Source organism: Nuphar pumila, chromosome 9 (assembly GCF_984573655.1).
Source record: "Nuphar pumila chromosome 9, dmNupPumi1.hap1.1, whole genome shotgun sequence".
NCBI classification, from domain to species: Eukaryota; Viridiplantae; Streptophyta; class Magnoliopsida; order Nymphaeales; family Nymphaeaceae; genus Nuphar; species Nuphar pumila.
The window spans coordinates 29,786,165-29,858,253 of NC_143257.1; the positions used below are offsets into that span (position 1 = coordinate 29,786,165).

Below are 72,089 nucleotides of genomic sequence, written 5' to 3' on the forward strand. Positions count from 1 at the left end.
ATTCTACACAATTCACCTATGTATGGTGTTTTGAATGCGATACGTTGGGGTTTTTCCATGGCATGTGTAAATGAAATAAAACCATATTGATGTACGCACGTTGTGGCATGTTAGCTCGCTAATTAAGAGCATGACAAAGGCAAAGAGTCTTTGAATGACACATGTATATGTTAAATGTGAAATTTTGTGATTCAAATGCGTGATTATCGCACACCACTCGCACATTGAGCACGTGCATGGATAGTATCCGTTATTATGTATTTAGTGTCAAAATCGCAAGAAAGTTGGTAAAATTGCATGTCTAAGTCATGTATCGCATATTTGGCAACTTCCACTTACTCAAATTGACACGTTGCAGTACGGTTTGATGTGATATACTAAATATTTACTGTTTCACATGCGAGACTTATGCGAAAAAAATTATAAGATTGAATATGTGCATGCTTCACACTCTCACATTGCACATCTTGACACTAAACTAGCCTTGTTTATTGTTTATATCAAGTATCATATTTGTTAATGTGCGTTACAATAAATCGTATTATACTTGACACTACACTGATGTATTATCGCACGCTACGCACTTGATGTATCCCGGCAAAGGGTTGGGAAGTTAGCACCACATAGGGTATGGGCATGAATTGTCAGTTGAGGTTATGCGACTCCACCTGAGTCATGTTGGGCGAAGGTCCCATGTTCGTGAGAGAGCTCACGTGTTGTGATACCCTAAAAATGAAAATGGTGTTAAAGATTGCCTTCACCAGCGATGTGCTCTCCTTTGGCCATGTGAGGCCAAGCACGTGAATGGATAGGCTAAGACCTCGTTTGCGTACCCCACGGGGACCACGAGGCAAGTATGTCTAAACACCTCGGAAGGAGGTGTGATTGTCAAACCAGCTTAAGAAAGATAAACCGTTGTCGCCCCATTCACAAAATGGTTCACCTTAGAGAGGGTGGATGGTACAGCCCTGAGTGACAAGTCGTTACTATGACACATTTATAGGAGCTGAGGTATCTTTTGATTTTCAGTCACTCAGTGTTAGGGAGGTCGAGGTTACCTGTTGAGGTACCTCCACTACTACAGTAGTGAGGATTGCAATTCATTACCTATGTGAGGGTTCTCTCAGCCTTGGGCTGCTCGCATGTGGTTACTCGGTTTGTACTGTCTCCGGTGACCACATTACAAATTTAATAATAGACGTCGGGTGCATGTCTCACAGAATGTAAAGTTCCTTCGCATACCCGAAGGAGTAAGAAAGAAGAACATAATTACTAACCAATCACATGCTGACTTACCTTGATTAGTTATTTGATTATATTAGAACTGTGTAATGTGTTTCCTTTCCTTTGTTTTCTTTGTTGTATATACCGTAGTTACTTTACTTTGGTTGTATGTTTCTAACTGTCTCATCTTAATCCACGTAGCTTTGTATTGTCATTTGTGCCAGTTTGCACTTGTTGAATGTTACACGTATATATGCTCACACGCACTTTTACTTTGGTTACACATTGTCAACTATTCTATCATGTTAGCCGTAGTTCTGCTGTTTACTTTTGATTCCTGTCATAACTGCTATCATGCCTTATGTTTTCCTGAAAATGGTAGATCTTGATTTGTTATCTTACTAACTCGCAAGAGTACTGACCCCGTTTTATGGGGATACAGGTGATGACTGCTAGGATGCGATCACGACGACTGTGCTACAAAGGCTTGGGACCCACACTTTGGACTTACACGATCTTGACAGTTGTTTTGGGAAATCCCCCTTTTTGGTTTTTGAGAGACCCTTTTTGTAACTGAATTGATGTATATTCTCGGTTTCATTTTGTAAAGCAAGTGTGGAATGAAATGTTTCTTTTTGTTGTTCATCTTGTAACCCGCTCAAATTTTTCAACTGATTTCCCTTATGGTTTTCCGCTTGCTTAGTGTTTTCAAAAAAAAAAAATCTTCAAAAAATTTAAGGATTTTACAAGTTGGGATTTTGGGGTGTTAGAATATATCTCAAGCAAAAATTAAAACTTATACCTAGTATATTTTAACTCTTTCAGATGCCATCATTACATGCTTATAACAACCACACAACATATATCATTTATTTTAAAAAAATTAGCATGTGAGAAAAAGACATTCATTATATATATATATGAAAAAACCATAAACATAGTAAACCTTAAACAGTAAACACAGGAAAGCACAAAAAAAAATCAACAACAACAACTACACACAAATAAATATATATATAGAAACATCCACACAACATCTCATCATTAAATTGTGTTTTAAAAAAAATGTGTTTTAAAAAAATAATTGGTTCAACAATCAAATATGTGCTTATCGAAAAAAATGTCGTCGAAGATTCCAAAATACTTAAGGATAAAGTATTGCCGAAATAGTTGCCACAGGAAAGCGGGATGGAGACCACAAATAACCCTAAAAATTTTGGATTGCAGTGTTTCGGTTTTTATACTCACAATGTTTGCATATAAATTATCTGCGAACTTCATGGAATATGTGCGATGTTCTGAAGTTTGAGCGCAGTTCACACATAAAATTATGTGCAAACTTCGTGACACATGTGTGATGTTCCGAAGTTCAAGATTAATAAGAAGTCCACACATAAATTTTATGCTACCTTCATGATGTCTATAAGAAAAATATGCAAAACTCCTTTTAAGTGGTTGTTTCTGTTACCTAAGGAACAGAGTGATATATCGCACGAAGTTTGCCAGTTTCGCATATGTGAAGGTTAAATAGGTCATAGTAAAGTTAGGTATTTGAGATTTTAGACATCAGAAGAACAACAGAAATTGCAAAGCATTTCTGAAAATAGGTCATATTTTTGGAACAGTATGATCATTTTTTGATATATATATATATATATTGGATTTTGAAAACCTCCCCAATGGAAAACCCTCCCAAACCTTTCAAATGGACATTTTATTGGATTTTTAGTTTTTTTTCAAAATTCTATGTGATCTATATCCTTGTTTTTATAGAAATCAGTTCTTGGGCATTTGATTCTGATGCGTGGATAGGTTCTTATAAGTTTCAAAAATCAATGGCGTATAATTTTCATAAAATTTTGAGGCTCCAAATATCATTTTTTCTATCCAAAATTCATGATTCAAGTGTTTATTTCTAGTAAATCAATCATGCTGAATAAATATGTATGGTCAGAATTTTGAAAAAAATAACAAAAAAAATTTATTTGGTAAGTTTGTGACCGTTTTCATTGGGGAGGTTTTCATTCTCCTATATATATATATATATATATATATATATATATATATATATATATATATATATATATATATATATGTATATAGCTCATATGTATTTATATTTATTCATTTGTGTCTAGTATCATAGAGCTCATATACCAAATCGATTCTCTATTCTGACACCCATGTTGGATCTAGATCTCCGTCCAGGCCTGATTTACTGAATTGGAAACAGTATCTGATCAAGCATGATTCAAGCCCATATCTGATCCATTTACGTGCCTACTTACATTAAGGCCATTGGCAAATCTTCTATTATATAAATGAAATTTTAGATAAATATGGTTTTCATTTCCTGTATTTATTTAATTATTTTTGCTTTCTTGTTCTTTTTATGTTATCTTTTCTTTTTGACAATCAAAATAGGAAAATAACATTGTGGCACTGAGACCCCTTGATTATGATAGTGTGACCTTACCATCCACCTATCTCCAGGGCTGCAAACGGGTCAGATATAGATCAGATCAGGATTGACCTGACACTAGATCCAACTTTTTATGAATGGGTCCAGTATTGGATCTGGATCCGAGTCAGAATAAATGATAGAATTCCATATCTGAATATGATCTAACTTACTATAATACTGGATCTATAAAATAAGGGATCAAGTGTATCGGTTTTCATGCAAAATAGGCCAGATAGGCCGGGCTCCCATCTCGGTTATGAACCTATTTGTATACATGAGAAATTTGCATTTAGGCGACTAACTTATGGCAAAATTACATTTCACTGCCTATATTCAAAGAGTTTTCAAATAGGCAGCTATCTTTTCAAGAAATTGCTCATAACACCCCTATATTACTTTTTCTTGCTAAAGTTATTTAATCTTTTAACTGTGCTACAATTACAAAAAAGTAACATTCACTCGTTTAAAGAAAATAAATGGTTAAAGTGTCGTTTTAAAGAGTCAATATGACTTGCAAAAGTCACTTATTTAGCCTTAACTAGAAAAAGTGGCATTCAATCATTTAAGAAAAAAAAGGCCAAAGTGTCATTTTAACTAGTCAAATGGAGTGAAATAACAGAAAAAGTAACCTAAAGTGGGCATATGAGAAAAACCTCGAAAATATAGTCGGCTATCTGAAAACTCTTGAAACACAGACGCTTAAACGTAATTAATTTTTCAATAAGTTAGGTGCCTAAACATAAATTTTTCTGAATCTTATGGACTGTATCTGCGGAAAATATCTTCATTCGGGTCAGAACTCCTGTCTACCTCATCCTACCTCTACTTTATTCATTTTATAGTAATTTCTAATGGGTTGATTTGTAGGTGGAAGGGACCAATCTGCCAGAGTGCCACTAGAAAATCCAAAAAGAAATATCTATGCAAACAAACAAACTTCACCATATTGCCGTCAAATACAGCCAAACATAAGAAAAGTGTGGCTGAGAAGAGAGGGTCCTTGTGGTTGCATTGGAAAGGCAGAAAGAATAAAAATCAAGAAAAGATACAAGTTTTTTTTTGCAAGAGATTCAGGTGCTTTGTGTCTTCCAAGTTCACGCTGAGAAAAAGAAGAAACTGGTGAGTGCATTGGCTGCTTATTTTTGCGTATATATAGTACCACTTTCTAGCTTTTCATCATTATAGTGGAATTCTTCTCAACTCTCCCCGTGGATGTAGGCATTATTGCTCAGCTATATAATCTGCTACTAGTTTTCATTTTGAATGTTTTATGACTTGTTATGTGGTATGTATAGTATTGTTTTCGAGCATTTTATCATTATGTTGGATTAATTTTTCTAAACTCTTCTGGTGGATGTAGGCATAATTGTTCTGTCATGCAATCTATTACACACACATTATATATATATATATACAAAATTCCAATCTTCTCTTTTTAGGAATCTTTCTTATTTTGCAGTGAATTTAAAAGAAAAAATGCAACTTTGAGGGATGGTTTTTGAGAGTCCTTCCTCGCATGTAACTCCACAGCATTTATGGTCTGTGGAATGTGCTCTCCAGCTACAGGACTCGGACTTTGCTTGAGATTATCTCTTATGTGTGACTATATTGGTAGATTTTCACTTGTTTTCCCCATTTTTATTTGCACTTGAAAAAATTTTAGAAAGGTTGGTAGCTGCTTGGATGTAATTATTTGAGAGCAGAGCAGGTCATGTTTTTTTTTTTTTTGAAAGGCTATGGGATTAGGTAGCCCCCCTACCAGTTATACAAACTATACCCATTGGGAAGAACACGATTAGGCATACGATAACGTGCACTAACTGCGCATACCAGACAAGCGGAGCCCCCGTTGGTACCGGTCATGTTCTATACCACTGATTTGTCGATTATATTCGATGCCCATTGCACGTCTCACTTGGGAAGGGAGAGAATGGGGTCCACACCCCATTCTCCCCATTCTCTCCCTTCCCAAGTGAGATGTGCAATGATGATTGAAATATAATTCCAATGATGGGTTGTATACAATACAACATGATCTACCAGTGGCACCCGCCTGGGTCGGCTGAGTGGTAGCCGAGTAGGGAAGAAGGTGCTGACCTCTTCATTCCAGGCTCGACTCTTACCGGGTGTGCAAATGCCTTTCACTGGTGGGCTCCGTAAGGGTTTGGGTGTCGGGGAGGTTACCTGCTTGAACTTGGTCATAAAAAATGATCTGCCACTGTACCTTTTTTTATGACAACAAACCTCCACGATCAAGCCCCAATTGCCCCGATCCAATAGTGGAAAACTATCATCCCCCTCTCTCTTCGTTCACATCACTATCAACGCCTAATGTTGAGAAACAAGATGAGCCGTTCGTGTTTCGGACCACCATGTTTTTCACATTTTTTTTCTGATATATGTACTTTTTCAGCACTCTCGAGTACCCTAAAAGGCCTTTCGGTAAGAACCTCGTGTATTCGGACCCTCTCTTATCTTCTTGATGTACTTTGCTTTCAAGTATCTATAAAGAAGTTTTTTGCATTCTTGCATCTTTGTTCTCTTTGTTTTATTGTGCATGTGCGTACTCTTGATTTCGCTCGTGCACATGTGTTGTGAGATGTTTGTGCGCTTAAAAGGCCTGCTTTCGGTGTTTGCGATTACCATAGCCTTATCGACATTGAGATTGACAATGGTGCCGAAGAAGAATGTCATGACTCCTTCAGGTAGTATGGTTCTTTCTGAAGAAGACTTCATGACCAATGATCGGGTATCAGTCATCTCGCGTGATATTGTCGAGCTGGTTGGAACAATGACCACTATGAAGAAATTGGTCAATGAAACTTGTGTTGCTTTTAAGGATCTTAACACAAAGATCAAAACAGCGATAGAGGGTGTGGAAGACTATGTCGAAAGTCTTGCTACTAGATTTGGTTATTCGGTGGAGGACCTTGCCACCAAATTTGATGATTTGATTGGTTGGTTCAACATCATGGCTGATGAATTGAATGTTGTTTGACGGAAGAATGATCAATTGGAACGGCAGTTGAGGACTGCTCTAACTGTCGGCGCTGCGGCGCACATGGATAAGCCATGTTACAGGCTACCTGAGCCCACAAAGTATAAGAGCACACAGGACTCAAAAGATCTCGAGAACTTTATCTACGACATGGATAGGTTTTTGGAAGCTACAAGAATAGAAGAAGACGGAGATATGTTGCGGACCACAATAATGTACTTTACGAATGAAGCGACTCTTTGGTGGAAACATTACTTGGGTGATGTTCGACGTGGGTTAGTTGCTATAGTCTCATGAGAGGACCTCAAAAAAGAATTATGAGACTACTTTTTGCCTTAAAATTAAGAAAAAATGACCCACAAAAGGTTGTTGGCATTGAAACAGACGGGGTCAGTGCATGTCTATGTCAAGGCATTCTCTACGATAATGCTAGAAGTTGGGAGAGTGGATGATCAGGATCAGTTGTTTTATTTCAATAATGGGTTGCAAGGATGGGCAAACACAGAACTCATTCAGCATGATCCTTCAACGTTAGCTGAAGCGCTAGTGGTTGTAGAGAAGCTAAATGAGCTTGATAGGAATAACGCGGCATTTCAAGGCAAACAACAGAAAAATAACCATAACAATCGAAAGAATTATTATATGTAGAATGCTGGCCATGAAAACCAGTAGAATCAAGGCCGACAAGATGGCCAAAATAATAATCAGAATAGGAATAACTTCTAGGGCGACAACTATCATCGCCGTGATTATCGTATCTGTCACGATGATCACTGGGCCGATACATGTCTCAATAGGAATGAAGATAACCACGCACCTCGAGCTGCAAATGTTGTTCAGGGTGAGGAAGTTCATCAACCTACAGAGGCACCAACAGTTGGTGGAATGTAGATGATAAATGAAATAAAGGTAACAACTACTATAGAACCGGTCGTATGCAAAGAACAGATGTACTTGGAACTTCTACTCAACGAAAGACTCGCCAAGGCATTGGTAGACATAGGTGTCATGCATAATTTTATCTCGTGTGAAGAGGCAGAACGATTGGGACTATAGTGGAAAAAAAAAGAGAGTTGCATGAAAGCGGTTAACTCATAAACCAGGGCCATCTACGGTATTGTTTGTGATGTGCCAGTGCAGATGCATAACTGGTCAGGAAGGTCCACGTTATTAGTCGCACCTATGGATGATTTCAAAGTCATCCTCATAATAAATTCTTCAGAAGCGACAAGGCAGTGTCGATACCTCACCTCAACGTTGTTAGTTTTGAGAGTGAGAATCAACCCTTCATGGTTACTATGATATCGGTGAAGCCTTGCGAGCGCTTGGTGTTCGCGCTTCAAAGTAGTGATGAGACTTTTCTTGTCACAATTTGTTCCACAGATGAAGCAGGAGAAGCCGGGGATGTCCCAAGGGCCTTAGTGCCCATATTGGCCGAGTTCGGTGATGTGATGCCTGCCGAATTACCGAAGAAACTACCTTCGGGGCGTGAGGTAGACAACCAGATTGAGCTAGTGCCGGGTGCACGGCCACTCGCAATGGCTCCCTATCATATGACAATTACTGAGTTGCAGGAATTACCCAAACAATTAGATGACATACTCAAAGTAGGAATCATCCAACCATCCAAAGCTCCCTTTGAAGTGCCTGTGTTGTTTCAAGTAAAGCATGATGGGTCGAAACGTATGTGCGTCAACTATAGGACACTGAATAAAATGACTGTGAAGAACAAGTAGCTGCTTCCTTTGATCGTGGACTTGTTTAATCAGCTCAAAAAGGCAAAGGTTTTCTCTAAGTTGAACATAAGATCTGGCTACTGGCAAGTCAGAGTTGCTGAAGGGGATGAGCCAAAAACTATCTGCGTAATGTGATATGGGGCATTTGAATTCCTTATTATGCCCTTTGACTTAACGAACGCACCCGCCACCTTCTCAGCCCTGATGAACAAAATTTTCTACCCGCACCTTAACAAGTTTGTCATTGTGCAGTTGGATGACATAGAGGTGTATAGTGATTCTATTGAGCATCATGTTTGACACCTTCGGATTGTGTTTCTGTAACGCCCTGGATTTCCAAAACAATGCTAAGTTAAAAATTTCATGATTTTTTTTTCTGTGTAGCAAAACTTAAAAAAGGTTTTAGCAGCGAAAATGGACGATAATGAGTCATCAATTTTAGAAAACTTCGAGCAAGTCACAGGTATGTGGCCAAGCTCTCATTGACCACCAAGGTGTTTCATTTATCAAAACAACTTGTTTATTACAAATATCACTGCTTGAAAAAGCAATACTTAGTTTTAATAAAGGAAACAGTACAACGCACACTAGAGAAACCCTGAAACTCGATGTCGCCTTGCTCCATATATTACAATGTAGGTTCAACACCTAAAATCTTCATTAAACGGGGTCCAAACCACTGCTGATCTGGTAAGCAAGCATTCGTCCATACATTCAATCAAGCATCAACTCATGCAAAGACCACTCAAGGTCATAGTTCGCAATAATGACGCTCGAGTCTCCACGACTTAGCGTTTATCACGAGAGCCTCCACAAAGCTACGAGTTGAACACTTTGCTCAAGTCTTCAGGACTTGGCATGAGCCTCTTCAGGGCTGTGATTGAACATCGCGCTCAAGTCTCCATGACTTAGCATAGACCTCTTCAGGGTCTCATTTGGGATGTCAAACTCAAGTCACTATGACTTGGCACATCCATATCCCACGAATCCAAGCGCGAGCTCCTTGAGCTTAGCTTGTCGTGCGGATACAACACTGGTCTTTTTCCTATCGGTCCAGTAATATACTGAGCATGACACATTTCTCAAGGTTATACAGGACTTGACAAAACAATGTCCATTCACTCATACATTTAAACATCGCTAAACCTAGAGCTAATGCATTGTTTTGATATTAGCAGTTCACCCCCTAGTATACAGGAGACATTTTGTCTAGGTATCAACTCGATGTTCTGGAGGTTTATTATTCTATGTATTTTAGATATCCTAGAGGCATGTTGGCCCCATCCATGATAGGGTGGTAGAACTCATATCGGGATAACCCTATCAAGCCAGTTTGGATGCATCCTCTACTGCAATAGTCGGGTTTAATCCTTAGATATTTAAAGATAACCACAACCTCCATACACCCTGAGTGATGGGAGGTCCCTTGAACTTTATCAGGTTCATAATCAAATACATGTCATGGATGTACCATCATCATCTTCCATGATAAACAATAGTCCTAAGGGGTCTGTCGGTCTAACCATTACTGGTCGGATATTCGTATGTCATTCGAGCAAGCGAGTGCAACCCGCACTGAGAAATTATGTACCCGGTCCCATTCAGTATTTTTCTAACACGATCATCAACCATGGGGTTCTATGACCTTAAGTCTTATTCATATGCATGCTTGACTCTGCTCTCTACATCTGCGGCCATCATGAGTACCTCACCTCTTTCGGGTGGACAACATACTCCGACTCTTCGACCCTTATGAGTTTAGTTGTGTAACAGTATCTCAATGAGCATGCATATACCACGATCTCAACGGATCGACTGCTCGACATATATTATCTCAACGAGCACTTGGCTGAGTCAAGGCGCAACAACTACTCTAACTCTTTGGCCCTTACGAGTAAAGTGCCCTTATAGGCGAACATGAGAATGAGTCATTCTGGCAGCGTCCCGACAACAGGGCATCCTCGTGTCATTCAACCGGCTCGGGCAATTCCTTTGCCAATCATTTCACATCACTTCCCCTGCTTCGACGGCAGAAGTGTGACGACCTTTTCTACATTGTAAAAAGTACTTGACAGAACTTGGGCAGCACCTCTTCTGTATAATGGAGTAACATGCTACGTTCTTTCTGAGCTTGTTGAGCTTCTTAAAAAATTTCAGCAACACTCCCTCTCTTTGATGGAGAAAGTGTGTGTTTCTTTTAAGCTCGGTGAGCATCTTTTAAGAAATTTTAGCAGCATTTCTCCTCTTTGACGGAGAAATGGCTACACTTAACTCAGAAATGAATGTGCACTGTTATGCGTACTTCACATCCATCGAGGTTCGTTGAAATCTTAGGCCATAGTCAGGCTATGCGCAAGTGACTCAGGTTTTTATGAAAAAATGATTTTGCGCAAAAGCAAAGTCTTTCAATAGAGGCTTCATTCGTCAAGCAGAATCTTGATCGAGGAGCGACAATGGAATCGCATTGACGATTTGGAGTTTGATTTCCATTTGAACACTCATTTATGCACATTATATGTAATATAAGCAAAAGCTTGTGCTTTATAATGCGGCAGCAGAAATGAGTGCATATTTAATGTTTGGTGGGGGAAACCGAACTAAATAACTTAAAGAAAGCAAATACATATATATTTACAGAAAGTAGGAGCTTTGGCATTGTTCGACATGACGATAATCTTAAATACATAATTTAAATTGCAGAAAGTAGGAGCCTTGGCATCGTTCGATGCAACAACAATCTTAAAAGCATAATGTAAATTACAGAATGCAGGAGGCTTGGTATCGTTCGATGCGATGATAATCTTAAATGCATAATTTAAATTACAGAAAGTAGGAGCCTTGGCATCGTTTGATGCGGCGGTAATATTAAAAGCATAAGCAAATATATATATATATATAATATGCAAAAAGCAAGAGCCTTGGCATCATTCGACGTGACAACAATCTCAAATACATATATACTGCAATATACAGGAGCTTTTATCATAAAATATCAAATTATAGTCGCAAGGCATGCGTGTGAATACCAAAGTGTCCTAGAGAGCATAAACCAAGGACTAGGGTTAGATACTACTTTAGAACATATACGATATATAGCATAACACAAATCAAACAAATACTTAAGAGAGAGTGATCGACGAATCAAACTTACCCTCTGATCGGTGAAGAACGGCTCTGGTACGCAATGGCAACTTCAAATTGGGTTCAAACCTCCTTCAAAACGCTAAACTAAGTCAGATGAGTTCAATCTAGTTGAAAAAGAGGTAGAGCAGGTCAAGCTGCTAAACTCAAGTGGTTTAAACTAAACTGGGTTTGGTCCAAGTCAACTGGGTCAGGCAGGTTCAGACTTAACCCAAGTAAGCTGGGTCTGGGTCAAGTGAATCAAACTTGGATTTGGGACCAAAAATAACTTTGACTTTAACTAGACCCAACTGGGTTCAAGCCAAGTCAAGTGAGTTTAGACCAGGTCAGGTAGGCTCAAACCAGGTCATGCAGGCTTAGACCTAGTAGGCTAGGTAGGGAAGGTTCTAAAGAGAGAGAGAGAACAAGCAAGAGAGGGGGGGGGGGTGATTTTTATGAGAATAGAGAGAGTGGGGAGGGATATTTATAGCCTAAGTCCACCTCCTCTTTGGAGTTTTCTAAAAAAATCAGAAAATCTCCCTTTTTCCTTTTACCCTTGGCTTTAAATAAATTCCAAGAGGTTCCTTTGTATGGGGCCCACATGGAATATTTCATGAAATATTCTGTAGGTTTCACAAGATATTTTTTGAGAAATATTTTCGTAGGTCCCACCAACATTTTTGTAGGTCTCATAAAAATTTTGGGTTTTCAACGATTTTTTTTCAAAAAATTCTGAGCATGACATTCTCTTCGTATTGACGCAGCTAAGAAAGTTGCCTCGTATAAATCTCTTGATTTTACTCAGGGAAGAACTTATGGCTCCCTGACTGTTTGAGCATATATTCGTGAAGATACAAATATCGTAAGTATAACTGGTTCATAGAAATCAATTTGATTCGTATTTCGGGTTCATATGCTATTTTCATATGGAAATGTCTCATAAATTTATTTAAAACTTTTGCTAAAAAATTGCAGGTCTTACAGTTTTAGACTCTGAAGAACTACGAGTTGTATGTCAAGCAAGAGAAGTGCCTATTTGGTCATAAGGAAGTTCACTTCCTTAGCCATATTGTGGGAGGAGGCATACTAAAGATAGACCATAAGAAGATTGAGGCTATTCAAGCTTGGGAGCCGCCTACTAAGGTTCTTGAATTACGCTCTTTCTTAGGGCTTAAGAATTACTATTGGTGCTTCATCAAGGGATATTCGCAGATTGCTGCTGCGCTCACATATTTGCTGAAGAAAGACAGACCATGGCTATGGTCTAATGCATGCTAGAAGGCTTTTGCTGGATTGAAGCAGTGCTAAGGTTGCCCGACTGTCAGCAGTTGTTTGAAGTGCAGACTGATGCATCTGACTTCGCAATCGGAGGGGTGTTGCTCCAGGCAGGACATCCCATTGCATTTGAGAGTCGAAAGTTGAACGACGCCAAGCGTCGATACATTGTGCATGAGCGGGAGATATTGGCGATCATGCATTGTCTCTGCACATGGAGGCACTATCTTTTAGGGTCACAATTCATTGTGCGCACTGACAATGTTGCGACAAGCTACTTCCAGACTCAGAAGAAGCTGAGTCCAAGACAAGCTCGCTGGCAAGATTTCTTGGCAGAATTCGATATAGTCCTTAAGTACAAGCCTGACAGGGCCAATGTTATTTCTGACGCCTTGAGTCGAAAGGTGGAACTTGCAACTTTGCTCGCTTGGGATGGTAGTATGAGCCAACCGATGAGCAATCTTATCAAGCAAGTTCGAGAAGCTTTAAAGAGTGACCCGATGGCTCAATAGTTGATCTTATTGGTAAAGGAAGGAAAGACGCAAAGATTTTGGCCGGAGGACGATTTGCTTCGCTCAGCAGGTCGTCTATATATCCCACGACAGGATACTCTACGAAAGTGCTTGATTCACGAATATCATGATACCACTTGGGCGGGTCACCTAGGACAACAGAGAACGTTGGCGTTGTTGGAATGCGCATTCTACTCGCCGCAAATGTGCGACGATGTGAATGCTTATGTGCAGACTTGCTTGATTTGCCAACAAGACAAGCCCATCAATCAGAGACCCGGTGGACTACTGGAGCCTCTACTAGTGTCGAGTCGTCCATGAGAGTGCATAACCATGGACATCATTGTGAGCTTGTCAAAAGCTGAAGGTTGTAGTTATATCTATGTGGTTGTAGACAGGTTTTTGAAGTATGCTATCTTCGTGCATGCCCCTGCCACCTGCTCAGCTGTCGATACTACTAAGTTGTTTATGCGAACTGTAGTCAAGCATTAGAGAATCTCAGAGAAAATTGTCAATGATCGTAATGCCCGGTTCATTGACAAGTTTTGGCGAGAAGTGTTTCGCTTGATTGGGACAAACTTGCACTTCAGCACAAGTTTTCACCCCCAAACCGATGGACAGACGAAGATGATCAATGGTATGTTGGAGGAATATTTGCAGCACTTTGTCAGTGACAATCAAAGAGATTGAGTTGATTTACTTGATGCGGCTTAATTTTGCTACAACCTCCAAAAGAGCGAGTCATCCAGTCATAGTCCATTCGAAGTTGCAACCAGACAACAACCGCAGACTCTGCACTCTCTTATTGCACAAGGATGTGGCAAAGTGCCTTATGCATACTAGTTTGTTAGGAACTGACAAGATCAAACAGAGTTAGCAAAGGCATATTTGAACAAGGCGATCAAGCACATGAAGAAATGGGCAGATGCGAAGCGTCGACCAGCAAAATTTCGTGTTGGGAATAAGGTGTTGGTGAAGCTTTTTTCAAATCGCATAGTTATCATTCGGGGCCACCACCGAGGCCTTATTCGCAAGTATGACTCCCCTTCACCATTATCAAGCGTGTGAGAAACTTGGCGTACCGACTGGACGTGCGAGCAAACTTTCAAGTGCATCTGGTATTTCACATATGCAACCTGAAGCTGTTCTACAAAGATGAAGGAGACTCTCAATGGAGTATGCCTCAACGTGCTTCCATTTCGCAACGCACACCATCAATGGTCAGCGTCTCAGGCAGAGAACCTGAAGTCATCCTCAACCATTCCAACAACTACCTTGGGGAAGTCAAGAAGTACTTAATGCAGTGGAAGGGATTGCCAAAATATGAAGCCACCTGGGAAAAGGCCGCCAGCATGTTTCAATATCGACAGCTTGTAGAGCACTACCATGAACAATTGGCTTGACGACTCCAACTTAGGTGGGAGAGCGTGTTTCAGACCGTCATGTTTTTTACCTTTTTGTTTCTAATGTATATACCTCTTTGGTACTCTCGAGTGCCCCAAAAGGCCTTACGGCTTAAAGAACCCCGTGTATTCGAACCCTCTCTTCTCCTCTTGATGTATTTTGCTTTTAAGTATCTATAAAGAAGCTTTTTGCATCCTTGCATCTTTGCTCTCTTTGTAATTGTGCATGCGCATACTCTTGCTTTCGCTCATGCACGTGTGTTGTGAGTTGCTTGTACGCTTAAAAGGCCTGCTTTTGGTGTTTGTGATTACTCGAAGCTACGTTGCGGGGGCCTTTGCTTCTAAGCCCATGACACGTGGCTCACTCATGTTAGGGAGATCGTTACTTGTGAAATAGGCCTTTTAAGCTGAACACAAACAACTAATGTTCGGCTTGTCTTGGCGCATTGATTAACAATAAATATATTTTACACATATATCCCACATCATAGAGCGTAGATGACTGAAGTGTTTGGCTTGCAAGTGGTAGGTTTAGAGTTCTAATCTTACTACTTGAAAGTTTGAAACAATTATTTATTTTGTAAATGAGCTGGTTCTAACTTGGCTCAATAGGTTTAGGGTCCAAATTCTATTATTTTCAACTCTGAAAATTTATATTTTTTTTGTAAATAAACTGATTTGTGCTCAGCTCATTATGCTCGGGCTCTTCATGAGCTCAACTCAACACAAGAAATGAGTCAAGCTTGAACACCCTATTTTTTTATTCTGCGAGGCTCATCTGCCAGCCCTACCACCACAACCACACTCTTATAAATACTTACAAACAAAGTCTGTGTTGTGGTTTGGTTTGGCATTCATATTTGATCATTATTAGAATGTGATTTAAATATTCACCCAACGAATGGTTGTTTAGATTTGGTAATTCGCATTAACATAACTGTGGGACTAGGTTCTGCAGTTTTACATCTGAACCCAAATCCTAATATGTTCCTGAAATGGTCATAGTTTTTTCCATCCATATCTGAAGCAGAATCCAAATCCAATTATTCTAGATCCAATTACGTATTGCCTACATCTGAGGACACGTTAGGTCATATTGGATATAACTGATCACCTATTATATTCAGTCCCCGCCATACATCTCACTTGAGAACCGTGATAGCGGGGCCCACATGCATCTCCATAAAGTGAGATATGCGGTGACCAGATCTGCCCTCCTCCAGCATAGACGGGTTTTTGTTTTTAATTAAGACACACCCCTTGATTTAATTTGGCTTCACCTTTCAATGTAATTAGGTTGAGAGGTGGTAATGTCCCTTAAGACCAATGTTGGCAGAACCTTTGAACCAAATTGAGTTTCCAAAAGGAAAACTTGAATCGTTCTGAATCAAATCAGTCTGAATTGGTTAATAAAAAACAAGCTTTAAAAAAATAAAAATAAAAAGTATCCAACGTTTATGGCCGGTTTTATGGCCCGATTCAGCTGAATCGACCGCTTATAAGGTGACTGATTGTATCCCTTTTGGGTGCATTTGTCCAGGACCTGTGAATTAATTGCACTCTTATAAAATTAAAATGCAGAGACAAAGCGGTCCCAGCCTGGAACGTTTTGTCTCTGCATATCAAACGCAGGACAGCGCCCAGGCGAGGACTGGTCTGTCCGCATTCGGGTGCATTCCATGATTCAAACAGACCCTTGTATCAAAATGGGACCAATTCAATTCGATTGCTTAAAACTGATTGTGTGTGTGTGTGCTTCTACTGGTGATTGTGTATAGAATGGAGAGCAAAAGAGTTGCAATTGTGGGTGCTGGGATCAGTGGCTTGATAGCATGCAAATATGTAAGGGACAAAGGCTTCCTGCCCATTGTGTTTGAGATGAAGGACAAGATTGGAGGAGCGTGGTTGAGAACACTGGAGTCCACCCTGCTGCAGACACCCAAGCTTGCCTTCCAGTTTTCAGACTTTCCATGGCCATCCTCAGTCACCAGTGATTTCCCCACTCACGGTGAGGTCTTGGAATACCTTCAGTCCTATTCTCAACATTTCCATCTCCTCCGATACATTCAGTTCAATTCCAAGGTCATCTGCATGGATTTTGTAAAGAATTCGGGTTCGCGAGAAGATGGTAATCTTTCCTCCATGAGTGCTGCTTGGTCTGGTGAAGCATTCAGTTCAGGTGGGACATGGCACATCACAGTTTACAATGCCCAGCATGGATGTTCAAAGGTCAGTACATTCTTGGGGCGCATTTGTTACACACTCTTTGCTGCGCGAAAGGGGTTTCGTGCGAAACACATCCCCCCACATGGAAAAATGCTTTGTGTGACCCCTTATCATACTAAAAACAACAAGGATTCATATGACAAATGAGTGCTGCACTCAGATGTAGTTGAAATCCGCACCACCAAACGGCATAGAGCGATTGCCATTTGGCGAATCCCCCCCCCTAGCCGCTTCCAACTCAGGCTCCCAAAAGGAGCCCAAGTGGCTTATACGATCCAAATGATAAAAACAAAGACGAGAAATCAGATCCATTGTTGGGATTAAACTCAATAAGGCTTACTAGATGAGGATGGTATTCGATTAGGACCTCTCTTTGTTAGGAGGATCCTTCAAAAATCATAGTTTTAGGTCTTCTTTGCTTGATTTGAACCAATGGATGCATTATGATTGCTTATTTACTAAAAAAGGCTTTGGGTTGAATAGGTTTATTAGTATTCATTGACTAGACATGAGCTATCATGAGTGTGCATGTCAACTCCTTTTCTTTTCTTGTGTCATTAAAACCAGAAAATCAAATGCAGGTTCACGCTGTGGACTTTGTGATAGTGTGCACCGGGAGATATGGAGACATTCCAAATCTGCCAGTTTTTGAAAAGGAGAAAGGTCCAGAGGTTTTCAATGGCAAGGTGATGCATTCAGTAGATGTCTACACTATGGATCACAAGCAAGCTGCTAAGCTGATCAAAGGAAAGAGAACTGTGGTTGTTGGTTTTTCAAAATCTGCTTTAGACATTGCAGCCAAATGTGCCGGCACCAATGGTGAGAGAGTCCAACCCTTTTTTTTTTAATAATGGAGAGCAGTGTTGTGAGAGGCCTACGCTTCAGTACCTGAAGCGTACCCCTCAGAGGCGAGGCACACGCTCAAGGTACTGAGGCGTTGCTGTGATGCGCAAATTGCCCCTCATCACAGTTCCCCGGTTACAAATTCCCCGGAACTTCGCCGTTGGCTGCTCAGTCTTCTCCGACCACCGGACGCGGCCCCCCCTTGCTTCCGTACCAGTTGGGCGCGTGGTCCTTCTCCTACTGCCTCCCCTCCCACCGCTTCACTTCCAGTCCAGTTGTGAGAGGCCTACGCCTCAGTACCTTAAGCCTCAGAGGCGAAGGCTCAACGCCAGGCTTCGCCTCATCGCATTTAACAACCTTGATGGAGAGAAACTATCATTTGGTTCGATCATCCCATTATGGGCTGAGTGGTGTCAAGCTGTGGCCCTATTTTTATGTCCTCTGACAGTTAGTATCCTTAGAACAATGTCATCAGTGCCACCGATTCTTGTATCTGCCGTAATAACCGATATTCAACTGAATCGTTTTGTATCAGCTTAAAAATGATAAAAAAAATTATTACGTGTCAATCGACACATTAAAACCGTTAAAACAATATTAAAAAAATTAATTTTTAGTATTTTTATATTTTATTAAAAAAAATAGCTTGATTCAAGGGTGAAGCATTTAGATTTTCTGCCTTAGAAGCCTCAATCGAGTCAGCACAAAAACTTTGTTCTCCTGAGGTCCACCGTGCCCCTAATTGGGAGTGCCCCTAGCTTCAGCCTTGCGACAAAGGACGCACAACTCAGGTATTGAACTCATGACGTATTTAAACAACCCATTTAGTCAGGTATGTAGAGCTCCTATATATGTCACAGTGACATGCATTTAGAGAGTGTATCATGGGTGACATGAGTTTGGCCATGCTATATCCATATCTGATTGTAACGTAGTGGGAGTGGGTCTTGGCTGCTAGACGATGGTCAGGGTTTCATTCCCATGGGCGTCAGCCCTTTTATATAAGAAAGGGCAAGAGCATTATGTCCCTTGCTCATGCTCCATCAGGGCAAGGGTTGCGCCACCGGTTTACACCTTCGGGAAAGCGAACTGAGTTAGCACAACTCGGCCTCCAAACCCGGGGGTGGTTTCCCTGCTCCTCATGAAAAAAGAAAATAGATATGGTTTGGGCTTTCAGCTTATTGAATCTGACTAAACAGTCACATTTGGTCATATATTGAATAAAGTCCAATCCATTGACATTCCTAATTAAAATGTCAAAGATAACTTGTTTGATGACTTGCAGACGTATATAAAACCTTTTTCTTTCTTTCTTTTCAGGAATGGAGTTTCCTTGCACAATAATATGTAGAGAACCAAAATGGCACTTGCCTCACACATTTGGTTGGTTAATGATTCTTGCATTTCTCTGTGGAACTCGCTTTTCGGAGCTCTTGGATCATAAGCCTGGAGAGAGCTTTATCCTTGGCCTTTTGGCCACACTATTATCCCCTTTGGTACTTCTATAAACTTTATTTTCACTTTAAACATCCAGTTCAACATCAGCAATATCCTGATTGCCACTACATGACATGATAGTTAATATGTTTTTTTTTTTTTGTAATCATATTCAATCTGCATCAGGGCTAATATAAATATGTAGCTGCCTACTCTGATCCATGCCCACTACTAGTCTACTGAGTTTCTGAAGGGTTTTTTCATGTTTTTCTTTAGTATAACCATCTGTGTTCTTCATGCTTGATTTTATGAATAGACTATTAGATCATCCAATTTTAATGGTTATAAGGTTTTTATAAGGTTTGAAAATCGATGGTTATAGTATTTATAAATATTCAAGCTGAAAATTTAGCATTTTTCATTAAAAAACATTATTCAAGTGTCATTTTCTATCGAATAGACAATGTCAAATGCATCTGCATGGTCAGATTGTGTTAAACACTCCAAAAAGCCCCTTTTGCTCACAGTAGGCTCCTAACTTTGGTAGACTCTCTTTCTCTCTCTCTGCGTTTCAATACACACTAGATGGTATTCTCCAAGTTTTGGTGTCTTTGTGCGCCTTAAGACTCAAGAACATCTCTCTCATTCAATCTAACCAATGGATATGTTGGATCGTATTTGTTGGGATCACACTTTCCATTTGTTTTTTCAAAAGTAAAATCATGAAATGTTTGAGTCTTAAAGATCCGGTACATTGTGAGCCAATGAATTTTGAACCCATTAATTTATTTTCATACATCACAATCACATGAACAAAGACCTATCTTTTATTAAGGCCTCGATTGTTTCATGCACCATATAAGGGAAAGTATCGTTTTCCACCATGGATGAAACAAACATCAAATCATCATGGTGAAAAATTATCATGTTGGCAGTGAGCTCCAGTTTTTCCCACCACCTGTCACTTTCTATAAGTATACTTCTCCCCCCCCCCCCACCCACACACACACACACACACCACCACCACTCCCCACTCCTATAAAAGCTTTCACATGAAAAACTCACTGGCTGAGCTGACAGTACGTTCAGAAATCAGTACTCATTCTCAAGTAAAGCCTTTTCTTTACATAGGAATGAAACAATGATACCTAAATAAACCATGTACACATCTTTAGGGTATTATTTTACCATGAACAGTCCGAGGCATGAAACAATGATACCTAAATAAACCATGTACACATCTTTAGGTTACTTTTTTACCATCCGAAGTATTGCATTGAACAGTCCGAGGCAGGTGCTCTCTCTCTCTCTTATATATATATATATATATATATATATATATATATATATATATATATATATATATATATATATATATATATATATATATATAAGAGAGAGAGAGAGAGTGCAGCTACTGCACAATTGCTGTGATGGACAGCCACAAAAAAAACACAAAAAAGGAGAAAAAATATGCTATTTGAGCATTTTTTTCTTTTAATAGCAGTTTTTAACAGCCGCTAAAGGTCCCAGTGAAAACTGAGGCCTTTAGTGGATGTCAAAAAATTGTCGCTAAAGGTCTCAATTTCCGCTAGGGCCTAAAAGTTGTGCAGCTAGCACTTTTTCTATATATATATATATTATATATTGAACCGTCTAAGACAGCATTTCTTCATCAGCCTTGGTTGGAAACTAATAATAAAACATATATCCATTTGTAATTAATTTTTGTGCTTGGTACATGCAGAAATGGGGATTCTCCAAGTTGGTGGAAATTTGCCTACACTGGCAGCTTCCAATGAAGAAGTATGACATGTTACCTGAAGGAAGGCTCTTCCAGCATGTTGCTTCATGTAACTTTGCAACCCTTCCTGAAAACTTCTGTACTTATGTTGAAGAAGGAAGCATCATAATAAAGAAATCTGAAGCTTGGGGCTTTTGGGAGGAAGGTGTGATGCTTGAGAATGAAGCTTCACAGTTGGTGGCTGACCTAGTGATCTTTGCCACTGGGTACAGCATCAGTCCGAAGCTCAGGGACATTTTCAAGTCTTCAGCGTACCAACAATTCTTATCAGGGTCAGAATCTGGCATTGTTCCTCTATACAGGTATAAATTTTTTATTTATTTCCTTTTCATTCAAAGGTTTTTGTTCAGTATTGGCTATTTTAACAAAAGCAATGTTTATTTAATCTGATTTCATTATTTTTATCTATTGTTACATTTTTGCGTGCACTATATTTGCTTTGAGTTGCTAATCATTTGAAGAATTCGGCATCTACGTATGTGCAACCAAAATGGGCAGATCCAATGATCGGGCAGAGTACTTGGTATGAAAATCTGCTGCATAAAACAGTGAAAACACTGTACATGCATGCTGCTCATGCCATTGACACAGCCATTTTCTCTGTTTCACGCAGCCAATTTGTGTATTTTGTGGGCTGAGTAGTTTGTCAAGCACTCGTTCTGATCATTGGATCTCGCGACTAAGTTGGTATCTAGTTTAGCTTGAGATGGTCACTAAGATCTCAGTTGGGTATGATTGATGATGCTTGCCCATGCGGTAGACCTATCAAATTGACAGGTAGGGCTACACATGAGCCGAGCCAAGATCCAGCCTGGGCTGTTCGAGCTTGGCTCGAATATTACAAACCTAGGCTTCAGCTTAGCTCAACTTCAGCTTGACATGCTCGACCTTGGCTTGGCTAAGCCCGAGCCAAGCTTAGGCATTAATAGATTATTTTTCTTTTCAAACATGTTAAAGGAGAACCGCCACACTGAAGGCATCTGTTGTGATAACATGTAAATTTGAGCCTTGATGAACTTGCTGGTGTTTTAGCTTGAACTTGTTCATCTAATCAAGCTTATGTTGAAGCAGGAGCTTGGCTCATTTGATAAATGAACAAGCTCGAGCAGAGCTTTAACCAAGCCGGTCTCAAGCTACTCAGCTCACATTGCACCCCAATTGCGAGGTATCAGTTGTGAGGCAGACCTGATTCTGGCACTGGTCCACCTTGATAGCTAGGGTCCAGGCGTGCATGTTGGTAGGCTTATCAGGATGGGTTTTCTAGGACGAGTCCTAGCGAGGTGCGAGTCTGGCTTGTGTGTCACAGACCAAGATATGGGTCTCACCCCGGTCAAACTCCTTTAATTTCCTGTGTATGTTTTGCACAAACTGGTTTGCTTAAAAAGGTTATATTGGTCTTACTAATTAGATTCGAGACAGTGTCCTTTGAGGTCAAAGCCGGATCCAGAACCATGTGGGCATGGCTTAAGTTCAACCATTCAAAGATTAATTGTTGTGTGTTTGAGAGACTTAGGTCTCATATCCAAGGATCCGATGTGGTGAGGGGAGGTGCTGATGTAGCATGGGCTCGCTCGTTCTTGTGAAATATGAGATAAACATTTATAAGAGGGCAGATCAGGTGCAATCACATTGCACACTCTCAGTGTGCTGCTGCATCTGACAACCTTCAATCTGCTATTGGGCCCCACAGTTGACAAGTTGTATCCCAAATAGGGGTGTCAAGGGGTCGGATTTGGTTCGGACCCAGGTAGAACCTGACTTGGACCCGGTTTTCAGGTATGGTATCGGGTTCGGACACGGGTCTATTCAGGTCCACTATAAGAAAAATCATACTTGGACCCGATAAGAACTACCTGAACCATACCCAGTAAAACCATATTTTTTATCATTTTTATATTGAAAATTTGCAGGTCTTAATCGGAACTCTGGTTGGGTCCGGGTCTGGTATAAAATTTTACAAACTATAGCCGGGTCCATGTATTAATCGGACCTTTGGGTTTGGACCCGGGTCTTAATCGGGTCTTATTATTTATCACCATACCCAGACCCTGTAGGGATTGGTTTGGGTCGGGTCCAGGTAAACCTGACCCGTTGACACCCCTAATCCCAAAGATGGATGGCGGTCAGGCGCAGCGGCACACTAAAATTTTGCTATGTGATAGAACCTAATTCACCTTCCATTTATGAGGGGAGTTCTTGGTTCTTTGGCCTAAGCTTGAGGGGATCAGGCTAGAGGTCCTTGATTCTCAACTATGAAGATCTCAAATTAAATCTCTCAGATTTGAGGACTGAGGCTCTCAAATGAACTCTTTAGTGTCAATTGAGCATAAATCTTAATTATTCTCTGACAGGGAATGCATCCATCCACGGATACCTCAGATGGCAATCATCGGATACACAGAGACTATATCAAATCTGTTCATGTCGGAGATGGAAGTTAAATGGTTGGTTTGTTTCCTCTCTGGCGGTTTTCGGCTACCGAGCACCAAGGAAATGGAAGAAGATATTACGAAGTGGGACGATTATAAGAGGAAGAACAGTGGGTACAGATATCGAAAGTCTAGCCTTGCTGCAATTCAAATTTGGTACAATGACAAACTATGCAGAGACATGGGATGCAATCCAAGAAGGAAGAGCAACTGGATTTCAGAGCTCTTTTTGCCTTATGGCCCAGCAGATTACTCCAATTTAAAGACCTAAAAGTGTTAATACTTGCGCATATTACGCTAGGAATGAATTTCTAGTAGTTTCAGTGTTTAGTTACTTCACTGTGGCGCCTCACTTAGAGAGCAAATAAGTATAACTAGTTTATGGTTGCATAATCAATAATCATTTTCTATAGTTTTGCCATAACTGTGCATTGTTTTCCATTGAAAATCTGTGAATTAATGTCTATCCCAGTGTTCTGAAAAGCATTGAGGCTTAGCGAGGTGCTCCACCAAAATCTGAGGCGAGGCGTAAGCCTCGAGGCGCAAAGCTTAAGCCTCGAAAAAAAATATATTAATTGTACATAAATTATAGTTACTTCTTACAATGATTAAAAACTCACTTTATAAGAGGAAACTCAGCATATCACACTTTGAAAACTTTATGCAAATCAAGCTTCTTAAAAAGTGAAAATATTGTTTTCCTAATATAAAAATAGATTCTCCGGATGTGGGAAACGTGTCTTTCATGCCAAAAGAATTGTACTTTGGTATTTTAATTGTATGTTTTTACATTAAATGTATGCATGCAATGATTTTTTAAAAAACAAGTTTTAAAATAATAAAGGCTGTAACTGCATTTTATGCATTCCTTACATTTATTTTCTATCACTACTGAATTTCCATTACTTTTCTTAAATGCTTCACACTTCACGTACATTCTTAGATTCTAGCTTCTCACTTTGCAAACAGCCTCATGCATTGACTTATTCCTACAGTAATAAAACAACTAAATGTAAGTAAGGATGTCAATGGGTCGGACCTAGGTTCGAATTAATCGGAACTGACCTAGTGGAATTCGGATTCAGATGAAAAATAGTGAGGTCCATCCAAGTGACGGGAATCTCATTGGTACAGGTATTGGATGCCATCCATCTTGAGATCAACGACATCCAGAAGTGCTTTGATGGAATACCGTGAGCACATTCTGACCTGATCCCCTCTCGTCGATGGGTTAGGGTTGGGCCGTTGGGTGGCATGGACTCTAATTAAAATTGGGTCGGATCGGTTCGGGTCGTCCCCATGTCCCACAATATATGAGTGTGAAGAGGCAACTCGAACGTGCCAAAGACCTCAAATGAAAGAGGAAAAAACGAAGAGCTGTGTTCCAGCTTTCCAGTCTCTCTCTCTCTCTCTCTTTGAGATTACCAATATGCTGGTAAACAAATTAACATGAGCCTGTAAACCCCACTTCTGCTTTTTATCCGCTTCAATTTTGGCTATTTGTTTAGTGAGAGAAAGCAGTAATTTGTGCGCCGGTGCTGCTCTACTTGGGTTCTGATTGTTACAAACAATGAGAGGATGAGAAAATTAACAAGTGGGTTTTGAGATTCAACAATTTTATCACTAATAGCACATGAGATATAGCATTGCTGAGAGACGAGAGAGGGCCTGAGTGAGAGACGAGGGAGATCTTAGAAAGCAGAGAGACGAACAGTGAACGAGGGTTTGAGGCGTGTACGCCTCACCTTGAGGCGCGCCTCGCTCTGAGGCGTACGCCTCAAAGCGTATGAGGCGTACGCCTCAGGGTATTTACGCTTTTATGTTGCGCCTCAAGGCACAAGGGCCCTCGCCTTGAGGTGAGGTGCGCTTTTTGCGCCTTGAGGCGCGTTTTTAATAACACTGGTCTATCCAAACTAGGCAGAGAATTTAACTATGAGCTGTTTTCTTATATTTTCAGAAGAATGCATAAAGGAAGCCGCTCCATTTTGAAGCAATTTCCATTGTCTTCTCGTACTTTGAAAATGGGTTAATCTAAGCTAGCCTACATGGACTTTGCTCACCTGGTAGCCTAACAGGACTTTCCACAAGGGTTGTCCTTGCTGTAAGGTCCAAGCTGGGTGTACTCTCAAGTTGTCAAGGAGAACATCAAGGGGTTTTACCAACTAGAGGCTGATGGGGGTTTTTTCCTTGGCTTAGTAAAAAAAAAACTTTTATATTAATGCTCCAATATTCAACAAATTGAAATGATTAAAACATCTCTATGCTCTGTGGTTTACTCTTTTTTAGTGTCAAAGAAGCCATTTTGCCTATTCCTTTTTGAAAATTATGTTCAACATTTTTTTTCCTTCAATATAAATGATCTCATCTACCTGCAAACTAACTACATATTCTACAAAATACCATGTTTTGGTCATTCCAATTATAATTTGAGAGCTACTAACACCAATATAAAGGATTTAAAGTTAGATTAAGCCTTTTGGAAGCAGATACAATATGGTTGTAAACAGAAGAACCAATATCCAATTTAGCCTATCAATTTTCAGCTACTATCCAATTAGGTTGTTTCAATAATCTCGAATCATCTATACTATTGACATTCAAAGTTACGTCTTTTTGCAAATTGATCCCTGCCTTACAGCCAATTTGCAGAATAGTCCCTGCCTTATGCCATTATGCAAATCAGTCATCGCCTTTCTCACTGTTATTACATACTGGTCCTTTTGTCTAAAGCTGAAAATTTGACCATGGTCAAACATTGACCATTATTAACTGGTCACCAAAACTCCTTTTGTCTAAAGCTGAAAATTTGACCATGGTCAAACATTGACCATTATTAACTAGTCACCAAAACTTTCATCGAATAGTTGTTAGTGTTAACTTTTTGCAAATTAGTCCTTGCCTCATTCATATGTTACAAAAATGGTTCTCCAGTATGGGCAAAACGCTAACTGTTAACCTTAGGCTATGTTTGATAGATTAGATAAAATGAACAAAACAAAACATTGGTTCTGAAACCACTATACCAAGTTCAATGTTTGTTTGGACCATACTCGGATGCTATGTTCTAAATGTCTGTTATTTAATGATGATGTGTGGAAACTTGGACAATCTTGTATAATGGGTTGGATTACTTCATTTTAAATCGTATGACTCGATTTGTCCATCATTTTACATGTTTTAACAAGTTTATTATGGATTTTTGGCCTGAACATGTATCCAATTACAAAACTATATCTAATATTATGGATTTTTGCCTCAAATATGAATTTTGCCTGAATCTCAAATTGGATCCAAATATCAAAACATACAAAAATGCATGTAAAACAACTATGCAACAACTTTTTCGATATTATAACGTTATAATTGATATCGGTTGTGGATTCAAATATGAACGTATGTTTAAAATCATGGATAATGGGTCGGATTACTTTGTTTTGGATTGTATGACCCGATCCATCCACCATTTTTACATGTTTTAGCAAGTTTGTTATAGATTTTTGGCTCAGATATGGATCCAATTATGAAACTGTCTAATATTATGGATTTTTGCCTTGAATATAGATTTTTGCTCTGAATATGGATCCCAAATTAGATCCAAATACTAAAACATACAAAAACATGTGTATAGCGTATACCATTTCATTACCCCATTCTTGTAAACTTGGTGAAATTACGGTCTCACACCACCAATATTTGAAATCATGCTTCAAAGCAAGACTTTCATTTTTGGCCATGCCAATAAAGAGTGAAGGGTTGGGGTGACCTTAAAAGCAAGAATACATAACCATTCCTTAAACTCAAAATAACACAAAGCCATAAATAACCAGCTCAAGCTGTATCTATTTTTGCTTATTCCTCTTAGAAGATTGTGTTTTTATTCACATTCTACAGTTGGGATCCATCATGAAGAACATTTGGTGCTCTGTTCACCATAGACATTATGTTTGACAAACTCATCTCCTAATATAGAAAAAAACTTCAATATCTCGTAATAATTTCATGAAGAAAGCATCTACATCACACTCCTGTCCACCTCTTTAAACGGAGAAAACAGAGATAGCCAAAAGAGCGAACACTTGAAAACAAAAAAAGGCAAAAAGAAGTCCATGTTCATTACAAACTAAAATAAACAGAAAAGTATGACTCATAGCAGTTGCAACATTAACATCAGCCGCTTATTTCCCAAAGGAAAAACAATAATGCCTGAATTGTAAAATGGCATAAGGCAGGGACTATTTTGCATATCGTCTTAAGGCAAGGACCAATTTGCAAAATATTGTAGAAGTTAAGCCCGGATTGCATTACCTCCAAGTTTCTTAACGTCTAGTTAATTTGAGGGAAGGCTATTGTATTTTAAAAACAATATAGTACATACTTGCAAGAGCGGAGGTTCTTCATTAAAAGTGATCAACCATGCTGGGCATTTTAGTATGTGCATGCGTGTGTGTTAGAGAGAGGGAGAGAGAGAGCGAGAGTTTAAAAAAATGAAAAATGACCATATTTTACTATAAAAATGTCATGTTTTTCAAAACAAACCCATAATTTGCTAAATTTCACTTGATGACCAAAAGTACAAATACTGGGCATTAAAATGACCATTTTAAGTTTAGCATGTGTGGACCTATTGTGGATATGCAAATTTCCTCTATGACGGACTTTACTACTAATTTTTTATTTAGAAATTAAAGGATTTTAGAGAAACACAGTAACAAACAAAGAAACTAGACACACAAACATTTCCAATGACATTTGAAATGCTGAAAAATAACGAATGAGCACTGAGATACAATCTTGACAACATTTAAAAAAAAATATGAACAGGCGCAATTGCACTTAACCTGATTATTCTATGTTGTTTTTCAGCCACCTGTGTCAAAAATCAGGAAAAACAATAAAAGAGACAGATAGATCGGCACACTAGCTTTTCAACTCTACCAAGATCGCCTTGATTTGATGGGCGATTTGGGAAAAACATCCTCTGAAAGATAGACTTTTTGGTTGTATCGTACCCCCTCACTAAAATGTAGATTTACACAATTTTTTTGCAGACCCTATAAAGTTTGTGTAAAATATAGGCAAAAAATGATTAGTATTTGTGAGGATAAGGAAGTCTGCATATATTTTATGCGAGGATGAGGAAGTCTGCATATATTTTATGTGAGAATGAGGAAGTGCATATATTTTATGGTGAAGACCTCACGAAGTCCACATAAAATATATGCAAACTTTCTCATACTTGCATATATTTTATGCAAACTTCCTCATCCTCACATAAAATATATGCAGACTTCTTCATCCTCGCAAATATTGATCATTTTTTGCATTTATTTTATATAAACTTCGTAAGGTCCCCAAAAAAATTGTGTGAATCTACCTTTTAGTTAGAGGGTGCGATACAACCAAAAAGTCTATCTTTCAGATGGTGTTTCTCTCAAACCTCTCTTCAAATCAGAGCGATCTTGGTAGCGTTGGAAAGCTAACGTACCAATCTTTTTGTCCTTTTTACTGTTTTTCTTGATTTTTAGCATAGGTCGTTGAAAAATGGCATAGAATAATTAGGCTAGGCACAACCATGCCTATTCATCTTCTTTATCGAAATGCTATCAGAGTTGTATCTCAATGCTCATTCATCATTTTGTAGTGATCTAGAAGTCATTAAAAATGTATTTTTGTCTAGTTTCTTTGTTCTTTTCTACGCTTCCCTGAAAACCTTTAATTTATGGGTAAAAAATAAGTAGTAAAGTCTGACACAAAGAAAATTTGTATATTCTTAGCAGGTCCGTACATGCAAAGGTTAGAACACTCATTTTAATAACCAACATTTGTGCTTTTGGTTATCATGCGAATTTTGAAAAATTGTGAGGTTTTTTGGGGAAACGCATCATTTTGTCATACTATAATAATTGTATTTTTTTGGGAGTTAATTGAATTTTTTATAGATATAATGCATAAATTGTTTGATTTGGGCCTGTGATCCAAATCTCGGATCCGGGACCTATAAAGAGATCAACATAGGTGATAAATATTACAGCTATTGAAAAAAGAAGATATATATATATATATATATATAATGACAATATAATAATAATTATATTAAAAATATAAAAGGGGAAGTTAACGAATGGATCCGCAGTTGGATCCACATGGATCCAACCTGCGGATCCACACCGCTTTCGAATCCAAATCGCGGACCCTGATAAGCAAGGATTCGTTGATCCAAAGCCCCACCTGGACTCGGATCTCGGACCCAACCCACACCCTACAATGTGAAAAAAAGGAATAGCTTAAAGGCAACCCGATATGGGTTGCCTGATAAAAATAGGCTATTAGGGTTCTGAACGAACCCTAACACACAAAAATCGCAAAGGGGGGAGGGGGGCGGAGCACAGCCGTCAGGAGGACGGGGTGCTCCTACCCTTTCGAGGATCACCATCCTCAAATAAAGGTTCTGAACCCCTTCTCTTCCACCCTTGCCTCCCACTGTACCTCTCTCTTCTCTCTGCTTCTCATCTCTCTCTTGTTCTCTCCTACACTTTGTCTCTCGTCGCTCTCCTGATTTATCGTGCGACGGCAGGACAATCGGTGTCGACGACCACCCAAACCACGTCAGCCACCTCCTCTAATCACCGGAACAAGTAGGGTTTACTGTCCTTTTTCTCTGCGTGAGTTGTCGTGGGTTGAGTATGAGGTGTAGGTTTTCTGTTAACCCTAAACCGAAAACCCCAAATCTACGATTTGGAGGTTTCAGATGTGTAGGTTTATTGTTTTATTTTGTGGGTGTACCGCATGTCGAGCATGAGTTTTGGGGTGCTGGGAATCCTCAAAATCACTAGAAGTGCTTTTCTTTTGATTGTTGTAAAAACTTAAATCAGAAAATTTGGGGGTTTCAACTGCTATGAACCCAAATAAAAAAAAATTATATAACAATGAGATGTAGGTCTTTCTTTATGATTCTATGATTTGCAATGTGCCTTATGTCAAGCATGTAATGTGTTGCCGTATACACCCCCAAATAAAATAAGAAAAAAAAATAAAAACAAAATATATATTAAAGGTTTAAATTTATGTCTTGCGTGTTTGGGTTTGGGAAAACAATTTCTGTAACATGTTCCACAAATGTATAGGTGCATCATGAATTTGTTGTAATAGCCAATAGGGATTGGGGCTTTGTTTGTTGGATGTCGATTCAGATCCATTTTGTGAATTTATTAGTCGAGCAAGATGCATCATACTATCTTGGTAATAATATTATGCATACTTGTTTCAATTCGGCATGCTTAGTGTAATGTGTTGAAGTGCGGCAGAATAGGTTATGGTGGGATATTGGATTTATTAGTTAGGATAAGGAAAAATTCTAATTATAAAATTTGATAATCTCTATTATGAATCAACATTCATTTATGTTGTCGAATCTTGATTGGGGTCTTGATCACCATTTACCATATCCTTTTGCTTGCATTTCTGATTTGTCATTCCTGTTAGTAATGTCTGATAACTCTTTTTATAAGCCAGCCTTCATTTACATTTGTCGAACTATGGCATGAGTTTGTGTTTATCACTTGTAACTGTAGGTCGTACTAATTTCCTGTTTCTCAACCTCTTATGTTGTTTTGAGGAACCACTGATTTGAGAAAACAAATGAAATCAATGCCATGTTTGATCATAGCCTGGCATGCCATATGGATGTATATACATATGACTTGAGGCATTGGTTCTTGCTCATGTTATTTAAGTGAAGTTAGATATGCAAACTTGATACCTGCTGTGGTTAAACAATGTTTGTTTGATTGTTCTTCGGTCTATTTTTTTTTTCAGCTGCTGACGTAAATTTCAGAATGTTTAATTGTAAGTTTCATATAAAAGAATGTTTCTGATGCAGAAAGGAATTTGACTATTAGTTAAAACTGCATTACTATAAAGCTTTATGAAGTTATTAAATCTAGACAAAAGATTAGATATCACAACAGGTCATTCAAAACAAACCCCAAATTTTGTGTATTGAGATGTTTGAATGTTCAGATTCATGTGCTGGAGCATATTCAGTATTGCTGGTATAAAAAAATGTGGTTGCTAATCCAGGCTTAGTGGTTCTTTTGTTAAATTTCAAATTCTGTTATGTCATGTATATATAGGAATAAGGTGCGGATGTGTGAACCCCAAAGTGAGTAACAATGATATCTCCTTGTGCATTCCTAAGAATCTAATCATATGATTAGTCGCATGGTTCATTTTATGTTAGTCAAGACAATTAAATATTTAAATAAATCTTAATAAAGATGAAATGTCCAGCTTGCACCAAATTGGAATTGTAATTATAGTCTTCTATATACAATTTGTTGCAAGACTTAAATTCTACTAAAGTTAAACTATAGAGCTTGTTTGTGTTATCGATTAATGTGTCTTGAAAATAATGGGATTCAAACACATATTGTAAGTGATGCTCTTATTACGAAGTACTACAACTGAAGATCATGATGTAGCTAATTTGTCATCTAACATGTAGCTAATTTTCATTTGATCTTGTCGTATTGACAATCATGTAGGCTCATGTGATTTTTCTTGACTGATTGGGTTAGCCGGTGTCATGGGGATGCAATAAATCATACAAAATATGTTGTCATGCAAATTCTAGAAGGTTGATGTTTCATTTAACATGAACATGCATATTGGACGGGTTTGTTGGTGTGTGCACACACGCAAGGGAGTATGTTTGGCACAAATCCATGTGCGATTATACAGGATCTCACTTAGCAAAGATGCATATACCTTTAGAAAGCACATGCTTATGAATAGTTTATTTGCTTATTGATAAGGCATTGCATGTGTGTATGTGCATATGAAATATGTGATTCTTTGTTATTGCTTTAGTTTTGTTATGGGATGCATCGATGGACTAAATGGACTATCACCAGCGTAGAGAGTCGTGAGCTGGGTTGACTTTCATATATGTTTAATTGCATCACCTAAACCACACAGGTTGGTACTGCACACTACTACATTGTTCTTGTTTTCCTCGCGGGCTGAAGTTCCGTAAGGGTCCTCGCAGGGGTGGATGCGAGCTTTTACCTTTACTTTTGCATTTGGTGTTGCAAAACTTAAAGAATTAACTTTTAATAAAATATAATAAGTGAGAACAGTGTAATATACGTTCTTGGATCTCTCATCTGGAGAATGGGGATCTTAGAGATCCAGTTTTGAAAAGAATGTGAGGATACAAAAACTCTGTGGGCTTTACTTTTTTCTCCTGAACCCGATATTGAGGTTCCTTCTTCTGGACACGGTTTTAGGGAGAGTCTGCCACTTGACCTGGGGGTGATGTGTTTGACATAGTTGTTATTTTGGTATACCAAAAAAAGTGTCACTTGTGGGCGTGGGGTGTCCCTGGTGTCCTCGACATTAGATATAGAAGTCTAATGTTCTGATGGATGGTGTTGTTTTCTGATATTGGTCGAGGGCTAAATTTAGAACCTAGTAAATAAATTACAACTTATGTGCTAAGCTACCCTAGAAACCTAACTTGACATCGAGGACTGTACCTATTTGGTGTATCCGTGGGCAATGGTAATTACAAAGTAAAACTTAAAGTTGTGTGCATTTAATAGGACATGCATATGAAAAAGGAAAGTTAAATGAAAGATAATAAAAGGATTCATGCATTACACATAAGTCATGCATTTTTTTGCTATGCATTAGATCATACATATTCTAATTGTCTCCTCAATCATTACATGATGGTGAGTGTATGATGTTTACTTCCTAATGCCTGTTAAAAGTTTGTTACTTGCTTCTGCTTTAATGTTTTTGCATGCTTAGCACTTATAACTGTTACATGAAAAATTCTTTAAATGCTATAAATTGTTAGATTTGCATTTTCTTCAAAATAATGCTTGAACCTCAAAATTATAATGTAAATTCATATGAAAATTGGAATATATAAATATTTTTGCCTGACTGGTTTAAAAGCACTAGAGCTTATGTGCTTGACTGGTTTAAAAGCACCGGAGCTTATGTGCTTGACTAGTTTAAAGTATCTGGATTACTCTGAGTGGGTTGTGCAATTAGTATGAAACGATTGGAATAAGATAAGATAAACATGAATTAGAACATTTTATCCATTTACTTTTAGCATGCTTTAGAAATTATAGCGGTGAGATTTAGATCCTGCTATGTTGAAATTGTCGGCTAAGTTTTATATATGTTACTGGCACCCACATCACATACTTGACATATGATATACCTGTGAGAAAATTTACAGTATTTCTTACTTAGACAGTTGTAGTTTAATTCCTTTAAATTTTCTATTTTTCAGGTGATAAGTGGAGTTTATGAGCGGCTGCGGGATGAGGGTTCTATCGAAATTTTGGATTTATTGTTCCCGGATAGCTTGAGTGCATTTTTAGAACATGTCATTAAAACTCTGATGTTATTATTCATTGTTAATGAAATGAAATAAATATGTTGGCTTGCTCTTCACTGTAATGTTTCAGAATGTTTAACCTTATAGTATTACTTGTTTCTGTTGTTATATATATATATATATAAATCCTCAAAATTTGGGTTAAAATTTTGGGGCGTTACAGTTATGGTATCAAAGCATGAGAACACTAAATCAAAGATCACGGTCGTGCCACACCCTGCAAGCGCTCTGTGAGTATAATTTATTTTGTTTTGTTATTGGTCATATTACTTGTTCTTTTTATTGTGATGCTCATATTAGCATATAGGTGAATTCACACCTACAATTGATTAATTTTGACTTATTAGTTGAATGACACATCACACCTACAAATCATTAGTATCGCCCTACTAGGTGAATGATGTATCATGCCTACATAGTTTCATTGTAGATGATTGCATTATGATTGTCTGAATGGATCTATCATACTTGCATAGCATGATTGATGTGTGTATCATGGATCTTTGACCAATTTTTTTAGTAGAGAGGTGTGTGTGTTTTATGTTGAAATAATCGAATGTGATATGATGTAAGAATTATCAATACACATAAAATGATGAAATGATCTGAATAACTTAGATACATATATGATTTGAATTCTGTGTGCATAACTCGAACTACGTAGAAGTTACATACCTTGAGGTTTAGTTGCTTCATATTATGATATGTGTATAGAACTCATGCTTTGGTTACGCATGCTTCAAGGTCCAATTAGAGAAATGTAATGTTCCTGGTGGCAATGATATGATGCATAAGATAATATACTTTTGTATGATATGATTGAAATGCCACGTGATTTAAAATATTGAATGCATGCGATATATGCTTAAATTCAATTATATGCTTAAATTCAATAGTGAACTATGCTTCATGGAACCTTATTGGTGAAAGGTGTGATTTTATAATTTATGTGCCATATGATGTGATGATGCATATTGATGAAATGTATGCTTGTACTCATATTGGTGGCTATCGACCTTGAGAGCGGTCATTTGTATTTATGCATATATCACTATTTTGGCACTTGTTGAGGACCTTTTCCGTAAAGGATTATCTGTGAGGGTGTGTATGACCAAGATCAGGTAATCCGGCTAGAGTGGTGGGTCTCTGAGAGGAAGTACATTATCCAAGAGCGGGTAGCCGCAAAGATGGTGAATTCTTGTGAGGAAGTGTATTGTTCAAGACCAGGTATACCATCTAGGGCAGTAATTTCGTGTGAGGTTGTACATTTCCTAGACCAGGTGATCCGACATGGATCTTGTTAATCTTTAATTAATAAAGAGTTATGGTAAATTGAGAGAATTTGCTGAGATTGAATTATATAGCCAGTTAGAGATCAATAGATTTGACTTTAGTTATAGCATAATTGGATCATTATTGATTTTAGATCTTGATACAATATTATGTTTATGTCTTTCATGAATAGATGAGCCATTTTGGGAATGACACCTTGAATAAGGCCTTGATCAGAGACAACTAGCCGTGCAAGGCCTTGAGAAATGAGAATAAGTGGAGGTTATTCAGGATAAAGAATCTATTAGAAATAGTGACGATAACAAACAACGATGTGATTATGATAAAATAAAGAAAAGTCCATCCAATAATCAAAGAACAAGCTAAAGGAATAGCAGGTCATGTCTATCATCCATGACTAAACAAGTAGAAAGTAGTGAACATACACTCTAACTGCCTTAGGTTAAGACTTTGTGTGATTTAGTACGGATTTTGCCATCAATGAAATCAGGTATGAATTTTGTCGAGACCGACTTTTAGCTCCAAACTTCTCTCAGAAACTCATGGTGTGTTGTTCTGATCCTTAGATGTTGGGATATATGTTACGAGCTCGCACACATACGTGCATTCTTGTCGATACCAATCCCCTCAGACTACGATCTCTACGGGAATCATGCAATCAAATTTCAAGGACAAAATTCTTTTTAAGGGGAAAGGATGTAATAACCGCATTTTTTTTAGAATTAATTAGAATTTTTATAGATATAATGCGTAAATGGTTTGATTTGGGCCTGGGATCCAAATCTCGAATCCAAGACCCATAAAGGGATCAATATAGGTGATAAATATTATAGCTATTGAAAAAAAGAAGAATATATATATATATATATATATAATGACAATATAATAATAATTATATTAAAAATATAAAGGGGGAAGTTAACGAATGGATCCACAGTTGGATCCACATGGATCTAACTTGCGGGTCCACACCGCTTTTGAATCCAAATCACGGACCCTGATAAGCAAGGATCCGTTGATCCAAATCCCCAACTGGACCCGGATCTCAGACCCGGACCCGGCCCACACACTACGATGTGAAAAAAAAGGAAATAGCTTAAAGGAAACCCGATACAGGTTGCTCGATAAAAATAGGTTGTTAGGGTTCTGAACGAACCCTAACACAGAGAAATCACAAAGAGGGGAGGGCGCCGAAGCGCAGCCGCCAGGAGGACGGGGTGCTCCTACCCTTTTGGGGATCACCATCTTCAAATAGGGGTTCTGAACCCCTTCTCTTCCACCCTTGCCTCCCATCTTCCTCCCATTGTACATCTCTCTTCTCTCCGCTTCTCATCTCTCTCCCATTCTCTCCTACCCTTTGTCTCTCGTCTCCGTCCTAATTTCTCGCGCGACGGCAGGACAACCGGCACCAGCGACCACCTCAACCACGTCAGCCACCTCCTCCAATCGCCGGAACAAGTAGGGTTTACTGTCCTTTTTCTCATCGTGAGTTGTCGTGGGTTGAGTATGAGGTGTAGGGTTTCTGTTAACCCTAAATCGAAAACCCCAAATCTAAGATTTGGGGGTTTTGGATGTGTAGGTTTACTGTTTTATTTTGCGGGTGTACCACATGTCGAACATGAGTTGTGGGTTGTTGGGAATCCCCAAAATCACTAGAAGTGCTTTTCTTTTGGCTGCCGTAAAAACTTAAATTAGAAAAAGTGGGGGTTTCAGCGGCTATGAACCCAAATATATATATATATATATATATATATATATATATATATATAAATGAGATGTTGGTCTTTCTTTATGATTTTGTGATTTGCAATGTGCCTTATGTCAAAAATGTAATGTGTTGCCGTATACACCCCCAAATAAAATAAGAAAAAAAAAATAAAAACAAAATATATATTAAAGGTTTAAATTTCTGTCTTGCGTTGTTTGGGTTTGGGAAAACAATTTTTGTAACATGTTCCACAGATGTATAGGTGCATCATGAATTTGTTCTAATAACCAATGGGGATTGGGGCTTTGTTTGTTGGATGTCGATTCAGATCCATTTTGTGATTTTATTAGTCGAGCAAGATGCATCATACTATCTTGGTAATAATATTATGCATACCTGTTTCAATCTGGCATGCTTAGTGTAATGTGTCGAAGTGCGACAGAATGGGTTATGGTGGGATATTGGATTTATTAGTTAGGATAAGGAAAATTTCTATTTATAAAATTTGATAATCTCTATTATGAATCAACCTTCATTTATGTTGTCGAATCTTGATTGGGGTCTTGATCACCATTTGCCATATCCTTTTGCTTGCATTTTTGAATTGTCATTCCTGTTAGTAATGTCTGATAACTCCTTTTATAAGCCAGCCTTTATTTACATTTGTCGAACTCTGGCATGAGTTCTTGTTTGTCACTTGTAATTGTAGGTCATACTAATTTCCCATTTCTCAACCTCTTGTGTTGTTTTGAGGAACCACTGATATGAGAAAACAAATGAAATCAATGCCATGTTTGATCATAGCCTAGCCTGCCATATGGATGTATATACATATGACTTGAGGCATTGGTTCTTGCTCATGTTATTTAAGTGAAGTTAGATATGAAAACTTGATACCTACTGTGGTTAAACAATGTTTGTTTGATTGTTCTTCGGTCTATATTTTTTTCAGCTGCTAACATAAATTTCAAAATGTTTAATTGTAAGTTTCATATAAAAGAATGCTTCCGATGCAGAAAGGAATTTGACTAATTTTTAAAATTGCATTACCATAAAGCTTTATGAAGTTATTAAATCTAGACAAAAGTTTATATATCACAACAGGTCATTCAAAACAAACCCCAAATCCTGTGTATTGAGATGTTTGAATGTTCAGATTCATGTGCTGGAGCATATTCAGTATTGCTAGTATAAAAAAATGTGGTTGCTAATCCAGGCTTAGTGGTTCTCTTGTTAAATTTCAAATTCTGTTATGTCATGTATATATAGGAATAAGGTGTGAATGTGTGAACCCCAAAGTGAGTAACAGTGATATCTCCTTGTGCATTCCTAAAAATCTAATCATATGATTAGTCGCATGGTTCATTTTATGTTAGTTAAGACAATTAAATATTTAAATAAATCTTAATAAAGATGAAATGTCCAGCTTGCACCAAACTGGAATTGTAATTATAGTCTTCCAGACACAATTTGTTGCAAAACTTAAATTCTACTAAAGTGAAACTATTGAGCCTGTTTGTGTTGTTGATTAATGTGTCTTGAAAACGATGGGATTCAAACACATATTGTAAGTGATGCTCTTATTACGAAGTACTACAACTGAAGATCATGATGTAGCTAATTTGTCATCTAACATGTAGCTAATTTTCTTTTGATCTTATCGTATTGACAATCATGTAGGCTTATGTGATTTTTCTTGACTGATTGGGCTAGCCGGTGTCATGGGGATGCAATAAATCATGCAAAATATGTTGTCATGCAAATGCTAGAAGGTTGATGTTTCATTTAACATGAACATGCATATTTGACAAGTTTGTTCACGTGCACACACACGCAAGGGAGTATGTTTGACACAAATCCATGTGCGATTATGCAGGATCTCACTTAGCAAAGATGCATATGCCTTTAGAAAGCACATGCTTATGAATAGTCTATTTGCATATTGATAAGGCATTGCATGTGTGTATGTGTATATAAAATATGTGATTTTTTGTTATTGCTTTGGTTTTGGTGTGGGATACATCGATGGCCTAAATAGACCATCACTGGTTTGGAGAGTCGTGAGCTGGGTTGCCTTTCATATATGTTTAATTGCATCACCTAAACCACACAGGTTGGTACTGCACACTACTACACTATTCTTGTTGTCCTCATTGGCTGGAGTCCCGTAAGGGTCCTCGCAGGGGTGGATGCGAGCTTTACCTTTAGTTTTACATTTGGTGTTGCAAAACTTAAAGAATTAACTTTTAATAAAATATGATAATTAAGAACAGTGTAATATACGTTTTTGGATCTCCCATCTGGATTATGAGATCTTAGAGATCTGGTCTTGGAGAGACTGTGGGGATACAAAAACTCTATGGGCTTTACTTTTATCCTCTGAACCCAATATTGAGGTTCCTTCTCCTGGCTACGGTTTTAGGGAGAGTCTGTCACTTGACCTAAGGGTGGTGTGTTCGATACAGCTGTTGTTTTGGTATACCAAAGAAGTAGCACTTGTGGGCGTGGGTTGTCCCTAGTGTCCCCGACATTAGATGTGGAGGTCTAATGTTCTGATGGATGGTTCTGTTTTCTGATATCAGTCGAGGGCTAAGTTTGAAACCAAGTAACTAAATTACAACTTGTGTGCTAAGCTACCCTGAGAACCTAACTTGACCTTGGAGACTGTACTTATTTGGTGTATCCGTGGGCAATGGTAATTAAAAAGAGGAACTTAAAGTTATGTGCATTTAATAGGGCATGCATATAAAAAAGAGAACTTAAATGAAATATAATAAGATGATTCATTCATTATACATAAGTCATACATTTTTCTGCTATGCATTAGATCATGCATATTCTAATTGTTCCCTCAATCATTACATGATGGTGAGTGTATGATGTTTATTTCCTAATGCCTGTTAAAGGTTTGTTTTGAAATTCCACTAGAGGGGGGGGTGAATAGTGAAATTTGTTTCAGATCGATAATATAAAAAATAAGACAATTAGACACAACACAATAAACACAAGATTTATATTGGTTCGGCTGAGTTACTGACCTACATTCAGTCTAAAACACTTGAGCCTTTCACTATAAAATCTGTGTTACGAGATAAATAGTACAACACCCTCTTCCTCAGAGGTCTACTTCTCTCAACAGAGAAGGAAACCACCATCTTTCTCAGAGGTCTATTTCTCTCAACAGAGAAGAAAACAACATATAATAGAAAGTTACAACACTTTCCTATAGAACCTTCAGAATGATATGCAGAGTATGAATGCATGTATGAAGATTCTCTCAGAATGTTCTCTATTTTGAAAATAAGCAGAATAATCTTTCAGGAGAACAAAATATTCTTTTTCTCTTTTTCTTCACACACTTGATTCTTTTGTCAGAGAGCTTTTCTTGTCTTTTTCTTTCTTTTTCTAAGCTCTTTTTCAGTGTGTCGAGTAGGAATGTTTCTCTTTGAAAGCTCACATGTGTATGTTGTGAAATATTATTTTGTCTATATATATATAGACCTTAAAAAAGTAGTTGTTGCTTTTTGAAATGCTTTGAAATAATTGTCCTTTTGTGATGTGAGATGCCAAGACATCTCAAAAACAACTTTTGTAAGAAAGATGTGAAATAATGTGTGTACTATATATTGCTTTTTCAAAAATTGTCATTCCATAAATTAAATATTTGTTAAGTAATAAATGTTTGGTGTATTTAAATAATGATAGTTTCTTCAAGTCGTCATTTATAAATTAAGTGTTTTGAGGTAGTGTAATTAAAAATGAGATTTAATTTGTAATGGGTCTTTTCTCAAATAAATGTTTTGTAGTACATGGAACATTGAAGTATTTAGAAATGTAATTTATATTGTAATTTGTCTTTACTCAATTAAATAATTTATAGTACATTAATTATTTTATTACAAATCATCATTTCTTTGTTTAAATGTATGAGTACAATACATGCTTGTTTAGTACATTATTTTATAAATGATCATTTCTTGATTAAATGCTTTTGAAGTACTATTTAATGTTTACTAAAAGAATGATGACTTCAAATGTAAGTCATCACTTTTTAAGTGAGTGTTTTTGAAATTATATTTAATGCTTAAAGAAATAAATGGTCATTTCGTAAATTAATAAAATAATATTGATTTTCTCAAATCATCATTTCTAAAATGAATGATTTGATGTTCAATAAATGCTTGAGTAATACTTTTATTACAAATAGTCATTTCTCAAATAAATAATTGTGTATTATGAACCAAAATTTCTTACGTAAATATTTGTGTATTATGAACCAATGCCTTTTGTCTTTTCTTACCTAAATGCTTTTGAAATCACGAGCTTTTATATCTTGTCAAAATGTCTTTTTCATAAATGTTTGTAATTAATGCTTTTGAAATCATGAGCTTTTATATCTTGTCAAAATGTCTTTTTCATAAATATTTGTAGAAAGTATAATGATTTGTTTCAAAAAGGTGTTTTTGAAATATTACAATATACATAATGTATCTTTTTATGAAAGCTTGACTTTTTGTATATAAATGGCTTGTATGATTTTAAAGCATATAGTCTAATATGAAATATGCATGGTTCTGAAGGTTCTGTTATATATGACTCTAAAGAAGAAAAAAAATCTTCATCTTGAAGTAGTCGATCTTCTTGGATAATCTTTAATGCATCTCTTTGGCTCATTAAGCTTTTTCTTCAAAGTAGTATGATTGCATCAAATTGTTGCACTTGATCAAGTTGTCTTCACTCTTCTTAAGTGAAATAACCTTGCATCAAATACACGTTAAATACATAGCACATCATATCCAGTCATAATATAACATATCCAGTTTCAAATATGAAAGCATATCATATTTATCATATCTTATGAAGCATAGCATTTTTATCATGTATCATATATATGCATCATGAAAGCATATCATATTTATCATGTATCATTAAAACATTGTTTCTCAACATTCTCTTCCTTTTTTATGATGACAATATATGCTCCCTTTATCAATAAGCCATATATATTATGATGATTTAAATATGATATCAAATACAAAAGATGCATTTCTTTAAAAAAAATAACAGTCATAAATAAAAAAATCATAATAATAAATAGTGTGTGTATCGTTTTTCTCCTACATAGGAGAGGTCATATGTTTTCTCTCTCCCTTTGTCATTGACAAAAAGGAGGGATCAGAGTAGGTAAGTTAAATATTACAGACCAATGAAAAAAAATTCAGTCTAAAGAGGATGAAGAACGTAGTTTCTTGAGGATGACTTTTTGTTCGGTCTTGAAGGACTGAAATATGAACAAAATCTTATAGAGAGATTTCTAGATCAAAGGAGGAAAAATCTTCAAAGGAGATTAACCTTCCGGGTTGAATTTGGAGAGAACTTACAAAGTTGTAATGTTGGATGAGATCCGGATATCGTAGTTCATAAGAATCAATGATATCAAAATCATTGAGGTAAGGTTTTGATGAAGATGAGGCCATTTGAAAAATTTAAGAAGTGGATAACGAAGAATAAGTGTGATACCAAGAGATAGGGAATGCAACAGATAAAAACTTGTGAAGGTACGAAGGATTTTTCAAGTGATATAGGTACGAATGCATGAGTTCATTAAATAGAGAAGGTTTGGTTATTTCTTTAATGAAAAGAAATGAAGCTAGTGAATGCATGGTCAGATCAAGTTTTTGGAAGGTAGTTTAATGTGATATTGAGTATATGTAGGGTGATCCACAAGATAGAGGCAAACGAGAGAACACAAGAGTGATTTGAATTCGTGTGAGAATATAATGTAAAGGAAATTCGATATGGGAGAGTCCATTGTTTTAGAGATAAAATAAAGAAAGAGACATGGTTTTGAGATAAAGTGACAACAACAATATAATTTACGTGTGAGAATAAGGACATAAGGTCCAATTTAGGACAAGCTCTCTATGAATAATTGATAAGCATAGACAAGACATAAAGGAAGGATGAATAGTGACAAAAAAATGAACCACTGATTTGAAAGAATCCGATCATAGGAGATTTGAGACATAATAATTTTTGAAAAGAGCAAGGACCAAAAAAAGTGGCGTGAAAAGGTATTTTGAAATAAAGTATTATTTGAATGTACGAATGATATAAAGTGAGTGACATGGGTGATATGATAGTGTGAATAAAAAAATGTTCAATAATGACCTAATAAAACAAATAACAAGTTGGTATTTTAAAATACAAGACATGGGTCAAAATATTTGATTTGAGGCAACATAAAGGAGATAGGCTCAATTTTCGTAAAGGAGGTTTTGAAAAAAAGACAAAAGTAATTAAAGAGAGTTATGAGATGAATGACATGAAGGAATGTCATGATAGCTTATTTAATGTAAATAGTTTTTATGGATATGCGTGAAAGGAGATAGGACATGTGGTAATCATGTGATGTGTACTTGAAAGATGTGAATGACATAAAGAATTTATCATGATTAATGTGTTTTAATATTTATATCTTTTATACTCATACATGAATATGAAGACATATTTTGACTTTGAATAGAGTTAAGAGAGAGATCAAAAATGGCGTGTAAACATGATGAGACATAAAAGAGAAAAATGTATTTTATTTTTTTTAAAAAATGGTAAGAAAAGATAAAGTAAATTTTGAAAAGTAGCTTTGAAAAACTGTAGTATGCATGAATGATAAACTATACAATAGTACAAACTAGTAATGTGAAAAAAAATCATATGATATTACAAAGTTTTAACTGAGTAAAAATATAATTAAGTGTGATAAGTTAATTTATATGTCACTCAGTTTACAGATTCCTAATTCTCTTCTAATTCGTATAAAGTCTTCATGTTTTAAAGGTTTAGTGAAAATGTTTGCTAATTATTGATTAGTGGGTATAAATTCAAGTTTAATTATGTTGTTTAAGACTTGTTCTCTTAAAAAGTGTTGAATTTGTATGTGCTTTGTATGTGAGTGAAGAATAAGATTTTTGGATAAATTAATTGCACTTGTATTATCACATAAAATAGTTGTATTTTCGAATTTTAAACCAAAATCATTTAAGGTTTGTTTCATCCAGATGACTTGTGTACATGCCAGGCTTGCAGAAATATATTCAGCTTCAGTAGTTGATAATGATACACAGTTTTGTTTCGTATTGAACCATGAAACTAGTGAGTGCCCTAGCATATGACATGTTCCACTTGTGTTTTTTCTATCAGATTTACTACCAGCAAAATCAGCATCACTGTATGAGATTAAATTAAATATAAATGATTTTGAATAAAATAACCCAAAATCAACGGTTCCTTTTAGATATCTCATTATTATTTTTACATTTTTAAGATGTGATTCTTTCAGATTTGATTGAAATCTAGCACACAAGCAAACACTGAACATAATATCTGGACGGCTAGCAGTTAAATATAGTAGTGATCCTATCATACATCTGAATAATTTTGTATCAATAGTCTTACCATCTTTATCTTTGTCCAATGCAGTGATTGTGCTCATAAGTGTATTCTTTGAAGCAGTTGAGTTCATGTTGAACATCTTTAGAAGTTCATGAGCATATTTTGACTGATTGATGAAGACTCCATCCTTGGTTTGCTTAATATGCAGTCCAAGAAAGTAGGTGAGTCCTCTCATTATACTCATTTCAAATTCTTTCTACATAGACTTAGAAAAATCTTGACAAAGACCATTGTTAGTAGATCCAAAGATGATATCGTCCACATATATTTGAACGATTAAGGTATGAGCATCCACTATTTTTATAAATAAAGTTGAGTATGCTTTGCCTACAGAAAATCCAGTTTTTAATAAAAAAGTTTAAGTCTATCGTATCAAGCACGAGGTGCTTGTTTTAATCCATATAAAGTATGTTTTAGTTTAAAAACATGATCGGAAAATTGTTTATTTTCAAAACCTGAAGGTTGTTTTACATATACTTTTTCATTTACAAAACCATTTAGAAAAGCACTTTTAACATCTATTTGATATAGTTTAAAATCCATATAGCTTGCATATGCCAAAAACATTCTTATGGATTCAAGTCTAGCAACAGGAGAAAATGTTTCATCAAAGTCAATACCTTCCTTCTGATTGTATCCTTGAGCCACTAGCCTTCCCTTGTTTCTTATAACATTACCTGATTCATCCAACTTGTTTCTGAAGATCCATCTTGTCCCAATGATTTGATGGTCTTTTGGTTTTGGTACAAGATCTCACACATCATTTCTTTTGAACTGGTTAAGTTCTTCAGTCATTGCTAGCATCCAGAACTCATCTATGATGGCTTCATCAATCTTTTTAGGTTCAAGTTGAGAAATGAAAGTCATATTTGCAATACGTTCCAACTGAGTTCTTGTTTGAATCCCCTTGGTCAGGTCTCCCAAAATCTGCTTTTGAGGATGATCTCTGATTTCAACAAATATTCTTTGATGATCATCTTCATTAGATTCAGTTGTGTTATCTAAAAGAAAATATGTACTTTCAAGATCATCATCATCATTAGTCTTATTATGAACAGATTGACCAATAGATTCATTAAAACTAACTTGCATAGATACTTCAATAGTATTAGTACTCTTATTAAAAACTCTATATGCTTTAGTATGACTTGAATATCCTAAGAATATGCCTTCAACAGATTTAACATCAAATTTATCAAGGCTATCTTTTGTGTTCAGGATAAAGCATTTACACCCAAAGACTTTAAAGTAGTCTATTCTTGGAGTTCTGTCATAGAATAATTCATAGGGAGTTTTATTCAATAAAGGTCTAATAAGTACTCTATTTGAAATATAACATGCAGTATTAACAACTTCAGCCCAAAAATATTTAGCAAGATTGTTATGTTAAAGCATAGTTACAAAAATATCATTATCAAATTCTCCTCCATGGTCACTACGAATTTTAACAATTGTAGAGGATTTTTTATTTTGTAATTTTTTGCATAAAATTTCAAATTCACAAAACGTGTCACTTTTATTTTTTAAAAATATTACCCAAGTGAATCTTGAGTAATCATCAATAATTACAAAAGCATATCTATTATGATTGAGACTAGCTATCCTAGAAGGACAAAAAAGATCCAGGTGGAGAAGCTCTAAAGGTCTTTTACTTGACACAACATTTTTTTATTTCAAAGATGATTTTGACAATTTTCCTAATTGACAAGCATCACAAAAATATTATTTTTTAAATGGTATTTTAGGTAACCCATGAACCAAGTTATTTTTAGCCAGTTTAGAGATATATTTAAAGTTAACATGTCCCATTCTCATATGTCATAAATTTTGAGAGTCATTATTTGCTATGAGACAATGTTCAGAGATATTATCTAAGTATAATTCATATACATTATTTTTTCTTATACCTTTTAAAACAATATTTTTGTTTGTGTCCACTGTGAGGCATGCATCATGTTTAAAACTGACATTATATCCTATGTCACACATTTGACTGATGCTTAAGAGATTGTGTTTTAAACCTTTAACAAGGAAAACGTCTTTAATAAGAGGTTTATCGATATTACCAATATTGTCAATACCAATTATTAAACTTTTGTTGTTATCTCCAAAGGTGACGGTTCCTCCTTCTTTATGATGAAGAACAACAAAAAGGTCTGGATGTCCTGTTATATGTTTTGAACATCTACTGTTTAATATCCATCTGTTCTTCTTTTTCAATGCTTACAATAAATCAAGTAAAAACTCTTTTTGGTACCCGATCGGGTCCCTTTTTGTTAAAATTTGGAACCCATATCCATTTTGATTTGGGTTTATCTATAATCTTAGAGGAGTACATGGAATTAAAATTGAAATTATAAAACTCCTATTTAGGTTCAGCAGAACCTTTGACAAAAGTGGTCTTTTGATTCGTACAAGAAGGTTTACTAAAATGAGAGTAACCAATACCATTCTTGTAAAAAGAGAATTTTTGAGAGGATAGGAGTTTGTCCAGGTTCTCTTTTCCTTTGGTAAACTTGAAAATCGTTTTCATAAGGTTTTCAGGTTTACCTTTTAATTTTGAAATTTCTACTTGAAGATTTTTAGTCTAGATCTTTAGCGTGAAGATAACAACCGCTAACTCCAAGTCATGTGTGGGGTAGTTCTTGTGCGCCTTTAGCTGTCGAGAACCGTACGTGATAACCTTTTCATGTTGCATCAAGACATAACCCAGTCCGGTTCTTGAAGCATTGTTGTACACTACTAACCCGCCCGTCCTAGAAGGCAAAGACAACACTGGGGCTGAGGTCAACCTCCTCTTCAGCTCTTAGAAGCTCTCTTTACACTGAGGTGACTAAACAAACTTCACCCCTTTCTGCAACAATCGAGTCATAGGGGCAACTATACGCGAAAAGTCGTGTATGAATCAACAGTAGTAGCCTGCCAATCCCCAAAAAATCCTAATTTTTGAAACCGTCTTCGGCTGCTCCCAAAACAACACTGCCTTCACCTTAGCTGGATCAACCTCAACGCCCTTCTCTGACATCACGTAGCTGAGGAACATCATCCTGTCAAGCCAAAACTCACACTTTGAGAACTTAGCATACATCTTATGTTCTCTCAGTGTCTACAATATGATCTGAAGATGCTCTCGGTGCTCCTCCATGCTCTCAGAATAGATCAGAATATCATCAATAAACACGATGACAAACGAATCCAACGACAAACTCAAAACGCAATTCATCAAGTTCATAAATGTTGTAGGGGTATTTGTGAGTATGAAAGACATCATCAAGAACTCGTAGTGCTCATATCTGGACCTGAATGTAGTCTTCAGAACATCTTCTACCTAAATCTACAACTGATGGTACCTAGAACGAAGATCGATATTGGAGAACACCCTTGTCATACATAACTGATCGAATAAATCATAAATCCTGGGCAAAGGGTACTTGTTATTCATGGTTACCTAGATTAGTGGTAACGATTTTGAAAACAATATTTTTAAATAAAAAATTATGCACCAAATAATAATTTTAAACCAGTTCTTGCACTCATATGCATGCTTGACTCTGCTCTCTACATCTGCGGCCATCATGAGTACCTCACCTCTTTCGGGTGGACAACATACTCCGACTCTTCGACCCTTATGAGTTTAGTTGTGTAACAGTATCTCAATGAGCATGCATATACCACGATCTCAACGGATCGACTGCTCGACATATATTATCTCAACGAGCACTTGGCTGAGTCAAGGCGCAACAACTACTCTAACTCTTTGGCCCTTACGAGTAAAGTGCCCTTATAGGCGAACATGAGAATGAGTCATTCTGGCAGCGTCCCGACAACAGGGCATCCTCGTGTCATTCAACCGGCTCGGGCAATTCCTTTGCCAATCATTTCACATCACTTCCCCTGCTTCGACGGCAGAAGTGTGACGACCTTTTCTACATTGTAAAAAGTACTTGACAGAACTTGGGCAGCACCTCTTCTGTATAATGGAGTAACATGCTACGTTCTTTCTGAGCTTGTTGAGCTTCTTAAAAAATTTCAGCAACACTCCCTCTCTTTGATGGAGAAAGTGTGTGTTTCTTTTAAGCTCGGTGAGCATCTTTTAAGAAATTTTAGCAGCATTTCTCCTCTTTGACGGAGAAATGGCTACACTTAACTCAGAAATGAATGTGCACTGTTATGCGTACTTCACATCCATCGAGGTTCGTTGAAATCTTAGGCCATAGTCAGGCTATGCGCAAGTGACTCAGGTTTTTATGAAAAAATGATTTTGCGCAAAAGCAAAGTCTTTCAATAGAGGCTTCATTCGTCAAGCAGAATCTTGATCGAGGAGCGACAATGGAATCGCATTGACGATTTGGAGTTTGATTTCCATTTGAACACTCATTTATGCACATTATATGTAATATAAGCAAAAGCTTGTGCTTTATAATGCGGCAGCAGAAATGAGTGCATATTTAATGTTTGGTGGGGGAAACCGAACTAAATAACTTAAAGAAAGCAAATACATATATATTTACAGAAAGTAGGAGCTTTGGCATTGTTCGACATGACGATAATCTTAAATACATAATTTAAATTGCAGAAAGTAGGAGCCTTGGCATCGTTCGATGCAACAACAATCTTAAAAGCATAATGTAAATTACAGAATGCAGGAGGCTTGGTATCGTTCGATGCGATGATAATCTTAAATGCATAATTTAAATTACAGAAAGTAGGAGCCTTGGCATCGTTTGATGCGGCGGTAATATTAAAAGCATAAGCAAATATATATATATATATAATATGCAAAAAGCAAGAGCCTTGGCATCATTCGACGTGACAACAATCTCAAATACATATATACTGCAATATACAGGAGCTTTTATCATAAAATATCAAATTATAGTCGCAAGGCATGCGTGTGAATACCAAAGTGTCCTAGAGAGCATAAACCAAGGACTAGGGTTAGATACTACTTTAGAACATATACGATATATAGCATAACACAAATCAAACAAATACTTAAGAGAGAGTGATCGACGAATCAAACTTACCCTCTGATCGGTGAAGAACGGCTCTGGTACGCAATGGCAACTTCAAATTGGGTTCAAACCTCCTTCAAAACGCTAAACTAAGTCAGATGAGTTCAATCTAGTTGAAAAAGAGGTAGAGCAGGTCAAGCTGCTAAACTCAAGTGGTTTAAACTAAACTGGGTTTGGTCCAAGTCAACTGGGTCAGGCAGGTTCAGACTTAACCCAAGTAAGCTGGGTCTGGGTCAAGTGAATCAAACTTGGATTTGGGACCAAAAATAACTTTGACTTTAACTAGACCCAACTGGGTTCAAGCCAAGTCAAGTGAGTTTAGACCAGGTCAGGTAGGCTCAAACCAGGTCATGCAGGCTTAGACCTAGTAGGCTAGGTAGGGAAGGTTCTAAAGAGAGAGAGAGAACAAGCAAGAGAGGGGGGGGGGGTGATTTTTATGAGAATAGAGAGAGTGGGGAGGGATATTTATAGCCTAAGTCCACCTCCTCTTTGGAGTTTTCTAAAAAAATCAGAAAATCTCCCTTTTTCCTTTTACCCTTGGCTTTAAATAAATTCCAAGAGGTTCCTTTGTATGGGGCCCACATGGAATATTTCATGAAATATTCTGTAGGTTTCACAAGATATTTTTTGAGAAATATTTTCGTAGGTCCCACCAACATTTTTGTAGGTCTCATAAAAATTTTGGGTTTTCAACGATTTTTTTTCAAAAAATTCTGAGCATGACATTCTCTTCGTATTGACGCAGCTAAGAAAGTTGCCTCGTATAAATCTCTTGATTTTACTCAGGGAAGAACTTATGGCTCCCTGACTGTTTGAGCATATATTCGTGAAGATACAAATATCGTAAGTATAACTGGTTCATAGAAATCAATTTGATTCGTATTTCGGGTTCATATGCTATTTTCATATGGAAATGTCTCATAAATTTATTTAAAACTTTTGCTAAAAAATTGCAGGTCTTACAGTTTTAGACTCTGAAGAACTACGAGTTGTATGTCAAGCAAGAGAAGTGCCTATTTGGTCATAAGGAAGTTCACTTCCTTAGCCATATTGTGGGAGGAGGCATACTAAAGATAGACCATAAGAAGATTGAGGCTATTCAAGCTTGGGAGCCGCCTACTAAGGTTCTTGAATTACGCTCTTTCTTAGGGCTTAAGAATTACTATTGGTGCTTCATCAAGGGATATTCGCAGATTGCTGCTGCGCTCACATATTTGCTGAAGAAAGACAGACCATGGCTATGGTCTAATGCATGCTAGAAGGCTTTTGCTGGATTGAAGCAGTGCTAAGGTTGCCCGACTGTCAGCAGTTGTTTGAAGTGCAGACTGATGCATCTGACTTCGCAATCGGAGGGGTGTTGCTCCAGGCAGGACATCCCATTGCATTTGAGAGTCGAAAGTTGAACGACGCCAAGCGTCGATACATTGTGCATGAGCGGGAGATATTGGCGATCATGCATTGTCTCTGCACATGGAGGCACTATCTTTTAGGGTCACAATTCATTGTGCGCACTGACAATGTTGCGACAAGCTACTTCCAGACTCAGAAGAAGCTGAGTCCAAGACAAGCTCGCTGGCAAGATTTCTTGGCAGAATTCGATATAGTCCTTAAGTACAAGCCTGACAGGGCCAATGTTATTTCTGACGCCTTGAGTCGAAAGGTGGAACTTGCAACTTTGCTCGCTTGGGATGGTAGTATGAGCCAACCGATGAGCAATCTTATCAAGCAAGTTCGAGAAGCTTTAAAGAGTGACCCGATGGCTCAATAGTTGATCTTATTGGTAAAGGAAGGAAAGACGCAAAGATTTTGGCCGGAGGACGATTTGCTTCGCTCAGCAGGTCGTCTATATATCCCACGACAGGATACTCTACGAAAGTGCTTGATTCACGAATATCATGATACCACTTGGGCGGGTCACCTAGGACAACAGAGAACGTTGGCGTTGTTGGAATGCGCATTCTACTCGCCGCAAATGTGCGACGATGTGAATGCTTATGTGCAGACTTGCTTGATTTGCCAACAAGACAAGCCCATCAATCAGAGACCCGGTGGACTACTGGAGCCTCTACTAGTGTCGAGTCGTCCATGAGAGTGCATAACCATGGACATCATTGTGAGCTTGTCAAAAGCTGAAGGTTGTAGTTATATCTATGTGGTTGTAGACAGGTTTTTGAAGTATGCTATCTTCGTGCATGCCCCTGCCACCTGCTCAGCTGTCGATACTACTAAGTTGTTTATGCGAACTGTAGTCAAGCATTAGAGAATCTCAGAGAAAATTGTCAATGATCGTAATGCCCGGTTCATTGACAAGTTTTGGCGAGAAGTGTTTCGCTTGATTGGGACAAACTTGCACTTCAGCACAAGTTTTCACCCCCAAACCGATGGACAGACGAAGATGATCAATGGTATGTTGGAGGAATATTTGCAGCACTTTGTCAGTGACAATCAAAGAGATTGAGTTGATTTACTTGATGCGGCTTAATTTTGCTACAACCTCCAAAAGAGCGAGTCATCCAGTCATAGTCCATTCGAAGTTGCAACCAGACAACAACCGCAGACTCTGCACTCTCTTATTGCACAAGGATGTGGCAAAGTGCCTTATGCATACTAGTTTGTTAGGAACTGACAAGATCAAACAGAGTTAGCAAAGGCATATTTGAACAAGGCGATCAAGCACATGAAGAAATGGGCAGATGCGAAGCGTCGACCAGCAAAATTTCGTGTTGGGAATAAGGTGTTGGTGAAGCTTTTTTCAAATCGCATAGTTATCATTCGGGGCCACCACCGAGGCCTTATTCGCAAGTATGACTCCCCTTCACCATTATCAAGCGTGTGAGAAACTTGGCGTACCGACTGGACGTGCGAGCAAACTTTCAAGTGCATCTGGTATTTCACATATGCAACCTGAAGCTGTTCTACAAAGATGAAGGAGACTCTCAATGGAGTATGCCTCAACGTGCTTCCATTTCGCAACGCACACCATCAATGGTCAGCGTCTCAGGCAGAGAACCTGAAGTCATCCTCAACCATTCCAACAACTACCTTGGGGAAGTCAAGAAGTACTTAATGCAGTGGAAGGGATTGCCAAAATATGAAGCCACCTGGGAAAAGGCCGCCAGCATGTTTCAATATCGACAGCTTGTAGAGCACTACCATGAACAATTGGCTTGACGACTCCAACTTAGGTGGGAGAGCGTGTTTCAGACCGTCATGTTTTTTACCTTTTTGTTTCTAATGTATATACCTCTTTGGTACTCTCGAGTGCCCCAAAAGGCCTTACGGCTTAAAGAACCCCGTGTATTCGAACCCTCTCTTCTCCTCTTGATGTATTTTGCTTTTAAGTATCTATAAAGAAGCTTTTTGCATCCTTGCATCTTTGCTCTCTTTGTAATTGTGCATGCGCATACTCTTGCTTTCGCTCATGCACGTGTGTTGTGAGTTGCTTGTACGCTTAAAAGGCCTGCTTTTGGTGTTTGTGATTACTCGAAGCTACGTTGCGGGGGCCTTTGCTTCTAAGCCCATGACACGTGGCTCACTCATGTTAGGGAGATCGTTACTTGTGAAATAGGCCTTTTAAGCTGAACACAAACAACTAATGTTCGGCTTGTCTTGGCGCATTGATTAACAATAAATATATTTTACACATATATCCCACATCATAGAGCGTAGATGACTGAAGTGTTTGGCTTGCAAGTGGTAGGTTTAGAGTTCTAATCTTACTACTTGAAAGTTTGAAACAATTATTTATTTTGTAAATGAGCTGGTTCTAACTTGGCTCAATAGGTTTAGGGTCCAAATTCTATTATTTTCAACTCTGAAAATTTATATTTTTTTTGTAAATAAACTGATTTGTGCTCAGCTCATTATGCTCGGGCTCTTCATGAGCTCAACTCAACACAAGAAATGAGTCAAGCTTGAACACCCTATTTTTTTATTCTGCGAGGCTCATCTGCCAGCCCTACCACCACAACCACACTCTTATAAATACTTACAAACAAAGTCTGTGTTGTGGTTTGGTTTGGCATTCATATTTGATCATTATTAGAATGTGATTTAAATATTCACCCAACGAATGGTTGTTTAGATTTGGTAATTCGCATTAACATAACTGTGGGACTAGGTTCTGCAGTTTTACATCTGAACCCAAATCCTAATATGTTCCTGAAATGGTCATAGTTTTTTCCATCCATATCTGAAGCAGAATCCAAATCCAATTATTCTAGATCCAATTACGTATTGCCTACATCTGAGGACACGTTAGGTCATATTGGATATAACTGATCACCTATTATATTCAGTCCCCGCCATACATCTCACTTGAGAACCGTGATAGCGGGGCCCACATGCATCTCCATAAAGTGAGATATGCGGTGACCAGATCTGCCCTCCTCCAGCATAGACGGGTTTTTGTTTTTAATTAAGACACACCCCTTGATTTAATTTGGCTTCACCTTTCAATGTAATTAGGTTGAGAGGTGGTAATGTCCCTTAAGACCAATGTTGGCAGAACCTTTGAACCAAATTGAGTTTCCAAAAGGAAAACTTGAATCGTTCTGAATCAAATCAGTCTGAATTGGTTAATAAAAAACAAGCTTTAAAAAAATAAAAATAAAAAGTATCCAACGTTTATGGCCGGTTTTATGGCCCGATTCAGCTGAATCGACCGCTTATAAGGTGACTGATTGTATCCCTTTTGGGTGCATTTGTCCAGGACCTGTGAATTAATTGCACTCTTATAAAATTAAAATGCAGAGACAAAGCGGTCCCAGCCTGGAACGTTTTGTCTCTGCATATCAAACGCAGGACAGCGCCCAGGCGAGGACTGGTCTGTCCGCATTCGGGTGCATTCCATGATTCAAACAGACCCTTGTATCAAAATGGGACCAATTCAATTCGATTGCTTAAAACTGATTGTGTGTGTGTGTGCTTCTACTGGTGATTGTGTATAGAATGGAGAGCAAAAGAGTTGCAATTGTGGGTGCTGGGATCAGTGGCTTGATAGCATGCAAATATGTAAGGGACAAAGGCTTCCTGCCCATTGTGTTTGAGATGAAGGACAAGATTGGAGGAGCGTGGTTGAGAACACTGGAGTCCACCCTGCTGCAGACACCCAAGCTTGCCTTCCAGTTTTCAGACTTTCCATGGCCATCCTCAGTCACCAGTGATTTCCCCACTCACGGTGAGGTCTTGGAATACCTTCAGTCCTATTCTCAACATTTCCATCTCCTCCGATACATTCAGTTCAATTCCAAGGTCATCTGCATGGATTTTGTAAAGAATTCGGGTTCGCGAGAAGATGGTAATCTTTCCTCCATGAGTGCTGCTTGGTCTGGTGAAGCATTCAGTTCAGGTGGGACATGGCACATCACAGTTTACAATGCCCAGCATGGATGTTCAAAGGTCAGTACATTCTTGGGGCGCATTTGTTACACACTCTTTGCTGCGCGAAAGGGGTTTCGTGCGAAACACATCCCCCCACATGGAAAAATGCTTTGTGTGACCCCTTATCATACTAAAAACAACAAGGATTCATATGACAAATGAGTGCTGCACTCAGATGTAGTTGAAATCCGCACCACCAAACGGCATAGAGCGATTGCCATTTGGCGAATCCCCCCCCCTAGCCGCTTCCAACTCAGGCTCCCAAAAGGAGCCCAAGTGGCTTATACGATCCAAATGATAAAAACAAAGACGAGAAATCAGATCCATTGTTGGGATTAAACTCAATAAGGCTTACTAGATGAGGATGGTATTCGATTAGGACCTCTCTTTGTTAGGAGGATCCTTCAAAAATCATAGTTTTAGGTCTTCTTTGCTTGATTTGAACCAATGGATGCATTATGATTGCTTATTTACTAAAAAAGGCTTTGGGTTGAATAGGTTTATTAGTATTCATTGACTAGACATGAGCTATCATGAGTGTGCATGTCAACTCCTTTTCTTTTCTTGTGTCATTAAAACCAGAAAATCAAATGCAGGTTCACGCTGTGGACTTTGTGATAGTGTGCACCGGGAGATATGGAGACATTCCAAATCTGCCAGTTTTTGAAAAGGAGAAAGGTCCAGAGGTTTTCAATGGCAAGGTGATGCATTCAGTAGATGTCTACACTATGGATCACAAGCAAGCTGCTAAGCTGATCAAAGGAAAGAGAACTGTGGTTGTTGGTTTTTCAAAATCTGCTTTAGACATTGCAGCCAAATGTGCCGGCACCAATGGTGAGAGAGTCCAACCCTTTTTTTTTTAATAATGGAGAGCAGTGTTGTGAGAGGCCTACGCTTCAGTACCTGAAGCGTACCCCTCAGAGGCGAGGCACACGCTCAAGGTACTGAGGCGTTGCTGTGATGCGCAAATTGCCCCTCATCACAGTTCCCCGGTTACAAATTCCCCGGAACTTCGCCGTTGGCTGCTCAGTCTTCTCCGACCACCGGACGCGGCCCCCCCTTGCTTCCGTACCAGTTGGGCGCGTGGTCCTTCTCCTACTGCCTCCCCTCCCACCGCTTCACTTCCAGTCCAGTTGTGAGAGGCCTACGCCTCAGTACCTTAAGCCTCAGAGGCGAAGGCTCAACGCCAGGCTTCGCCTCATCGCATTTAACAACCTTGATGGAGAGAAACTATCATTTGGTTCGATCATCCCATTATGGGCTGAGTGGTGTCAAGCTGTGGCCCTATTTTTATGTCCTCTGACAGTTAGTATCCTTAGAACAATGTCATCAGTGCCACCGATTCTTGTATCTGCCGTAATAACCGATATTCAACTGAATCGTTTTGTATCAGCTTAAAAATGATAAAAAAAATTATTACGTGTCAATCGACACATTAAAACCGTTAAAACAATATTAAAAAAATTAATTTTTAGTATTTTTATATTTTATTAAAAAAAATAGCTTGATTCAAGGGTGAAGCATTTAGATTTTCTGCCTTAGAAGCCTCAATCGAGTCAGCACAAAAACTTTGTTCTCCTGAGGTCCACCGTGCCCCTAATTGGGAGTGCCCCTAGCTTCAGCCTTGCGACAAAGGACGCACAACTCAGGTATTGAACTCATGACGTATTTAAACAACCCATTTAGTCAGGTATGTAGAGCTCCTATATATGTCACAGTGACATGCATTTAGAGAGTGTATCATGGGTGACATGAGTTTGGCCATGCTATATCCATATCTGATTGTAACGTAGTGGGAGTGGGTCTTGGCTGCTAGACGATGGTCAGGGTTTCATTCCCATGGGCGTCAGCCCTTTTATATAAGAAAGGGCAAGAGCATTATGTCCCTTGCTCATGCTCCATCAGGGCAAGGGTTGCGCCACCGGTTTACACCTTCGGGAAAGCGAACTGAGTTAGCACAACTCGGCCTCCAAACCCGGGGGTGGTTTCCCTGCTCCTCATGAAAAAAGAAAATAGATATGGTTTGGGCTTTCAGCTTATTGAATCTGACTAAACAGTCACATTTGGTCATATATTGAATAAAGTCCAATCCATTGACATTCCTAATTAAAATGTCAAAGATAACTTGTTTGATGACTTGCAGACGTATATAAAACCTTTTTCTTTCTTTCTTTTCAGGAATGGAGTTTCCTTGCACAATAATATGTAGAGAACCAAAATGGCACTTGCCTCACACATTTGGTTGGTTAATGATTCTTGCATTTCTCTGTGGAACTCGCTTTTCGGAGCTCTTGGATCATAAGCCTGGAGAGAGCTTTATCCTTGGCCTTTTGGCCACACTATTATCCCCTTTGGTACTTCTATAAACTTTATTTTCACTTTAAACATCCAGTTCAACATCAGCAATATCCTGATTGCCACTACATGACATGATAGTTAATATGTTTTTTTTTTTTTGTAATCATATTCAATCTGCATCAGGGCTAATATAAATATGTAGCTGCCTACTCTGATCCATGCCCACTACTAGTCTACTGAGTTTCTGAAGGGTTTTTTCATGTTTTTCTTTAGTATAACCATCTGTGTTCTTCATGCTTGATTTTATGAATAGACTATTAGATCATCCAATTTTAATGGTTATAAGGTTTTTATAAGGTTTGAAAATCGATGGTTATAGTATTTATAAATATTCAAGCTGAAAATTTAGCATTTTTCATTAAAAAACATTATTCAAGTGTCATTTTCTATCGAATAGACAATGTCAAATGCATCTGCATGGTCAGATTGTGTTAAACACTCCAAAAAGCCCCTTTTGCTCACAGTAGGCTCCTAACTTTGGTAGACTCTCTTTCTCTCTCTCTGCGTTTCAATACACACTAGATGGTATTCTCCAAGTTTTGGTGTCTTTGTGCGCCTTAAGACTCAAGAACATCTCTCTCATTCAATCTAACCAATGGATATGTTGGATCGTATTTGTTGGGATCACACTTTCCATTTGTTTTTTCAAAAGTAAAATCATGAAATGTTTGAGTCTTAAAGATCCGGTACATTGTGAGCCAATGAATTTTGAACCCATTAATTTATTTTCATACATCACAATCACATGAACAAAGACCTATCTTTTATTAAGGCCTCGATTGTTTCATGCACCATATAAGGGAAAGTATCGTTTTCCACCATGGATGAAACAAACATCAAATCATCATGGTGAAAAATTATCATGTTGGCAGTGAGCTCCAGTTTTTCCCACCACCTGTCACTTTCTATAAGTATACTTCTCCCCCCCCCCCCACCCACACACACACACACACACCACCACCACTCCCCACTCCTATAAAAGCTTTCACATGAAAAACTCACTGGCTGAGCTGACAGTACGTTCAGAAATCAGTACTCATTCTCAAGTAAAGCCTTTTCTTTACATAGGAATGAAACAATGATACCTAAATAAACCATGTACACATCTTTAGGGTATTATTTTACCATGAACAGTCCGAGGCATGAAACAATGATACCTAAATAAACCATGTACACATCTTTAGGTTACTTTTTTACCATCCGAAGTATTGCATTGAACAGTCCGAGGCAGGTGCTCTCTCTCTCTCTTATATATATATATATATATATATATATATATATATATATATATATATATATATATATATATATATATATATATATATATATAAGAGAGAGAGAGAGAGTGCAGCTACTGCACAATTGCTGTGATGGACAGCCACAAAAAAAACACAAAAAAGGAGAAAAAATATGCTATTTGAGCATTTTTTTCTTTTAATAGCAGTTTTTAACAGCCGCTAAAGGTCCCAGTGAAAACTGAGGCCTTTAGTGGATGTCAAAAAATTGTCGCTAAAGGTCTCAATTTCCGCTAGGGCCTAAAAGTTGTGCAGCTAGCACTTTTTCTATATATATATATATTATATATTGAACCGTCTAAGACAGCATTTCTTCATCAGCCTTGGTTGGAAACTAATAATAAAACATATATCCATTTGTAATTAATTTTTGTGCTTGGTACATGCAGAAATGGGGATTCTCCAAGTTGGTGGAAATTTGCCTACACTGGCAGCTTCCAATGAAGAAGTATGACATGTTACCTGAAGGAAGGCTCTTCCAGCATGTTGCTTCATGTAACTTTGCAACCCTTCCTGAAAACTTCTGTACTTATGTTGAAGAAGGAAGCATCATAATAAAGAAATCTGAAGCTTGGGGCTTTTGGGAGGAAGGTGTGATGCTTGAGAATGAAGCTTCACAGTTGGTGGCTGACCTAGTGATCTTTGCCACTGGGTACAGCATCAGTCCGAAGCTCAGGGACATTTTCAAGTCTTCAGCGTACCAACAATTCTTATCAGGGTCAGAATCTGGCATTGTTCCTCTATACAGGTATAAATTTTTTATTTATTTCCTTTTCATTCAAAGGTTTTTGTTCAGTATTGGCTATTTTAACAAAAGCAATGTTTATTTAATCTGATTTCATTATTTTTATCTATTGTTACATTTTTGCGTGCACTATATTTGCTTTGAGTTGCTAATCATTTGAAGAATTCGGCATCTACGTATGTGCAACCAAAATGGGCAGATCCAATGATCGGGCAGAGTACTTGGTATGAAAATCTGCTGCATAAAACAGTGAAAACACTGTACATGCATGCTGCTCATGCCATTGACACAGCCATTTTCTCTGTTTCACGCAGCCAATTTGTGTATTTTGTGGGCTGAGTAGTTTGTCAAGCACTCGTTCTGATCATTGGATCTCGCGACTAAGTTGGTATCTAGTTTAGCTTGAGATGGTCACTAAGATCTCAGTTGGGTATGATTGATGATGCTTGCCCATGCGGTAGACCTATCAAATTGACAGGTAGGGCTACACATGAGCCGAGCCAAGATCCAGCCTGGGCTGTTCGAGCTTGGCTCGAATATTACAAACCTAGGCTTCAGCTTAGCTCAACTTCAGCTTGACATGCTCGACCTTGGCTTGGCTAAGCCCGAGCCAAGCTTAGGCATTAATAGATTATTTTTCTTTTCAAACATGTTAAAGGAGAACCGCCACACTGAAGGCATCTGTTGTGATAACATGTAAATTTGAGCCTTGATGAACTTGCTGGTGTTTTAGCTTGAACTTGTTCATCTAATCAAGCTTATGTTGAAGCAGGAGCTTGGCTCATTTGATAAATGAACAAGCTCGAGCAGAGCTTTAACCAAGCCGGTCTCAAGCTACTCAGCTCACATTGCACCCCAATTGCGAGGTATCAGTTGTGAGGCAGACCTGATTCTGGCACTGGTCCACCTTGATAGCTAGGGTCCAGGCGTGCATGTTGGTAGGCTTATCAGGATGGGTTTTCTAGGACGAGTCCTAGCGAGGTGCGAGTCTGGCTTGTGTGTCACAGACCAAGATATGGGTCTCACCCCGGTCAAACTCCTTTAATTTCCTGTGTATGTTTTGCACAAACTGGTTTGCTTAAAAAGGTTATATTGGTCTTACTAATTAGATTCGAGACAGTGTCCTTTGAGGTCAAAGCCGGATCCAGAACCATGTGGGCATGGCTTAAGTTCAACCATTCAAAGATTAATTGTTGTGTGTTTGAGAGACTTAGGTCTCATATCCAAGGATCCGATGTGGTGAGGGGAGGTGCTGATGTAGCATGGGCTCGCTCGTTCTTGTGAAATATGAGATAAACATTTATAAGAGGGCAGATCAGGTGCAATCACATTGCACACTCTCAGTGTGCTGCTGCATCTGACAACCTTCAATCTGCTATTGGGCCCCACAGTTGACAAGTTGTATCCCAAATAGGGGTGTCAAGGGGTCGGATTTGGTTCGGACCCAGGTAGAACCTGACTTGGACCCGGTTTTCAGGTATGGTATCGGGTTCGGACACGGGTCTATTCAGGTCCACTATAAGAAAAATCATACTTGGACCCGATAAGAACTACCTGAACCATACCCAGTAAAACCATATTTTTTATCATTTTTATATTGAAAATTTGCAGGTCTTAATCGGAACTCTGGTTGGGTCCGGGTCTGGTATAAAATTTTACAAACTATAGCCGGGTCCATGTATTAATCGGACCTTTGGGTTTGGACCCGGGTCTTAATCGGGTCTTATTATTTATCACCATACCCAGACCCTGTAGGGATTGGTTTGGGTCGGGTCCAGGTAAACCTGACCCGTTGACACCCCTAATCCCAAAGATGGATGGCGGTCAGGCGCAGCGGCACACTAAAATTTTGCTATGTGATAGAACCTAATTCACCTTCCATTTATGAGGGGAGTTCTTGGTTCTTTGGCCTAAGCTTGAGGGGATCAGGCTAGAGGTCCTTGATTCTCAACTATGAAGATCTCAAATTAAATCTCTCAGATTTGAGGACTGAGGCTCTCAAATGAACTCTTTAGTGTCAATTGAGCATAAATCTTAATTATTCTCTGACAGGGAATGCATCCATCCACGGATACCTCAGATGGCAATCATCGGATACACAGAGACTATATCAAATCTGTTCATGTCGGAGATGGAAGTTAAATGGTTGGTTTGTTTCCTCTCTGGCGGTTTTCGGCTACCGAGCACCAAGGAAATGGAAGAAGATATTACGAAGTGGGACGATTATAAGAGGAAGAACAGTGGGTACAGATATCGAAAGTCTAGCCTTGCTGCAATTCAAATTTGGTACAATGACAAACTATGCAGAGACATGGGATGCAATCCAAGAAGGAAGAGCAACTGGATTTCAGAGCTCTTTTTGCCTTATGGCCCAGCAGATTACTCCAATTTAAAGACCTAAAAGTGTTAATACTTGCGCATATTACGCTAGGAATGAATTTCTAGTAGTTTCAGTGTTTAGTTACTTCACTGTGGCGCCTCACTTAGAGAGCAAATAAGTATAACTAGTTTATGGTTGCATAATCAATAATCATTTTCTATAGTTTTGCCATAACTGTGCATTGTTTTCCATTGAAAATCTGTGAATTAATGTCTATCCCAGTGTTCTGAAAAGCATTGAGGCTTAGCGAGGTGCTCCACCAAAATCTGAGGCGAGGCGTAAGCCTCGAGGCGCAAAGCTTAAGCCTCGAAAAAAAATATATTAATTGTACATAAATTATAGTTACTTCTTACAATGATTAAAAACTCACTTTATAAGAGGAAACTCAGCATATCACACTTTGAAAACTTTATGCAAATCAAGCTTCTTAAAAAGTGAAAATATTGTTTTCCTAATATAAAAATAGATTCTCCGGATGTGGGAAACGTGTCTTTCATGCCAAAAGAATTGTACTTTGGTATTTTAATTGTATGTTTTTACATTAAATGTATGCATGCAATGATTTTTTAAAAAACAAGTTTTAAAATAATAAAGGCTGTAACTGCATTTTATGCATTCCTTACATTTATTTTCTATCACTACTGAATTTCCATTACTTTTCTTAAATGCTTCACACTTCACGTACATTCTTAGATTCTAGCTTCTCACTTTGCAAACAGCCTCATGCATTGACTTATTCCTACAGTAATAAAACAACTAAATGTAAGTAAGGATGTCAATGGGTCGGACCTAGGTTCGAATTAATCGGAACTGACCTAGTGGAATTCGGATTCAGATGAAAAATAGTGAGGTCCATCCAAGTGACGGGAATCTCATTGGTACAGGTATTGGATGCCATCCATCTTGAGATCAACGACATCCAGAAGTGCTTTGATGGAATACCGTGAGCACATTCTGACCTGATCCCCTCTCGTCGATGGGTTAGGGTTGGGCCGTTGGGTGGCATGGACTCTAATTAAAATTGGGTCGGATCGGTTCGGGTCGTCCCCATGTCCCACAATATATGAGTGTGAAGAGGCAACTCGAACGTGCCAAAGACCTCAAATGAAAGAGGAAAAAACGAAGAGCTGTGTTCCAGCTTTCCAGTCTCTCTCTCTCTCTCTCTTTGAGATTACCAATATGCTGGTAAACAAATTAACATGAGCCTGTAAACCCCACTTCTGCTTTTTATCCGCTTCAATTTTGGCTATTTGTTTAGTGAGAGAAAGCAGTAATTTGTGCGCCGGTGCTGCTCTACTTGGGTTCTGATTGTTACAAACAATGAGAGGATGAGAAAATTAACAAGTGGGTTTTGAGATTCAACAATTTTATCACTAATAGCACATGAGATATAGCATTGCTGAGAGACGAGAGAGGGCCTGAGTGAGAGACGAGGGAGATCTTAGAAAGCAGAGAGACGAACAGTGAACGAGGGTTTGAGGCGTGTACGCCTCACCTTGAGGCGCGCCTCGCTCTGAGGCGTACGCCTCAAAGCGTATGAGGCGTACGCCTCAGGGTATTTACGCTTTTATGTTGCGCCTCAAGGCACAAGGGCCCTCGCCTTGAGGTGAGGTGCGCTTTTTGCGCCTTGAGGCGCGTTTTTAATAACACTGGTCTATCCAAACTAGGCAGAGAATTTAACTATGAGCTGTTTTCTTATATTTTCAGAAGAATGCATAAAGGAAGCCGCTCCATTTTGAAGCAATTTCCATTGTCTTCTCGTACTTTGAAAATGGGTTAATCTAAGCTAGCCTACATGGACTTTGCTCACCTGGTAGCCTAACAGGACTTTCCACAAGGGTTGTCCTTGCTGTAAGGTCCAAGCTGGGTGTACTCTCAAGTTGTCAAGGAGAACATCAAGGGGTTTTACCAACTAGAGGCTGATGGGGGTTTTTTCCTTGGCTTAGTAAAAAAAAAACTTTTATATTAATGCTCCAATATTCAACAAATTGAAATGATTAAAACATCTCTATGCTCTGTGGTTTACTCTTTTTTAGTGTCAAAGAAGCCATTTTGCCTATTCCTTTTTGAAAATTATGTTCAACATTTTTTTTCCTTCAATATAAATGATCTCATCTACCTGCAAACTAACTACATATTCTACAAAATACCATGTTTTGGTCATTCCAATTATAATTTGAGAGCTACTAACACCAATATAAAGGATTTAAAGTTAGATTAAGCCTTTTGGAAGCAGATACAATATGGTTGTAAACAGAAGAACCAATATCCAATTTAGCCTATCAATTTTCAGCTACTATCCAATTAGGTTGTTTCAATAATCTCGAATCATCTATACTATTGACATTCAAAGTTACGTCTTTTTGCAAATTGATCCCTGCCTTACAGCCAATTTGCAGAATAGTCCCTGCCTTATGCCATTATGCAAATCAGTCATCGCCTTTCTCACTGTTATTACATACTGGTCCTTTTGTCTAAAGCTGAAAATTTGACCATGGTCAAACATTGACCATTATTAACTGGTCACCAAAACTCCTTTTGTCTAAAGCTGAAAATTTGACCATGGTCAAACATTGACCATTATTAACTAGTCACCAAAACTTTCATCGAATAGTTGTTAGTGTTAACTTTTTGCAAATTAGTCCTTGCCTCATTCATATGTTACAAAAATGGTTCTCCAGTATGGGCAAAACGCTAACTGTTAACCTTAGGCTATGTTTGATAGATTAGATAAAATGAACAAAACAAAACATTGGTTCTGAAACCACTATACCAAGTTCAATGTTTGTTTGGACCATACTCGGATGCTATGTTCTAAATGTCTGTTATTTAATGATGATGTGTGGAAACTTGGACAATCTTGTATAATGGGTTGGATTACTTCATTTTAAATCGTATGACTCGATTTGTCCATCATTTTACATGTTTTAACAAGTTTATTATGGATTTTTGGCCTGAACATGTATCCAATTACAAAACTATATCTAATATTATGGATTTTTGCCTCAAATATGAATTTTGCCTGAATCTCAAATTGGATCCAAATATCAAAACATACAAAAATGCATGTAAAACAACTATGCAACAACTTTTTCGATATTATAACGTTATAATTGATATCGGTTGTGGATTCAAATATGAACGTATGTTTAAAATCATGGATAATGGGTCGGATTACTTTGTTTTGGATTGTATGACCCGATCCATCCACCATTTTTACATGTTTTAGCAAGTTTGTTATAGATTTTTGGCTCAGATATGGATCCAATTATGAAACTGTCTAATATTATGGATTTTTGCCTTGAATATAGATTTTTGCTCTGAATATGGATCCCAAATTAGATCCAAATACTAAAACATACAAAAACATGTGTATAGCGTATACCATTTCATTACCCCATTCTTGTAAACTTGGTGAAATTACGGTCTCACACCACCAATATTTGAAATCATGCTTCAAAGCAAGACTTTCATTTTTGGCCATGCCAATAAAGAGTGAAGGGTTGGGGTGACCTTAAAAGCAAGAATACATAACCATTCCTTAAACTCAAAATAACACAAAGCCATAAATAACCAGCTCAAGCTGTATCTATTTTTGCTTATTCCTCTTAGAAGATTGTGTTTTTATTCACATTCTACAGTTGGGATCCATCATGAAGAACATTTGGTGCTCTGTTCACCATAGACATTATGTTTGACAAACTCATCTCCTAATATAGAAAAAAACTTCAATATCTCGTAATAATTTCATGAAGAAAGCATCTACATCACACTCCTGTCCACCTCTTTAAACGGAGAAAACAGAGATAGCCAAAAGAGCGAACACTTGAAAACAAAAAAAGGCAAAAAGAAGTCCATGTTCATTACAAACTAAAATAAACAGAAAAGTATGACTCATAGCAGTTGCAACATTAACATCAGCCGCTTATTTCCCAAAGGAAAAACAATAATGCCTGAATTGTAAAATGGCATAAGGCAGGGACTATTTTGCATATCGTCTTAAGGCAAGGACCAATTTGCAAAATATTGTAGAAGTTAAGCCCGGATTGCATTACCTCCAAGTTTCTTAACGTCTAGTTAATTTGAGGGAAGGCTATTGTATTTTAAAAACAATATAGTACATACTTGCAAGAGCGGAGGTTCTTCATTAAAAGTGATCAACCATGCTGGGCATTTTAGTATGTGCATGCGTGTGTGTTAGAGAGAGGGAGAGAGAGAGCGAGAGTTTAAAAAAATGAAAAATGACCATATTTTACTATAAAAATGTCATGTTTTTCAAAACAAACCCATAATTTGCTAAATTTCACTTGATGACCAAAAGTACAAATACTGGGCATTAAAATGACCATTTTAAGTTTAGCATGTGTGGACCTATTGTGGATATGCAAATTTCCTCTATGACGGACTTTACTACTAATTTTTTATTTAGAAATTAAAGGATTTTAGAGAAACACAGTAACAAACAAAGAAACTAGACACACAAACATTTCCAATGACATTTGAAATGCTGAAAAATAACGAATGAGCACTGAGATACAATCTTGACAACATTTAAAAAAAAATATGAACAGGCGCAATTGCACTTAACCTGATTATTCTATGTTGTTTTTCAGCCACCTGTGTCAAAAATCAGGAAAAACAATAAAAGAGACAGATAGATCGGCACACTAGCTTTTCAACTCTACCAAGATCGCCTTGATTTGATGGGCGATTTGGGAAAAACATCCTCTGAAAGATAGACTTTTTGGTTGTATCGTACCCCCTCACTAAAATGTAGATTTACACAATTTTTTTGCAGACCCTATAAAGTTTGTGTAAAATATAGGCAAAAAATGATTAGTATTTGTGAGGATAAGGAAGTCTGCATATATTTTATGCGAGGATGAGGAAGTCTGCATATATTTTATGTGAGAATGAGGAAGTGCATATATTTTATGGTGAAGACCTCACGAAGTCCACATAAAATATATGCAAACTTTCTCATACTTGCATATATTTTATGCAAACTTCCTCATCCTCACATAAAATATATGCAGACTTCTTCATCCTCGCAAATATTGATCATTTTTTGCATTTATTTTATATAAACTTCGTAAGGTCCCCAAAAAAATTGTGTGAATCTACCTTTTAGTTAGAGGGTGCGATACAACCAAAAAGTCTATCTTTCAGATGGTGTTTCTCTCAAACCTCTCTTCAAATCAGAGCGATCTTGGTAGCGTTGGAAAGCTAACGTACCAATCTTTTTGTCCTTTTTACTGTTTTTCTTGATTTTTAGCATAGGTCGTTGAAAAATGGCATAGAATAATTAGGCTAGGCACAACCATGCCTATTCATCTTCTTTATCGAAATGCTATCAGAGTTGTATCTCAATGCTCATTCATCATTTTGTAGTGATCTAGAAGTCATTAAAAATGTATTTTTGTCTAGTTTCTTTGTTCTTTTCTACGCTTCCCTGAAAACCTTTAATTTATGGGTAAAAAATAAGTAGTAAAGTCTGACACAAAGAAAATTTGTATATTCTTAGCAGGTCCGTACATGCAAAGGTTAGAACACTCATTTTAATAACCAACATTTGTGCTTTTGGTTATCATGCGAATTTTGAAAAATTGTGAGGTTTTTTGGGGAAACGCATCATTTTGTCATACTATAATAATTGTATTTTTTTGGGAGTTAATTGAATTTTTTATAGATATAATGCATAAATTGTTTGATTTGGGCCTGTGATCCAAATCTCGGATCCGGGACCTATAAAGAGATCAACATAGGTGATAAATATTACAGCTATTGAAAAAAGAAGATATATATATATATATATATATAATGACAATATAATAATAATTATATTAAAAATATAAAAGGGGAAGTTAACGAATGGATCCGCAGTTGGATCCACATGGATCCAACCTGCGGATCCACACCGCTTTCGAATCCAAATCGCGGACCCTGATAAGCAAGGATTCGTTGATCCAAAGCCCCACCTGGACTCGGATCTCGGACCCAACCCACACCCTACAATGTGAAAAAAAGGAATAGCTTAAAGGCAACCCGATATGGGTTGCCTGATAAAAATAGGCTATTAGGGTTCTGAACGAACCCTAACACACAAAAATCGCAAAGGGGGGAGGGGGGCGGAGCACAGCCGTCAGGAGGACGGGGTGCTCCTACCCTTTCGAGGATCACCATCCTCAAATAAAGGTTCTGAACCCCTTCTCTTCCACCCTTGCCTCCCACTGTACCTCTCTCTTCTCTCTGCTTCTCATCTCTCTCTTGTTCTCTCCTACACTTTGTCTCTCGTCGCTCTCCTGATTTATCGTGCGACGGCAGGACAATCGGTGTCGACGACCACCCAAACCACGTCAGCCACCTCCTCTAATCACCGGAACAAGTAGGGTTTACTGTCCTTTTTCTCTGCGTGAGTTGTCGTGGGTTGAGTATGAGGTGTAGGTTTTCTGTTAACCCTAAACCGAAAACCCCAAATCTACGATTTGGAGGTTTCAGATGTGTAGGTTTATTGTTTTATTTTGTGGGTGTACCGCATGTCGAGCATGAGTTTTGGGGTGCTGGGAATCCTCAAAATCACTAGAAGTGCTTTTCTTTTGATTGTTGTAAAAACTTAAATCAGAAAATTTGGGGGTTTCAACTGCTATGAACCCAAATAAAAAAAAATTATATAACAATGAGATGTAGGTCTTTCTTTATGATTCTATGATTTGCAATGTGCCTTATGTCAAGCATGTAATGTGTTGCCGTATACACCCCCAAATAAAATAAGAAAAAAAAATAAAAACAAAATATATATTAAAGGTTTAAATTTATGTCTTGCGTGTTTGGGTTTGGGAAAACAATTTCTGTAACATGTTCCACAAATGTATAGGTGCATCATGAATTTGTTGTAATAGCCAATAGGGATTGGGGCTTTGTTTGTTGGATGTCGATTCAGATCCATTTTGTGAATTTATTAGTCGAGCAAGATGCATCATACTATCTTGGTAATAATATTATGCATACTTGTTTCAATTCGGCATGCTTAGTGTAATGTGTTGAAGTGCGGCAGAATAGGTTATGGTGGGATATTGGATTTATTAGTTAGGATAAGGAAAAATTCTAATTATAAAATTTGATAATCTCTATTATGAATCAACATTCATTTATGTTGTCGAATCTTGATTGGGGTCTTGATCACCATTTACCATATCCTTTTGCTTGCATTTCTGATTTGTCATTCCTGTTAGTAATGTCTGATAACTCTTTTTATAAGCCAGCCTTCATTTACATTTGTCGAACTATGGCATGAGTTTGTGTTTATCACTTGTAACTGTAGGTCGTACTAATTTCCTGTTTCTCAACCTCTTATGTTGTTTTGAGGAACCACTGATTTGAGAAAACAAATGAAATCAATGCCATGTTTGATCATAGCCTGGCATGCCATATGGATGTATATACATATGACTTGAGGCATTGGTTCTTGCTCATGTTATTTAAGTGAAGTTAGATATGCAAACTTGATACCTGCTGTGGTTAAACAATGTTTGTTTGATTGTTCTTCGGTCTATTTTTTTTTTCAGCTGCTGACGTAAATTTCAGAATGTTTAATTGTAAGTTTCATATAAAAGAATGTTTCTGATGCAGAAAGGAATTTGACTATTAGTTAAAACTGCATTACTATAAAGCTTTATGAAGTTATTAAATCTAGACAAAAGATTAGATATCACAACAGGTCATTCAAAACAAACCCCAAATTTTGTGTATTGAGATGTTTGAATGTTCAGATTCATGTGCTGGAGCATATTCAGTATTGCTGGTATAAAAAAATGTGGTTGCTAATCCAGGCTTAGTGGTTCTTTTGTTAAATTTCAAATTCTGTTATGTCATGTATATATAGGAATAAGGTGCGGATGTGTGAACCCCAAAGTGAGTAACAATGATATCTCCTTGTGCATTCCTAAGAATCTAATCATATGATTAGTCGCATGGTTCATTTTATGTTAGTCAAGACAATTAAATATTTAAATAAATCTTAATAAAGATGAAATGTCCAGCTTGCACCAAATTGGAATTGTAATTATAGTCTTCTATATACAATTTGTTGCAAGACTTAAATTCTACTAAAGTTAAACTATAGAGCTTGTTTGTGTTATCGATTAATGTGTCTTGAAAATAATGGGATTCAAACACATATTGTAAGTGATGCTCTTATTACGAAGTACTACAACTGAAGATCATGATGTAGCTAATTTGTCATCTAACATGTAGCTAATTTTCATTTGATCTTGTCGTATTGACAATCATGTAGGCTCATGTGATTTTTCTTGACTGATTGGGTTAGCCGGTGTCATGGGGATGCAATAAATCATACAAAATATGTTGTCATGCAAATTCTAGAAGGTTGATGTTTCATTTAACATGAACATGCATATTGGACGGGTTTGTTGGTGTGTGCACACACGCAAGGGAGTATGTTTGGCACAAATCCATGTGCGATTATACAGGATCTCACTTAGCAAAGATGCATATACCTTTAGAAAGCACATGCTTATGAATAGTTTATTTGCTTATTGATAAGGCATTGCATGTGTGTATGTGCATATGAAATATGTGATTCTTTGTTATTGCTTTAGTTTTGTTATGGGATGCATCGATGGACTAAATGGACTATCACCAGCGTAGAGAGTCGTGAGCTGGGTTGACTTTCATATATGTTTAATTGCATCACCTAAACCACACAGGTTGGTACTGCACACTACTACATTGTTCTTGTTTTCCTCGCGGGCTGAAGTTCCGTAAGGGTCCTCGCAGGGGTGGATGCGAGCTTTTACCTTTACTTTTGCATTTGGTGTTGCAAAACTTAAAGAATTAACTTTTAATAAAATATAATAAGTGAGAACAGTGTAATATACGTTCTTGGATCTCTCATCTGGAGAATGGGGATCTTAGAGATCCAGTTTTGAAAAGAATGTGAGGATACAAAAACTCTGTGGGCTTTACTTTTTTCTCCTGAACCCGATATTGAGGTTCCTTCTTCTGGACACGGTTTTAGGGAGAGTCTGCCACTTGACCTGGGGGTGATGTGTTTGACATAGTTGTTATTTTGGTATACCAAAAAAAGTGTCACTTGTGGGCGTGGGGTGTCCCTGGTGTCCTCGACATTAGATATAGAAGTCTAATGTTCTGATGGATGGTGTTGTTTTCTGATATTGGTCGAGGGCTAAATTTAGAACCTAGTAAATAAATTACAACTTATGTGCTAAGCTACCCTAGAAACCTAACTTGACATCGAGGACTGTACCTATTTGGTGTATCCGTGGGCAATGGTAATTACAAAGTAAAACTTAAAGTTGTGTGCATTTAATAGGACATGCATATGAAAAAGGAAAGTTAAATGAAAGATAATAAAAGGATTCATGCATTACACATAAGTCATGCATTTTTTTGCTATGCATTAGATCATACATATTCTAATTGTCTCCTCAATCATTACATGATGGTGAGTGTATGATGTTTACTTCCTAATGCCTGTTAAAAGTTTGTTACTTGCTTCTGCTTTAATGTTTTTGCATGCTTAGCACTTATAACTGTTACATGAAAAATTCTTTAAATGCTATAAATTGTTAGATTTGCATTTTCTTCAAAATAATGCTTGAACCTCAAAATTATAATGTAAATTCATATGAAAATTGGAATATATAAATATTTTTGCCTGACTGGTTTAAAAGCACTAGAGCTTATGTGCTTGACTGGTTTAAAAGCACCGGAGCTTATGTGCTTGACTAGTTTAAAGTATCTGGATTACTCTGAGTGGGTTGTGCAATTAGTATGAAACGATTGGAATAAGATAAGATAAACATGAATTAGAACATTTTATCCATTTACTTTTAGCATGCTTTAGAAATTATAGCGGTGAGATTTAGATCCTGCTATGTTGAAATTGTCGGCTAAGTTTTATATATGTTACTGGCACCCACATCACATACTTGACATATGATATACCTGTGAGAAAATTTACAGTATTTCTTACTTAGACAGTTGTAGTTTAATTCCTTTAAATTTTCTATTTTTCAGGTGATAAGTGGAGTTTATGAGCGGCTGCGGGATGAGGGTTCTATCGAAATTTTGGATTTATTGTTCCCGGATAGCTTGAGTGCATTTTTAGAACATGTCATTAAAACTCTGATGTTATTATTCATTGTTAATGAAATGAAATAAATATGTTGGCTTGCTCTTCACTGTAATGTTTCAGAATGTTTAACCTTATAGTATTACTTGTTTCTGTTGTTATATATATATATATATAAATCCTCAAAATTTGGGTTAAAATTTTGGGGCGTTACAGTTATGGTATCAAAGCATGAGAACACTAAATCAAAGATCACGGTCGTGCCACACCCTGCAAGCGCTCTGTGAGTATAATTTATTTTGTTTTGTTATTGGTCATATTACTTGTTCTTTTTATTGTGATGCTCATATTAGCATATAGGTGAATTCACACCTACAATTGATTAATTTTGACTTATTAGTTGAATGACACATCACACCTACAAATCATTAGTATCGCCCTACTAGGTGAATGATGTAT

The 72,089-nt window shown here is 37.7% G+C and overlaps 2 protein-coding genes across 2 annotated transcripts; both read left to right on the top strand.

The window, feature by feature from the left end:
* The first annotated feature begins 4,647 nt into the window (after positions 1-4,647).
* LOC149828533 (putative flavin-containing monooxygenase 1) lies at positions 4,648-23,892 on the top strand. The gene is made up of 6 exons (XM_090017634.1): positions 4,648-4,807; positions 16,511-16,961; positions 17,540-17,777; positions 19,122-19,297; positions 20,986-21,344; positions 23,394-23,892. Exons 2-6 carry the CDS (start codon positions 16,512-16,514, stop codon positions 23,740-23,742), a joined length of 1,572 nt encoding a protein of 523 aa, XP_089873760.1. The 5' UTR covers positions 4,648-4,807; position 16,511; the 3' UTR covers positions 23,743-23,892.
* A 30,309-nt stretch (positions 23,893-54,201) lies between these two features.
* On the top strand, positions 54,202-61,687 carry LOC149828534 (putative flavin-containing monooxygenase 1). The gene is made up of 5 exons (XM_090017635.1): positions 54,202-54,756; positions 55,335-55,572; positions 56,917-57,092; positions 58,781-59,139; positions 61,189-61,687. Exons 1-5 carry the CDS (start codon positions 54,307-54,309, stop codon positions 61,535-61,537), a joined length of 1,572 nt encoding a protein of 523 aa, XP_089873761.1. The 5' UTR covers positions 54,202-54,306; the 3' UTR covers positions 61,538-61,687.
* The last annotated feature ends 10,402 nt before the right edge of the window (positions 61,688-72,089 follow it).

Bases quoted from the DNA above. Each gene is read 5' to 3' on its own strand.
- LOC149828533 (XM_090017634.1), top strand. From the start codon at position 16,512: ATGGAGAGCAAAAGAGTTGCAATTGTGGGTGCTGGGATCAGTGGCTTG. The intron at 17,778-19,121 runs GTGAGAGAGTCC...CTTTCTTTTCAG, and splicing joins CAAATGTGCCGGCACCAATG to GAATGGAGTTTCCTTGCACA. The intron at 21,345-23,393 runs GTATAAATTTTT...ATTCTCTGACAG, and splicing joins GGCATTGTTCCTCTATACAG to GGAATGCATCCATCCACGGA.
- LOC149828534 (XM_090017635.1), top strand. From the start codon at position 54,307: ATGGAGAGCAAAAGAGTTGCAATTGTGGGTGCTGGGATCAGTGGCTTG. The intron at 54,757-55,334 runs GTCAGTACATTC...AATCAAATGCAG, and splicing joins CCCAGCATGGATGTTCAAAG to GTTCACGCTGTGGACTTTGT. The intron at 57,093-58,780 runs GTACTTCTATAA...TGGTACATGCAG, and splicing joins CCACACTATTATCCCCTTTG to AAATGGGGATTCTCCAAGTT.